Consider the following 65,293-nt stretch of genomic DNA (forward strand, 5'->3'; position numbering starts at 1 on the left):
ATCCCAATTTCATAGCCACAAAGAAGGTTACCTCCTGCTACAGTTCTTAACAGCAATGTTTTGAAGCTGCTCGGGATGCTTATAAGCAGCTAAAATTTGAGATTTTCTAACAAAAACATAGTTAACAAGATGCGACTGAGGCCAATTAATGATGTAGCCTTGAAGGAACTAACCAGCCTTAAATCTTTGAAAAACCAAATAAGTTGGTATCAAGAAAGGGAGGAGAGCAGGTTTGAGATACTCCATTTTTACTTCAACCACATAATTTACCATATAGAAAAAAAAATGTATTGTTGGTTATAATGAATTCCTTTAGAAATTATTTTTTGTGAACTTAAAATCAAGAGTTAACTTCATTACTAAGTGTGATGCAATTTTTTGGTGCTTTGGTGTATCTTTCAAAAGGGAAGAATTAAATAGCTTTCTTAATCATTAAATACAATTCTTCCTTGCCGTAATTAAAGTTGGTTTGGGAAAATTACTGCCGAACCTATCCTTGTTAACCTTGGAACGGTAGAAGAATTGCTATAAATAATTGTGGTAACGGTTTGTAAAATTTGGGAACAGGAATACTAAATGCATACAAAAGTTTTTGTTCTCATGGTAATTCTATTGATCAACCTAATATTTATGTAGATGCACATGCTTACAGCTTGTTAGTAATTCTATTGATAAAGTAGCTCTACCAATTTTTTTTTTTTTCCCTTCACTTCTGACGAGTAAAGCTGATCAAAAAAACTCCCAAGGTTACATTCCCTGCCCTAAAGTATAAATCTATCGCATTATCTGCATGCTAAACAAAAGTAACACATAAATGACAAAAAAATTTCTATTGGAATAAGTTGAGTTACATACCCCAGTGACCTTCACAAATTGCCCACTTTTTGCAGTTCGGAGATCAGTATCTGGATGACAAGAAATGAAATCTGTGATAGCTTTTCTTCCCCAACAAGTATTCCAAATGAATATTGCAGCAATCACAGCAAAAAGAACCAAGACAACAATGAGGAGAATGGGGTTGTGGACAGCACCAAGAATAAAACCACCAGCAATAAATCCCATCACAAATATCAGAATCACCAACCATAACACTGGCTTTGGGAAGTTCTTCCTGAAGGAGTAGTCATCTTCCTGAGTAATGGTAGTAACAGCCTGGTTTTGTGCAATCGAGGAACTGTTCATTTTGATCGATCCTGAAGAATCCAAAGAACCAGATAGTTTTCGAGGAGCCCCAGATGAATTTAGGGGGCCCGAAGAAATTGGACCAGATGTGATGAGACCGGTTGCTGGGAGACTTGGTGGAATAGGGCCCGAGTTTTGTCGAGTTGCTCCACCAGATTGAGGGCCGGATGACTTCTTAATCGGTTCCCCATGTTTATTTAATGGTCCAGAATTTGTCTTCTTCATTGAGCTTGAACCAGGCCCTCCAGAAGATATAGGACCCGATACATTATAGCCAGCACGACCTGCAGCATTAGGAATTGATCCTGAATGTGTTGCAGCCCCTGCAAAAGATCCAGTTCTTGAAGGAGCACCGGTTATGGGCCCAGATTTCCTAGACTTAGCACTATCCATAGGGATATCAAACATTTTACCCAGTTCTCCAGACTTCTTGATGTCACCACCTGTATAAGGCATGGCTACTGAACTCATTGTTGGAGCCTTTTCTTTAGGCTGCTCAGGCCGACCTGACACAAAAAGGCCATTGCTGAGCTGATGAGATGGGTACCTGGAACCCATCAAGCCTCTTCAGCAGAACCCAAAAGAGAGAAGACAATGAAGACCACCAAGAGGAAGCTGAAGAAGAAGTTTTCCTTGCTGTGCAAAAGGTGAAGGAAATAAGTCAAAATGCTTTAAAACATTTCCTAAACAACAAATTGGTTGCAAAGAACACAGCGTAACTAATGTGCTGCTTGTATTTGCCGCTTGCATCCAGTAGATGTAGAAATGCAACTGCAGCTAAGTATATGTCATCTCTGATTTCCAGTTAAACCAGGACAAGTGTGGGATTTTGTGGTCACATAGTTAACATCAAAATGGAAAATTAGATGGGGAAAAAATACACCACATATACACAAAGAGGCCAGATGCAAAGTTCAAAAACCACTATATATAAAGATTGATAAGAGAAGATTATTTGCATCACTGGCAACCCAATGGCAGTTTTTCATATGCCAAATGTACATAATTTTTTACTACCACCAAAATACTCTTATTTGAAACAAAGCACCTATACTGAAAAAGTAAAAGACCCCATCAAAATCTAGAATTACAAATGAATTTTAAGCCTGTTACCTACCCAATCCACACAGTCAACATACATGAACAAGCACAAACAGATCTGCAAATCTAAACAACGGATAAACAAAACAATGAAAAATTAAAAATAAATTTTAACAAGCTGAGCAAAAGTTCCTCTTTTCAAGTCCTAAATGATCAAAAACACTTACATTCTTCACCTACCATCATTACTCCATAAAATTTCATACAGAAAACTAAATTACACACAAGATCACACGAAACAATCCCGGTGATAGAACTCACCCTTAAAAACCAGTTTTTAACGCAAGAGTGCCCATCAGCTCATATACTCATTAATATTCCTGCTTTTAGTCAATGTGGGATCCAGGCTTGTAACAGATCAGTGAACTTGAAAATCATTCTTCCTCTTATTCCTAATTTCCCACCCCCAAACACAAACTCTTAAAAAGTTTTACGAAAATTCCTCGACCCACATTCTTCCATCTGATTTTCCCACATAAAAAATACTAAAAAATCTAATACAAATTTTAAAATAAGCCATTTTCAGAAAAAAAAAATCAAAGCAAAAATAAGTCCATGAAAAGAGTAAACAGTTAAGCAAATACCTGAAAATCAAATGTGGGTATTTGTTAAATCAATGAAACCAGTTGGATATTCGAGTGATGCTAGTGAAAGAAGAAGCGACGATAGTGAGATCCCATCTGCGAAATCAGTCACAATCTTGAAAGAGCCGCAACAACTGGTGGGTTGTCTTCTACCTGCAAACAAAAAAATAAAAATAAAAATTCAACTTAGCTGTGAATTAAAAAATAAAAATAAAATAATTGTGTTATTAATTTAATATTGATATCATTAAAATAATATTTACATGAAAACTCACCTTTCGCCTTCTCTCCCTCTCTCTCTCTCTCTCAAATTATATGTTAGAATTTGAGTGCACTGATGCTATTTTGGAATTGTCCAATATGTCCCTCCCATGTTTCTTTTATTGTTTTGATGGGTTAATATCAAACTACCACCTATTGTTTTAGAACTTCTCATCGCGACCCTAAACTTTTAATAGCATCTTCCGTTAAGATGATGGTAAATTAGACGTTATCTATATATATATCGAGGATCATGTTTCTGAAAAAGAAAGAAATAATTCAAAATTAAAAAAAAAGACATGATGCTTTAATATGATTTTTTTATACATATCTAGAAATAAAAAAATGAGTAGAAAAAATTAAGTTGTGAAATAAATAGTGCTAGGCATCTCAAAAGTTCATTATAAATATGTTAAATTCACGAAGAGGATGGTGAGATGCTGTAATTAATTATCGTGGAACTTATGAAATATTATCAACCACTCGATTAATAACAATTTATATGTTGCATCATTACGGATGAAATATAGTACAAAAGTTTAAGATACCTATCATTACTCGATTCCTTTATTACAAAAGACAATAGAGTGAATTGCTATAACCACCACCATTTTAATCATCAGTCTTTGACGTACGACACTAAAATAATAATTTTGTCATCCTTGCAATCGTTTTATGTCGCACTCCATCGCCTTTTCGTAGAAAACACCCTTTACGATCCATTGTCTTCTTGACCATTACGGTATACTATTTTATTTGTTCTTAAAGATTGTTTGATTTATGTCTAAATATCAAATATGGCTCAATTCTAATAAATAAATATTGCTTTAAATATGAACACCAAATATGACTTAATTTTAGTTATAGGATGTTTAAAAAATATGTTTATTTTTTAACTTGGTATTAAATTACTTGATAGTTACGACTAAATAGAATATCTATATCAAATTGACTAAATGTCATTTAACAATAATTTAAAAAGTACCCGTTGTGAATTTTATTTGTTCCATACTAGTTCCTATATCCTATAGGGTTTATCTATTCTTCTATTTTCCTATATGTTATATTCCGATATTATGAAAGAAAAAAATATGTTTGCATTTAAAATTCAGATTTTAATTTTTGTTTTCTATTTATTTTCAATTTTATAATAAAAAATTGCATCAATCATTTTTATTTTTTTATAACATAAAATATCCAACACATGTAATATTCTTTTATTTTATGTAGCTGGAACCAGAGAGGCACCCACTAGACTCCAGCCAAAGCCGAGCCAACACTTAAAATAAAAAATTATTTAATGGGCCAATAATTTCTGGCCCCTCAAATTTTCACATTTTCATAAATAAAAACATAGCTGGTCAATATGTATCATATAGGTCCCTGACACGAGACGAGTGACAAAGTTGATGGAATTTATCAAATAAGATGGAATAATCAATGGAAATAAATCAATATCACAAGCAACAAGCATACCAAAAATTAATGGTAACTGATTTTTCATAAAATGTTTCTAGTGTGGTTGTATTAAAATTTTATTTTTAGGTCATTAATACGTGCACTTGTGTTATAGGATAATACTAGTACACATATGATAATACAAGTACACAATATTAATTTTTTTTTTAATAACATAAGATAATATGAGTTTATAAACTAGAAATAAGATTCGCATCTACACAAACATTATCCCAACAATAGTATAGAATTACCCATTATAAATGTATAAAGTTATTTGCTTATTTTCCTTCTTTACTGCTTCAATTTTTGTAAAAAATCAGTTAAAAATATTCCAATGTTCAAATTAATGTTTGTGTATTAAAAAAATTTAAGTGAGTTCAAGTCAACATTTTGCATGTTCAAGTTAGTAAAACACAGACAGATAAAGTATGTTATAGTCAATATTTGTATGTGCTTCAAAAGGAAAAGTCAAAAATTTGTCTATGAAAAATTTTCCAAGAGAAGAGAAAATGAAGAAAAGTGGGGAAAAAAAATTGATTCTAGAATATATGAATAAGTAGTGACAGCTGGATTTTGAGAAAAAAAATGGCTAATTTCCTTGTGCATAGAGCTGGTCTGTTCATTGTGATGAGTGTTGACTTTCCAAATTATAAAAAAGGACATAAAATTATAATATAATTTATATTTTGATTAAATTTCACTTTATTATAACAAGTTCTGTAAACATACTTTTTCATAATAAAATGATTGTCATTAGGTAATTTATTTCTTCTTTATTTCATAATTATTTTGATTTTATCAACAAAATGAATTGCATCATATATTATGATTAAAAAAATAGTTACGATTTTTTATTTATAAAGACATCTTAATGTAACTAAATTCGTATTTATCATTTTATGTAATTTTGAGGGATATTAGAACCATGATCACGAAAGTGGGGTGTTATACGGATATTGAAGGGGTGTTGAAAGTATTACTTCTTACTTTGGTCAAGCGATTGACACTCTTGTTTTGGGCTGAAATTTTTTATTGGGTTTAGCTATTGTTTATTTGGATGGGCTTGTGGCCCATCACTTTTTGTCCGTTCTTTGTAGTAGTGATGTTTAACTTGCTAATTTTATTTCACCAGCCCCACTTTTCAATTACCTCATTAAAAATTTCAAACTTATCTTTATTTCTCAACATACTCACTTAATTCTGAATGTACCCTTATTATAATTTTTCTCTTTTTCCCAACACCCACCATATAAAACTTATCAAATCTATTTTAAGAAGGAAAAAGAAACTCCTATAATCACTATAAACTCTCTCTTTCTTTTTAATCATTACCATAACCCCCAAAAAAAGATTTGATACTTCTTCATAATTCTCTGTTGAGTACTGAGATTAATTTCTTACATGATTACAAATGTAGAGTATACAATATTTGAGAAGAGATAATAATTAAAAAAGTTAAAAAATTAGGATTTAAGAAATTAGATTATCTAAATTAGGTATTAATAGAAATTATCATATGGGTGTATTTAAAATCTATTTGTCCTTTGAAGTCATTCCATATAATGATAAAATAGGTATTAGTATAAAAGTGATTAGTGGGGACTTGTGAGATATAATGGTGGGGGTGGGGGGGGGGGGGGGAATATCACAACTCTTGTTCTTTTTAACCTGGACATGTGGTATTTGTTTAATTTGATAGTCAGAAATCAAACATCCATACAAATCTACAAGGGTGAGACTATTTGAACTCACTAAACTACTCACTAAGCTCACTTTAAAATATATATTTTTTGTGATCAAAATACCCTTAAATTAAAGTACAATTATGGACAAAAAAAGAAAAGAAAAGAATTTTTACTCTATGAACCCATCTTTTACATTCAACATAATTTTGTTGAAGTCTAATTAAACCCAAATCGACTAAAGGCATGATACTTCTTCCAAGCCTCATATTTTTGTTAACTGGACACATGTAATTACATTAAAGGTAACAAAGTTGGTGGTTATGTCATCGATGGCGATGACAACCTCCTTCCTCTGTAGCGGCCAGCTAAGCTTGGGTTAACATTGGCCGAAGACTTGCTGTTGTTGCAAGTGCAGCAAAAGGAGCAAATGGTGAAGGTGAAAGACAAAAAAGTTAGATTGAATGTTGAGGCCAGCAATGGAAATGGGTGGAGGAGTTGCAGCAGCTGCATCTGTTTGCTCTGTTGCATAAATTTACTTACATTCAATCTATGAAATTTACTTTCAGATGTTGTGGCTTATTTTATGTTGGTGACTACTAAGAAAGCAATGATATGAATATATATTGTTTGTTTGTTGCCTCCATGGAGAATTTGAATAATCTACATGTTGAATCTAAGGTTGAGACATTGTTAAATGGATGTAAAATGGGATGAGTAATGTTTGGCTCAAAATGTTGACACTAGAGCCATATTAATGCAAGGCTTTGCCGAACAAGGATTGACTAGCCACAACAATTTCCTGTCGGAAGGCAATTTCATCTCAAAAAATAATGGTAAGAAGGATGAAAGTGTGCTGTAGCTATACTTTTCTGAATCATATTAATAAAGGAAATTTTCAGTTTAATGAAAAATAAAGGAAAAAAACCATTTATTAAGGGTTATAAATGAATTTAATGAGTGAAAACATTATCATTATAAAAATTAGATTTAGTGAGGGTATATTAGGTATTTAATAGGGTTTATCTAGTAAAATTTAAAATTTCAAAATTTAAGGGTGGGTTTATAGAGTAAATGAGTTTAAAAAATAATTTAGTGGGTTCAAATAGTTTCAACCAATCTATAATTACTGTCATCAACATCAACTATCATCAATAATCATAACTAGCAATTAACTATAGCTATTGATGACTTATTTTATGAAAAAATAACTATAATTTAGCAATCATTCTTTATAATGAATTAGAAATTATACTCAATAAATATAGTAAAATTTCTATAATTTATACTCGTTTATACAAGTCTAACTTTAATGTTAAAAAATATTAGTCTAACTTTAATGTTAAAAAATATTAGTAAAATCTCTATAATTTAATACTAAATAAATTAATAATCTCTATTTATATGATAACTTTTCGTTGTCCCAACTTGGACTAAAGGGCTAAGTTAATAATTTCAATAAATTAATAATAAGATATATATTTTTAAATTCTTAAACAGCTTTATGGTCCCATTCATATCATAAATTAATAATTTGCTGAAATTACAAATATAATTGTTATAATATTTTGTTAAATAAAATATAACTCTATTATTTCTTAGTTTTTCTTGAAATTTACAAATAAAATATAACAGTTGGATCTCATCTCTAATTTTGCTTTTACTTCTAGAAGTTTTCAGGATTGAATTCTAAAATTGCAAGAATTTTAAAATTTTTTGGGTTAATTCATTTTTGACTGATGGATTGATAAAATACAATGAATTTTTAGTTGATTAAAATGTTCATTGAATTGCATATACACTCTATGAAATTAATAAATCATTAATTTATTGATTAATTAATACCTCTTTAAATTAACAAGTTTTGTATAGTCCCAACTTTATTAATTTATAAAAATGTTACTGTAGTTCTAAAATTTTTAAAACTTATTCAAACAAGAGAAAATTGCACGAGAGTTGTAGTTCAGGTCCCTATGGAAGCCTCCCATTTCCTCTTCTAATTAGAAGTTAGGTAGAGATAGATATCTACCCTCGACTTGTGGGTAGAGCATATATCATTACAATATTTATGAGGATGAAAATTTAGGTTACGCCATAATAAAATTGAAATAGTGGTTCGAGTAGATTTTAATATAAATACCAATAAACATCTAATTACACAATGCATATCAGTAATTAAGAAAAAAGAAAGAGAGAGAGAGAATTTTATGTGTCCTCAAAGGGTCTATATAATAATTTTTAAAAATGATGGAATTTTTTTAACCATTTCACCATATGACGACTGTCCTTTATAAATGAATGCTTAGTAAATTAGTAACTTTAATTAAATAATAAAACCTTCTAATCCTGACTTAGGGCAATGTAATAGTTTAATAAACTTGCTAAATGAATAAGATAATACCTTTTTTTATATCCTTTACTGCCCAGTTAAAATATAAATCAATAATTAGTCAAATAGAAAAAAAAATTAATAATAATTAACATATAAAATTCATAATATTAATGAGCTTTTATTTACAACTTCAATACTCAACTCTTTTTTAAAAATACGTTCTAATGATTTGTGATTAACATAAAATTAATCACCAATATATTTATAGAGTTTATGTTCTTTGCATTTAAGCAATTGCAACACTTTTATCTTTTTAGAGTATTGAATTTGAAAAGTACGTACATAAATTCTATGTCTATATACTTATATTGATATTTAGGTTTCTATGTACGGGTTCATAATATTTATTAATATTTTTAGTATATACATGACAACTTTTGAAACTCATGAATGTTAGTCAAGCAAATAGTATACATACCAAAACGACATAAGTTATTAAAATATCAAATTCTTCTTAAATTAATAAAAATATATTTGCCCAATATATTAATACATTATTTATTTATTGATAAATAAATAATCTCTCTAAAATAATATTTTTTTTTCTTAATTCCGACAAATATTGATTTATTTGAAAACATTTTTTCTCATTTTTTTTTTTAAAAGAAAGAAAGAAAGAAAGAAAGATAAACACAACAACACGTACATGCTTGTAGAGCTTGAAATGGACAGCCAGCCGGCGAACTGGAGAATCAAGCAGAAGCCACGTAGCTTAAAATGTCTGCATAAAGTTTGGTGCAAACTACAAACGTGTCAAATAATTAAGAGACCCATGATCTGCCGACTGCTGTAAGCACTTCTTCTTCTCCCATTTTTATCTGCTCTTGCTTTTATATATTTATATACAAAATTCAATAATTATATTTCTATTTATTAATTCCTTCTGCTGGGTTAGCATATATAATTCCTGACCAAAAAAAAAAAAAAAAATTATAATTAATGGGTCGACATAATAGATCATCAGGAACAAGAAGTGCTGCTTTTCGGGTGATAATTATTTTGTGCATGCTTTTCATATTTGTTTCCGCTTTTGGAGATGAAGATATACAGAAGAGCTTTGACGATGATCGTCATAGCGAACATGAAGAAGCCGCAGAAGAAGTGAAAGAACCGTCTACTACTTTAGAGACGTTGAAAAGCACTTTTGCTCTTTATACAAGTGCTTCTCCTTTAAGCAGCAGCAGCAGCTATTGGGGCAAACTCAAAGCGTCCTTGAATCGAGCTCAAGCATACCTCTTCCCTCCTAATCTTGAGTAAGTATCGTTAATTAATTTTACTTCAGCCATCTACTACGTATTTTTAGATTAAAAATATTTATTTATGCATTTAATTTCTCTGCGATTTTATTGGTTAAAATTTAAATTAAATACGTGCAAAAACTTAATACTAGCTAGTTTAGATTTTTAAGTAAACAATAAAAATAATCACATTTGGCTATTATGAGGTCGGTAAATTTTTTTTTTACGTTGAAGTAATTAGAGGTTTCGAACTAATTAAGAAGTTACGGTTTGAACTCTGTTTTTTATGTTGAGGTTTAGAAATATTTTATTTGCCTTATCGATTTTTAAAAAGAAAAAAAATAATTGATACATTTTGTTAGTGTGCTGGTTTGTCAGAAATTAATCAATAATTTTGAAATTTGGGGAAGCATTTAAAATTAGTAACATTAAATCTTTTATGAAATTGTCATAAACAACTAATTAATATCTAACAAGCAGATTAATTATTTTTATTAATGGTCAGTTTTAGGGGAAGTAATAATGAAGCAGGGGCGATTAAAAATCCAAGTGGTGGGGAGAAGGTGAAAGCAGCCGTCGCAAAAAGTACGGAGAGGAGCAAAGAAACCGTGGAGCAATCGGCTCAAACTGCTGCTGAAATTGCAGGGAAAACAATGCAGAAAGTCAAGGAGAAAATTAAGAAGACTTTTTCTCATCACGAGCTCTGATTAAGTTTTAATTAATTATATATGTAATTGTTAGGCTTTTTCTTTTTTTTGGGGGGGGGGGGGGGGGGAGAATATGTAATTGCTAGGTTACATTATAAATATGTGTATATTTCGTTATACTTAGGGTTTTGGGGAATGAGAATGAAATATGTGTTTACTTGGCAAAATATAATTTAGGAATGAGAATAAAATATGTTGGTTTCACATAATTTAGGAATAAAGAATGAGAATCTCATTTTCATAGAAGGTTAGGAATAAGAATGAAATTCATGTTTATTTTTGTATCTCTATAATTTTTTTATATTTTTTGAATTACTCTCGTTTAAATCATAATTAATTTTATTATTTTAACTGTTATTATTATTATTTTATTTTTATTAATATTATCATTATTAATATTTATTATTATTATTTTTAATTAATATAATTTTTATAATAATATTTATACATGTATCTAGTTAATGAAAATTATATTATTTAATAATATGAGTATTTTGGTTAATTGATTCTCATCCCTATTTATTATTCTCATTTATTTTACTAAATAAACACATCAATGACATTCCAGCACATTCATATTCCTATTTATTTTTTTCAAGTAAACATTAGAATCTCATTCTCATTCCAGTTCATTCTCATTTCATGAAGTAAACGTGCCATTAATGAATTAGGTTTGTTTATTTATTTTTTTTAGCATAATCTGAATAAAAGTGTTATATTAATAAAATAAAGTGAGATGGATAAACTTGCATTATTCTTGGGCATGCAATACAAATTGATTAGCTTAGAAACCATAGTAATTGGTCAACGTTTAATATATATATATATATATATATATATATATATATATATATATTTTAGACTGATTAATCATCAGATTACTGCATTACACAGATATTTACCACAAATGCTTATTGTAGCAGAGATATTACACTGATATTTACAATCAGATATACATGATTGGGACTTACATTATTACAATGAATTCTATGAAGTACATGCCCAATACAAATAACCCCTCACAAGAGAGGATGTCCATATTCCACTTGCATTTCGCAAGGGAGAAAGATATAAAGAACATTTAGCCCCCACAATGCTTTTGTGGGGGCTAGAACCGCTGCCCTCACAATGCTTGTGAGGGCAGCAGCCCACAACTTCGGCCAAGGCCGAAGTGGCCAACGTTTAATATTTGATCATGAAATTGAGCAGTAATACAAACGGAGTTTATCTATCTTTGCATCATCAGACTTATTTTCCAAAAAGTTTATGTAGTCTAATTTCTACTATTTGACCTCTAGAACTGTTTTTTTTTTTTTTAAAAAAAATTCCAATATGTAAAAAGATGAATTTACTTTTACCTATTGAAATATAAAAAATAAAAAAGTAAAATAAAATAGGTATACATGTATAAGAGAGTACACGGCATATTTTAGTTTATGATGAGGAATGAGGTTTTCATATACTCAAATTCGAATTTTATTTGTTTATTCTGTCTTACAAACAATACATAATAAGTCATATAAACTCAAACACAACTGTAAAGCTTCACATTGAAAGGCCGTGCAAAGACTCAAGACTAGCTAATAAGTCATATACTGCTGTTAATTTTTTTAAAATATTAATTATGTAACAAATCAACCCTACATATTATTTCAACTAATTAATGAAATACTTTTAAGTATTTAAAAATATTGTAATTGGTTGAAAAGGTTATTTAAATTTTATACATAGAACACAATCTTTCTCCCCTTTTTTTTTCTCTCTCTCTCTATTGAATTGATTCTTTATCTCTCATGTTCTTTTATTTAAAAATTAAGTTTTAATGAACCTTAGTATTCAAATAAACTTTATTCTCTTGCGCCATTCATTATTTATGCTGGATAAACTTTATTGTTTCATTTCTCATTAATTATAAACTCTTTCCATGAAAGCTTATAATCATTGAAAAGCCCTCTCAAGCAAATCTAATTTCGCTTGGAACGCTTCCTCATTTCACTTAGCAGTAAAACCAACCGGCAGCCGTATATAAGATAGAGTCACAGCCTCACAGTCACATAATATATAAGAGCGTTTGCATTTATATTTTTATTTTCTTTTTAGCATAAGCTTTAATCAGCCTTCTCAAGCATTGGTTATTTATATCACCCAAAATATTGCAACTAATTGGAGGACATTTTGTGCCTTAGACCGAAAATAGAGCACTTAAAAATCACATATCGATATATTGAATAGTTTTCTATTCAGGGATCAATGAGGGATCTCTTAAGTTATTAAAGTAAGTGATTAGTTAAAAAAAACAAGAGAAATATACATTTCAATATGTTATTAGACAAAATCCGCTATATTGAAATGTATGTTTTACTTGTTTTTTAGTTTATTCTTTACTTTAATAACTTAATGGTCTTATAATCATCAAATCTATGCAAAGATACATGGATCACCCCTTCTATTAGTTGTAAAAATACGGTCAATGATTGAGATTCAAAATTTTGACACTAGGTATAGGAGTATAGGACAAATGAAAGTTGTTTTTCACCAATATATGCACCATTAGGTACCTTCTTCAGTAATGGGGATTAATATACTAAAATTAGTGTCAAGATGCACCTAAATAAGTTATGCCGTTGGCATGAGTTGCTATGATCGGTGGTGCTTATTATGGTTGCCGTTCATCCTTACTATACTTTATTAACTAATTATAAAGAAATTAATTAAGTTTCATGCTTAAAATTAATGCCTCAGGTCTCACGTTGCAAAAGCTGCATTAAGCCTTCAATTAATAAGGTGTAAATAATGGCTCCATTTGTTTTGCCAAATACTGGATCGTCTCAATCGATCCTGTATAATGACTTAAGTAATTCCTTATTAAATAATGACTCTTTTTTTTAAAAAAAATAAAATAAAAATAATGACTCTTAATATACTTTATTCTTTGGCAATTTAATTAGGTTTGTGCTCTTGCTGTTATTAGCAATGCTTATTTCAAAAGATGCATTTGTCCTTTTGAAAGACATGGCTGCTTTGACCTTGTAAGAGAGAACAAGAAAAGACAAGTAAGACTTAGAGCTAATTTGAGATTGTTTTTGGGAGGTTTAAAGTGATTTTGAAAAATTAAATTTTTTTTTTTGACAAAGTCACTCATTCCTACAACAGATTTTGCTTTTTAAAATTTGATTTTGAAAAATTTTTATACTCAATATAATTCCATATTCATATGCATTATAAAAATCCAAAATTCTCATTATTAATTAAGAAATAAAATCAGTAACTTTAAAGATATTATTAATATTACCAATTATATTGAGACAAAAAATAAAAAAATCAAAGTAATATTATAAAATGTTTATTTTAGTTATCAATTATTATGATATATACACAAAAAATATTTTATATGCATGTTTATAAATGTATAAATAAATTTTATTTTATACTATGTCCAATTCAGTCATTTACATTCTTATAGTGGTTTAATAGTAACATTTACCAAACATATACGACTATTTTAAAGCTCACAACACATTTAAAAATAAATTTTACCAATGATTAATTAATTATCTTTACAGCTGATTATTTCTATGACACAACTAATAACAATTATTTTAAAAGGTACAACATTACCAAATTGATCCTCATGAGGGAATGAGATTAGCTCTTGTATATATTTACATGAGTTATGTAAAAAAAAATTATCAGTTAATTAAACCTAAAAACCAACATAACCTAAATGTTAATGATTACTTTTTAATTATTTAATCGTGTATCCACTAATAAACGGATCATAGAGATTAAAATATTTAAATCAAAGAGTCCATTAGAACTCACTATAAATAATGTAAAAATTAAAACAGCAATATATATATATATATAGATGTGTGTGTGTGTACATGTATATGTGTATGTATGTATGTTAAACTAAAGAGTAATTTTATAATAAGAAAATCCCTTAGTTAAGGGAGAACCTAAAATATTTATAAAAAAAATACACACTCCAATGCATAGTATTAGCCTCTATAAATTAATAATTGAGGACTATTTAAAATCTATTAATTAAAAGAGGTATTAATTAATTGATGATTATTAATTCATAAAGTTTATGTTCAATTTAATGAACATACATTTAATCAACAAAAAAATTTATTGTATTTTAGCAATCTAAAGATGATAAAATAACTTTGTAATATTTGACGCACATGGAAGCACTCAAAGCATCAACAAAAATTCATAATTTTTTATTATAACTGTAGATTTCAACCATAGAAGTATTTTTGGATGCAATAAAAAAAAATAGATATAAGATCCAATATAGATTTAAATTTTAAGAAAAAGTAAGTAATGATAGGTCATATTTTATTTGATAAAAAATAATCAAATTCAATTATATTTTTTAATTTTAACAAATTATTAATTTATGATATGAATAGGACCACATAGTCATATGAGGGTTTTAAAAAAAATTGTGTTTTAAAAAAAAAGTATCTTGTTAAATAATCAAAATTATTAATATAGCTTATTAGCCAAATTGGGACAGTAAAAAAACTATATAATAGATTTTATTAATTTATCGAGTATTAATAAAATAAAAGATTCCATTATAGGAGTGAAAAAGAATTTGAATCAAATTATTAATGAAATAATAATTTATAGTACAAAATTAAACTAATCGAGTCGAAGTTGTATTTGTTTACACAAATAATAATTAATAAACAGATATCAAGCAACATAAAATAGAAAAAACTACAAATTAACATCCTACAAAAATATAAATGAATTCTAAATGATTAAACAAAATTAGCGACCTCAAACTTGAATTCGATTAATTTATTTAACAAATCGAATCAAATCCATCCATTGATTAAAAATTCAATTTTTTTCAACCTAAACTCATTTAATTTGAATCTAACTGAATCAAATAAATGATTTTCGACCTAAATTACTACCTCTGTTCCCTTATTGTAAAATTACCTTCAATTAAATAACCAAAAATTTATAATGGAGGAACAAGTGTAGCTTAAGTATAATAAATGGTAGAATTGTGAAAATTTATAATGGAGGAACAGGTGTAGATTAAGGATAATAAATGGTAGAATTGTGTAAATTTTCGACCTATACTAAGATAGACTCTCATATTATATTATAAATTATAGTGATTGAGGCTCACTCTCACTCTCATTTGAATTCTAAAAATTATATTAGTAGATTTTACTATAATTTTTCAGAAAATATCTCTCGTTCGAATAGACTTATGGACTAGACTATATAATTTCTTGACCTATGAACAACTCCTTTTGCTTCCCCCCCCCCCCCACCCCCCCCCCCCTCCCTCTTTTCTAAGTGACTCAGAGATCTTTTATATATATTGATATATTACAATAAAAGTTCTACTGATATTTACAATTAAAAATTAATTGAGACTTTTCTTAATAATTCTATTATTGTACAATCTGAAGATTAATCTTCATTTAATATTAGAGGGAGATTTATTTTATTCCAAATGGGGGGAGATAGGTAGACCCCTACTAAGAGGGGAGTCCAATTCTAACCATTATTAAGACTCGAATCCAGAATCCTTAAGTGCATTGGTTGCCAATGGACTAAATTGACAAATATTATCTTGTTTTTGAGTCAAGTAAAATTGACAAATATTTAATTATTAACACTTTAAAATTTTGGTATAAAATAAATTTGTGTCACATTTTAGTTAAAAGTTTGTTGATTATTTCATGGTTTAAAGGTTGACACTTCTTCACCTCATTCTTAAGGGAAAAAAAATTAAATTTATAAAAAAAAATTAAATTTATCAATAGGTGTTGTAGAAATAAATTTTTCCTATTTTAGAAGTTGGCTTCTCCTCATTTGAAGCACAATTAATTTTCATTCACATGACTATCCAAAACAGATCTTTACATTCTCATCAATATATTTTCAAATTGATTTCAATGTCATTCTTAAAAAGTAAAAAATTTAAATATAGTAAATCTCAATAAACTAATGTTAGATAAATTAAATAACTTTAACTAAATTATAAAATCTTTCAGTCTTAAATTGGACTAATGTATGAAATTAATAATTTTTTTATAATTCCATAATATAAATTAATAATTAGTCAAATACAAAAAAATAAAATTGAGAATATTAAAATCATTTAGGGTCCGATGAAAATATAAATTAAATAATTAGTTAAATAAAAAATTAATAATAAATAACTTATAAAATTCACAATATTTATTATTCTTTTCTTGATAACTTCAATTTTCTCAATGCATCTTTTTTCCTAAAATATGCATCTAATGATTTGAACCAAACTAAAACTAATAACCGATGTATTTATAGAGTTTATACTATATATGCTTTAAGCATATGAAACAGTCTATATTCTAGCTAGAATATTAAATTTTAATGGCAATTACATCAATTTTACGTCTATGTACAATGTACTTACATTATGTTTTTGGGCTTCTATGTAAATTTTCATAGCGGTTGTTAATTTTCTTTATACACACACACACACACACACACACACACACACACACACACACACACACACACACACACGATAAGATTTGAAATTCATACAAGAACTGTAGTCAAATATTTATTTACCGATTAACTGATAAATTATTTATTTATTAGCAATAAATAATCGCACTGCAATAATTTTTATTTTTTTACAGTTTCAATAATATTATTTTATAGAGATTTAACTTTTCTTTTTCAATCCTAATTGAAATACAGTAATAGTCGGTTAGTCAGACAATATTGTGAAAAGAATCAAAATAGGATCATTTTTTTTTAAATTTTAATCCTAATTTAGAAATAGAAAATAAAATAAAAATGATTTTAATTTATAAATTATTCCTTTAAATACCGCGTAAATCCATTTCTCTGTGTAGATCTAATTTTCCGACGCAACGAGAGAATCCATCAGACATGGCTCGCTTTCTCTTATCCAAAACCAGCACCGCCATCGCCACCGCCGGCGCCAGCAGCCGCCACCACCACCTCCAACTCTCAATCCCATCGTCTCGGCTCGTCCCTCGCCGGACCCAATCGAACCAGCCCGACGCGTCGTCCGACGTCTACGAAACCTCCGGCTCCTCCTCCACCGACCCTCTAATTTCGAAGCTGGAGGACGCAATCCACCGCATCATCGTGCGCCGCTCCGCACCCGATTGGCTCCCTTTCCTGCCCGGGTCTTCCTACTGGGTCCCACCTCCCAAGTCGCAATTCTACGGCGTCGCTCAGTTGGTCGAGAAACTGGCCAATCCCTTGACTCCCGAGCAGTCCTTGTCTACCAGCACTGTTCGCGGCTGGCCCTCGTCCGATTATTACATCAAAGGTCTGATTTTTTGGATCCGTTTTTGTGCTGGTCTGATTACGATAATTCGGGATTTGGGATAATAGCATCGGGGCCCCCCTTTGAGTTTACTTGTTTTTGCAAATGTTTCTATATTCGTATCAAATAAGTCCCTGACTGAACTGACCCTGTTGGGATAATCAAAGCTTTAATCAACTACAATTTGATGATTCATTTAGAATGAAATAGTGGCTACGTCAAATTTTTCGTATGACTGATTGATTTGGGGAAAAAATTACATTTTCATGCTGTATCACTAGTTTGAAATGCTTTGAAGTCCTTATGATTAATTAGGTTGTGACCTGTTGCAAGTGGTAGTTAAGCTACTCCTATCCTTTTGATTGTAGGTAAACCTCTTCATAAGGTGGAAGAAGGTTCTACTTCAAGTAATGAATCTGAAGCTGAAGATGAGGAAGGATGAACCATTTTTTCTAACAGAATTGGCATCTGGGGTGAGTGAGATTTTGATTTCTGATATTCCATATTAATTTGAGTTCATTAGCTGTATCTTTTTAATGTGACTACAGCAAAAATACGGTTAATGTTCACCAAAGAAGATATCTATAACAAATTGTTGAGATGTTGGCACATTAGTCATGATCGAATTTATCTAGTTGTCACTTCCTGTTGAAAGGTTGATACGTTCTTAGTTTGGACATGTGCGTAGAGATAATTATGTGTGTGATTTGCATGGCATGATAAGATCTTAGGATGTGGAAACTTTGTGGTAGAAATGGAGGGTTCAAGGAATGTTTTATATCTGGTAACGTGTCTCCTAACTACCTCCCCCCCAACAAGAAAAATAAATCCATAAGCTAGCCAGTACTTAGAACAAAGAAAAAAGTTGCATTGAACTTATTGTGGGAATTGTTTGATAACTAGTTTAGAACTTAAGTTTTAGTTGGTGTTTTTCTTGTATACTTTGGAGTGTATATGGGGTTGTTCCTCAAAGTTAGTGTTTTGTTTGCTTATATACACTTCTCTGTATAACGAATTTGTCAAAGAAAGAAATAATACTAATGTTTCCTTGAAATGGACAAAATAAATGAAGCCCCGCTTGACAAAATGAAATCATAAACAATAAAAGATTCTTAGAATGTAAACAGATGTAGAGTGACAAAACGAGAAGGATGGATATCCTGATTGGATTTCTTTTATTTATTTTATTGACTTATCCCCCCTGTTTACCTCTCATTGCGTCCAGTTTTGTTTTGCTAATGTGTAGACAAATGTGAAGTGGCTTTCCAAACAACCAATTTAAATTCAGCAAAAGTAGCAAACTATCCACTAAGTGTTGTTACCTATTGTCAACTTCACTAATTTGATATTCATCATACTTAACTTTTTATAAGCGATGTTAATATAGAGTAAGATTATAATCCTCTACTTTGTATTTAAACCATTTTCTCAGTGACATTATTACTGAGTAGACAAATTAATCTCTGAAAACTGATGGCTGGTTTGTGTCTTAATCGGACATTAAGGTTGTCTAGTTGATTGCATTCGGGATTGGCCTTCTAGCATAGATTAATATATTTGTTCAGGATTGCACCTCTCTGGTAAGTTTTTCAAATATTAGAAGTAACGGATGGAGGTCCATAAAGCTTATAGCTGTGATGTCAATGCTGATATCCTATTGAGTGAGGATTGAGGAAGTGCTCTGGAGAGACCAAATATTTGAGCTAGGTATGAGTAGTTCAACTTCTTTGAAAGTAGCTTTCCGTATAGCTGGAGTATGACTGTAAAATAGTGCTGTTCTAAAACCCTGCTTCTTTATGGATGACTTAATTTATTTGCAAGCATGTTTCTGTCCAAATTCTGGAATTTAATAACTTGGTGTCATGTTGGAGCTTCGGACGCCTGCACAAGCACATTTTTTATACCAAAAATTATAATATTCTACTGAATATTTTTTTTTCAATATTGATTCAGTTTTCTGTACTTACTCTGCCTGTCCTATTCTGTCTATCATATTTTTGCTGCCAAAGTCATGGCATTTATCTTGTTTCTGCTTTATTTATTTATTTTCTTTCCTGTATTTGACATACAAATTTACCCTGCTACATAAACAAGACTTTCAAATCATCAAAAGCAAAGACTGATAATTGGTTGAATGCGTGCATGTTTGTGCAGGCTCATCAGACTTGTAAATTTTCTGTAGAAGCGATCAATAAGCGGAGCAGCAGCAGAAAAATGCTTGGGCAGACACGCGAGGAGGAGGAATGCACAGATGCACGGTGGTAGGGAAGGATAACTTATTCCCCAAAAAGTCCACTGCCCGAAATTACTTTGTATCTTTCCTTATTTAGTTGGTTTGCCGTAGAACTGTATGTTATATAATATATATTGTAGATTCCCTTCCTGGTTAATTAACTTTAATCTCATTTTATAGTTCAAATTTCTTTTCCTTTTTTTCTGTACATATGGCATATGGTTGTATCAATGATTTGAGGTTTGTCATTTTTTAGCTCCCCATGTAGTTTAAAGACTCTTATGTATTATTACGTTGGAAATGAAATGAATATTCATAGTTTTGCCTCGACTTTTTGTAGTTGATTGGTATGGTAGATGAAATGCGGATTCGATTAATGTACAAAAAAGTACCAGTATATATATTATTAATAAGTTTGGATTAATTATGTAGCCAGCAGTGATAACGATATTTATTTGATAAAATCATTCACAAAGAGTGCTATTGTTTATTTGATTACACGATGCGGTTGTGCCTCACGTGCATTATTCTTAATTCGTCAAACAATTTTGTAATACTCTATATACTTTGCGTAATTTATTTTTGTTCCCCACAGCAAAAGTAGCAAACAATAGAAAATTTTCTTCAAAACTTGCAGAATCTTCCTTCAAATTTTTTTAAAATTTGTGATAAAAGCCTATCCTAAAATTAATCAACAACATTCATTATATTGCAAAATTTTAACATAAATCTGCATTACAGGAGGGACGCGTTTAAAAAATTTCCACATAAATTTACCAATTTTGCAATTCGTGCCTACTGCCTGGTGCATAAATTAACAATGCAAAGACATCATCCTCAGCATAATGATTACTTCTAAGTTCTAATCGAGAGGGATCACACCTTTAACTCCTGAAATCGTTTACATCTCATAAAAGTAAATTTCGTACACTCCTAAAACCAGAAACTTTAAAGAATGTTTGATGCATTTCGTCTTTGGTATAAAAGAAACTAAAGAGTACAAACTAATGCGAGTCACAAAGAGTACATGACACATGCACAGAAAGGTATAAAAAATGTTTTTCGGTAAACCTCTATAACAAAAGGACTCTTTGCCTATGAGTCTGCCGAGAACATGCACTGATGACAATAGACATCGGACTCCTTATGCCCGTGCAGTTTAAACGGGATGCTGTACTCCTTATGCCTGTGCAGTTTCGAAAGAAAGAATGCTGCTGATGTACTGTTTGAAAGGAATAAGACTAGTTACAGTTTTGCTGTTTGCTCTGCATTCAAACATCAACAACCATGGTATGTGAGACCCTGACGTTGATTACTATCAGATGTATTCAACAGATTGACTCCCAATGATAAGGAAATTCATGTGCATACTTGGGATTCCGAAGGCAGCATTTAAAAATAAAAAACGAAAAATAGCACCCATAGAAGTGTAGACCCAATTCTAATTATCACAGGTAGCAAGAGTAAAAAGGATAAACTAATATGGTAAACAACAGTATATACCAGGTTCACTTCTGATTTTAAGTCTTTCTGTATGTATGTGAGAGAGAGAGAGAGATTAGATTGGCAAAGGCAATTTGGGTAGGAAGCAGTGATTCGACAATTTATCAGTTTTAATCTCTTCAAGTGATTAAACACAAAAAAAAAAAGTGATTAAGTAAACAGGGAGTTAGGAAACAGAAAAATTTATCAGTTTCAATCTCTTTTATGTGATCATCCAGCATGAACTAAAGAAGAATAATGACACTAGTGGGAGGTTGAGTTAGCAACAGCTGTCTTTCAGTTGTCTAGAATATGATTATGGACAATTCAACAAAAGCACAAATCAATAAATTAGAAGGAAATAAACCAAAGTTTTTTTCTGAGTCAAATCAACAGGAAGAATGAATCAGCAGAAAAGAAAAAGGAAGCAGCAAGATGGAAAACATCGAAAACAAAAAAAAGCAAATCTACAAATTTTTTCTACGATTGATCTTAAGATTTCGAAAACCGGCCCTTTTGCATTAGTTTCAACAAACTGAGAATTTAGAGCCAATGATCGGCAATTGGAAATACTTTCTTCTTCAGTGAAAAGAATTAGCTATGTCTCTGTTAACATATGAGAAAGTCATAACTAAAGAAAACAATGCAATACCCGAAACATAGACAAAATGGAAGGCATGCAGAAGCTCTAGCTACTTACCTATAATATCATGTCATGGACACACTCCAAATTAGTAAAGGCCCAACATTCTTAGCTCTGAGACATGGCTGGGATCAAGCTCTGGGATGTCCTTATTCTTTTCGCGGTCTTCCACCACATACTCCTAACGTCATGATATTAGAAGAATCAAGTTAGCTTAGCTTGTGAAATTGCTTGCAAGTACAAGATGATTTTTACTACTTTCAGATTAATCATGACACTGTGTGTAACATATTTCATAAAAAGTCCAAATTCATGAAATACGAATTAAAAGATCTTCTATGTCATCGAATAACCTGAATATTTGGAAACTCTTAGCTACCTTATAATATGTTATCTCCCCATTACATCTTAACTGAAGGAAGTTACTGCTCAAAGCTTGTTCAACTAATGAGTACAAGCATAAACCAAAAAGCCATGTACTTTTAGAACTGAAGGTCAAATTTGGCTCTCAAATCCCCTGTTCTGTTAATGTGGTGATTAAGTTTTTTTTTTTTTTTTTTTGAAATTCAATGTGGTGATTAGGTTATATAAGGTTATGACTTACATGGTCAACATAGAAGAGACACAAAGGGCCTACTTGGACATCAATTGATGAATTTAAACATTCAGCCGTTGAACACACAATATTACTTCATATTTTAATTGCATTTGAAACTACAAGTTGAGGCATAGATCATGCTATTTTGATGAATGAGTCATAAAACCAAATACAGGAAGCAAAGAGCAAAACAACAAGATGATTAACCCTTCTTCAGGACTAAACCATAAATGTAAATTCAACCTCTCTTCCAGCTGAAATTTTGAGGATAATACTCAATTGAAAAGGAACACAATTTACTCCACCCCTCTTGTATGCCCAAACTAATTACAAACCTCAGCTTCTTGACTCAAAGGACTTCTTCATTAATCCTATTATACCCCTGCAATATCATTTGGATCTTTCTTTCCTATTTTATTTTTCTTTTTAATGACATTTGACCAAAAATCTACCTATCCCAACAATATAACTGAAACTAATGCTCTCTGGAAACATTCCTGCACTCAAGATACCACCTCAAAAACTACCTATTCATGACTAGCAATCAGCTTCTGCTTCAAAGAGGAAGAAATAACACAATCTGCATCAACTTTCCTACTGAGGCATAACAACTAAATATTAAAATTAGATGTTTTAAATTTCAAAATCCAAATAATAGCTCATGCAAATGAAATTATATTGGCAGCAATACACCAGCAAAACACATCTGATAAAATCTTGCTGACAGGCTTCCAAAATTTTTCACAGAAAATAAGCAGAGCACTAAGCAACCAGCAAATGATAAACATCAGTGGCATGTAAATGCATGAGTTAACAGCTCCAATAGAACTTAGATCTGAAATTTATAAGGTAAAACGAAATTGAAGGAGCATTTACAATCAGCTGACACAGAAAAGACACTTAAAAGATAAATCCCAACAAGAAAGAAATGACACTGTTATCATTTCACACCATCAAGGGCAACGATCATACTGTCAATTCTGTTTCAACTATATAACCTTTGAAAAGTCATGCCTGGGATCAAATTACGTCTTGAACAATAACTGGAAAATCTGTAATATGATGAGATTGACACTTCTCATTTGAAGTTTCGGGTATGGTTCAATTAAATAAAAACATCTTCAGGGGAATCAAAGAAGTATCAGTATCTACTCAAGGATGTGTCTTCATTTAATTAGTATCCTACAAGGACAAAAGTTCTGTTCTTCATACACACATTATTCGATGACACATGTTCCTGGGATAGTTGGAAGTCCAGTCAATGTTATTTAGAAATCTCACAAACCTTTGTCAATTCTTGTTTGGCAAGAACGTGATAGTGTCGTTCATGGATCCTCTGTCCGCATATAATGGCTATGAAGAAACCGTAGAGCACACCCACCAAAACAATAGCTAAAACTGAACAATTAAACAAAATAATAGTGTTAAATTTGAATTTAATGATTTGACATCAAATCATGTATTCACCCAATGTCTTGAATATTATTTCTTCAGACAAGTTAGTGCATCTCAAATAAAATTTAATCATCACTTCCCCAACTGACAACTGGAGCCTCAGCAACGCATATTTAGGCAACAGAAACTGCAAACAGGATTATCTTTCCTCAAATAATAAGTAGATATAACATACTAATGACCTAGTGCTAACTTAGTCTAAAATAGTAACAGATACTTAAGTACAAGTTAGACTAGAGAATTCCATCCAAAATATTGATCAAAGAAGACCTAACGAGAGTAATTCATTTTCCAACTAAAGAGTTATGAAAGATATTCAGTTAAAACAGTCAATCCAATAAATTCTTCTTTTTTACCAAATGTGCACAAAGATTAATCTTCAGACTATGTACATATGTAATATTGTGAAACACTTGAGAGCTGTTGATAGTCCCATGGACTATTTGCGAGCATCCAATCAATTCACATGCTATATATCTAAGGTATGGACTGGCAAACAGAAAGAGCTTGTGAGTCCCAAACAGGATAGATGGGGAAGATTCATCTTAATATATGTCGAAAATGTCTTTATCCAAAAGTCCCCACAATTGTGAAAATGAAATAATGAACATACTCAAGTAATTTCATCTCCAATGAATGTTGAGGATCATCAATTAAAGATCACAAAAGTTTTCTTCAAGTAAGCATGAGTGAAATGTCTACTTTCAACATTTAAAACAAAAAAAAAATGCATGAACTTAAAGTAAAATTCATCTAATGTATTGTTGAATACAAGGATTTGCTATCATTAGCAATATCTTTAAACAAACTAATATCCTATGCGATCCAGAAAACTAAGATCATGACTATGCATCATTCAGTGATTTTCTTTCACATAAAATCTCAAAAAAGTAGTGGCAGCTATGTCTGAACATGAGTCAGATTACTCCTCATTACAGATTATGCACTTATGACACTGCCACATAAAAGAGCAAACCTATCACAATATGAATATATGATGTCACGTCAGGTACACAAACACTATGAACAAATTGTCTTTTGTAAGAATACAGAAAAGGCTGACAAGAAAATTTGTCTAAATATATGAATGTGCGAATCCAATTATACATAAATGCTGCATGAGGTGTTCACTATTAAACAGATGCGTGCACTTGAGTTTCTATGCTCTGTTTATATGTGTGCCTCTGTAAGCATGGAAAAGGAGAGAAAATCTGGTAAACCATGAGAAGCAAGAGTACCAGCCATAATATAAAACGCATAAGGATGTTCTTCGTAACCGAAGATTTCTCTTAGTTCCTCTCCATAAAATTTGTATACCAGCACCCCCAACAATGCCACAATCTGTTCAAAGCACATATTAAGTTGCACAATATAGCAAAGATATTTTTGTTTTCACACGACAGAACCACTGAATGAGAAAAAATAGTAATTTATAAAGAAACGAAAAATTGGGCTGACTGTCATTAAAGTACAGCATTTATGTAAGTAATATTCCTTTAGTATTGCCAAAGTATCCAAAAAGAAATAATGCAGGATCTTTTCCAAAAGCAGAACCAGCTAGCAATCTAGCTAAATAATATAGAAACTTTAAGCTCCGCAAGAAATGATCAAAATGCGATTTCAACCAAATATAGTGAGGAAAAGAAATCAGTAGATTGCATAGGCAATATTTTTCTGCCAACTTTCTGCTTAGACATAAATAAAGTAAATGTTGGTACTGTATTAATATCCTATTTCCTGTCTGGGTTAAGCTAAAATCAACCAAATCATTATAACGTAATTATTTACTACTCAGGTCAAAAAAATGAAATCTAGACGACCCAAGTGAACTGAATCAATATCTAGAGTAAAATGACAAAATAAACAGAAACTATTAGTTCTCCTACCAGCTGAACAATTACAAAAATGAATGTATGGTCTCTAGCAACTAAGAACTGGAATTTCAATCTCAACCACCAGCGATCAGGTGGGCAATTAGTGCGTAATATGAACATCGCCCTGCATTCTGTACAGTGAGCAAAAGCAAAGCCTTCCTGAAACATCAGAGGAAATAAATATAATATTATTAATTCTCCAAATCAAATATATCGATCTTTGGTTTCTGAACCAGCACAAATTTTTAGACTCACTAGTGAAGTTACCAAACTAGATAAACATATTAGAAGGATCAACATGATTTTCTGAAATTAGATTATTCCCAAAAGTAATATTTCCTAAGCCATGTACACAAAGCATCACTCCAATTCATCAATTTGTTAATCAAGAAGAAAGGATGCTGGTAAAAAACCAAGCACTCACCTTAGTTGACCTCCAATGATCAAGACAAGATCTATGGACATACTTTTGAGTGCCTCTACAGTGGCATGGTGCAATTAAGTCTTCACCTGGAAACAGAATTAAAATAATTAAAAGTCATTTATAATAAACCAAGTGTGTTACTTAGCAATAATCATCTTGAATCTTTTCAATGGAAGAAAAATCTACCATCTCAAATGGTGATTGGAAAACATAAGAAATGAAAAAGATACCAAGTAATATAGTTAATAAAGACCTCCAATATCAAGACATATACGGCACTGTGGTTGGTCATCGTTTACCAGATAGCTAGTTTCATCGACATGAAGATTTTGTAAATCATCAGCAGAAACGACGCAGTCCTCTCTAACAGCTGTAATTTCACTAGAAGATGAAGATGAAGAGGAAGATGAACAAGACGAAGAAGACTCTTCCGATCTTCGCAAAATGTCAGGCTGAGGCAAGATGGGTTCACTTTCTGAAATATCTTCGTTATGACTGTCATTTGACACTAATTGCATTTTTAAAGATGTCGAATCAGAATTAATCTATGAAAATCACTTAGCCATGCTAGCCCCTACTGAAAATGCCAAGGGCAACTAAGGAATCTGCAAAGTTTGAGGAAAAAAAAAATACAAAGATCAGAAATCTGAACCTTCAAACATCAAGGTATCAGACTGCCGATTCATGTAAATGTAATCAATTACGCCAAAATTGCATATCAAAACATAAACAATCCATAAATTGCTCTAAGATCTCTCGTTGAATAAATGAAAAGTTGAGGCCATCCAAGTTCTACACTCAAGCCATTTCATCCTTTATGCGGAAAATTGAAACATGGAGACATCAAGGGTAAGTCTTTCTCCGGACATTGCCTTGAGAGAAGCATCAATTAGTGGCATATTCAAGAGCATATTTTACACAACAACAATCACTTCTTAATAACCAAGAGCTCTACAGTGTTTGTTCGGTAATAATTAGCTACAATAGACAAAGACGCTTTTCATTATCAATAAAGAAATTGAAGCCTTGAAGTGCTCTTGCCAAAAGCACTTGATAAGCGTTGTCATAAAAAGCCAGAGAAAATTACTCAAAAAGTGATTTTTTAAGCACTTCGCAGAAACTACTGCCGAACATTCCATTAGTAATCTTTAAGATACTCTAAAGTATTAAACGATCAATTTCACTAGCTAATAGCCCCGAAATTGTCATGCGTTTACTCCAAGCATAAGTAAAATTAACGGCATACATTGAACAAATCAAAATTGAGAGGCAAAAAACACTATAAGTTGCACAAATACACAATTAATCTAATCAAATTTTGCTAATTAGCAAATTAAACATCAACATTAAGACGGCAATTCAGAATTTGACAATTCTTCAGTAATTAACGTAAATTGTGAAAAAAAAACTAAAGTAAAATGCGAGAAATCGATTGATCATGAGCTCACCTGGTAATTAAACGAAGATTCTGTGAGTGACGTACGGTAACATTAAGCAAAATTTAAATTGATTAAACTGAGAACTAAGAGCCCTGCAGCGACCGGCGAGAGAGACGAATTCAAAACGTTCAAAAGAATTTGATTTAATGAAATAATTGTGATGTAAATCCACAATTTTAATTTTTTAATAATCGGACGCGTTCGACTTACTGTCTGTTCGCCGAAGTGAGAAAACGAACGAATTGATGAACGCCACGTAAGAGCTAGAGCGAGGGTAGAGCCGCAGAGGAAAATATGTAATTGTCCTGTGCTGAATATTTTTGTGATGTGGCTGTTACGGGAAGAATGTGATGACTAAGAGGGATTAGACTTGTCGTGACGTGGCGGCTGTACACCTGCTTTGGGACTCTGTGCATCTTCGCATCCTCTGTTTCTGTGCGTGAAGAGCCTGAAGAGGAAGACTTCGGCTCTGCATCCGGACGGTGCAAAATGGTCCAAATTGAACTATTTGTTTGCCGAGGACGGTAAAAATATGCCCGAACTCTAAATCAGTTTAAATTTGTCCATAAAAGTTCACTCGCTCTGAGTAATTTGTGGATTAGTATTTCAAATTAAAATCCGCTGTGAATTGTTGGTAGATTTGTTATTGAGAAAAAAATTCAGTGAATACTCGTTTGGGTATTTACCAACTCACATTCTTTATTTTATTTATTTATATTTTTAATTTTAATCATAAAAATTAAATAAAAAAATTCAATCATAAATATAATCAAGTTAAAGTTTCTAATTACTAAACCTCACCCATCTCATTGTCTGTATGTGTACATGTATATATTAACATTAAAAAATGTATATTTAATAAAAATAAAAATTATTATTTTTCACTTATAATGTTGACAATACTAACAATTTCATTACATTTATAAATTCCTAACATATTCTATGAATTGCCTAAGTTTATTTGTTTCGAAATATGATTTTTGTGTTTTATAGGTAAATCCTAAAAAAAAACAGAGTGAAATTTAGATTCTGAAGACTTAGAAGTTTTTAGAAGTATCGCGGACCCTTAGATCCAGCATTAATTTTCAACGACTGAAATTATGCCACGTGTTTGAGCCCACATGCATCTATTTCTACTAGATTTAACACACCATTTTGGTTGATCACGCACCTTGACAAATGAGTAAATGGAGGGTCTCACTTTGACTTTAGTTCTATTTCTAGCTATTAATTATGTTGAATCTAATGATCTATAATTATTGCAATTTTAAACCCTTAGATTGTACTACTAAAACTCATATAAAGGTTGTGATTGCAAGTTCACCAAAAATATCATGTAAATGCATACATTTAATCAACTCAAAATTTTACAAAATTTGGTATATAAAGGCAAGAGATTCCATAGTTGTGTATTGTCAGATTTATTTTATAATTTTCAAGTTTAATATTAATGATATATTTTATTTTAATTTGATTGATTTTGTTTGTTTTTCTTTCATGACTTGAACCTAATGATTGCTCACTAAAGTTGGGTTTTTATTTATTTAATTTATTGTTAATGGTAGTTGTACAAAATTTTCTTGTTAATATTGTTAACATATATGTTTCCATAATATTGATTTTGATGATAACAAACAAGATTGAGAATGATTAATCTTTTAAGATCAAATTATTTTTTATATATTTTAAATAAATCATTATTTTCACATTTTTAAGGTTTTATATTTAATGGAAAAATGATTTTATGAAATTGATTGTTTTATTCTTTTTAAATAAATCATTATTTTCACATTATAAATGTTTCATATTTAATGGAAAAATGATTTTATGAAATTGGTTGTTTTTCAAAGTTTATGGTTTAATTGAAAGAATTTTGAAAACTTTGAAATAAACAAGTATTGCTTGAAATTTTGGAGAATGACTTATTTGAAAAGTGTCATAGCATTTTGGGCTATACCATAATTTCAAAAAATTTTGGGATTAACAAAGCATTACTTAGAAATTCTGAAATTGGACCTATTTGTAAAATTTTATAACGTTTTGGGTCGTAACACAGTGTTATAAAGTTTTGGGGTCAAACTGTAAATTTAGAAAATATTTCACTGTAGCAGTTACTGTAGAAAACGGCGATCCGACATCTTGATAACGGCTCGCCGACATCTAACAGAATTGAAGATTAGTCTCTAGACCTAAACGGCGAACCGACATGTGTGATAAACGGCTCGCCGATATCAACCAGTAGCCTCTGGACCTAAACGGCGATCCGACAATTTGAAAAATCAGCCCAACGGTCATATTGACCAGTCGAATGGCGATCCGACATCTATCTAACGGCAATCCGACAGTGTGCAGAAAGTCAATAACGACTAGTTTTCAGCTCCAACTATAAATAAGCTCAATCCAATTCAAACAAGAGGAATTCCAACGATCATCATTGAGTAAAATATTGAGAATACAACTTTCATTGAGCTTTAAATTCTTGTATTCATCTCATTCATTCACACATTGAGCTTTCACTTGTGATCAAACACATTGTGAGAGAGAGATTCATTTGTAATATTTTTTGTAAAATCAAGTTAAAAGATTGTAAGTATTGGGATACACTTGGGTTAAGAGATTGGGGATAATCTCTTGTTGTAAAGGTCCATTGACACCTTGGAAGTCAATTGTAAGCGTTTGAAGCCTTGAGAGGCTAGCTTAGTGAAATCCTCAAGCCCGGTGAGCTTGGAAGCGTGGACGTAGGCGGGGATTGCCGAACCACGTAAAAATCATTGTGTCTGTTTTCTCTTCCCTTACTCTTTTAATATTGTGCATGATTGAATTTATTGTTTTCAATTTGATTAAGGCAATAGATTAAATTGTTGTGTGGTTTGCTTAGTTTAAATTTTAAAATCCCAATTCACCCCCCTCTTGGGTTGCCTAGTTAGTATTTCAAATATTGTTGACAATACTTGTATATTGATTAAAGATGGAACATGACATTGATATTAGTATTAGCGATGATGATTTGCTCATAATATAAATATTTTGTGTTAGATTAATATATTTTATGTATTTATTTTAATATTAAAATTTTTAATTTCTTATTTGCACTGACAAAATCTAGATTGAGTATTGTATACAAAATTTTTAAATTATGGTTATAAATTTATAATTTGAATTATATAATTTAAGTTTTTATATATTATTAAAAGTATTTTTTTTAATATTTGTGATTAAATGACAAGACCCACAAAAATGGGCTGCGGGTTGGGGGTGAATTTGCTAATTGTTAAAATTCACAGTGAGTAAATTATTTTAGAAAAATAAAAACCTACTGCGGGTTGCAGGCGAGTTTAGTACCCATTACCATTCCTATTTGTTCATTAAAAAATAAAATTTTTTAATTTAAATTTAAAGCTGTCAAAACCGCAGCATTTAGATAATTTTGTCCCCTTCTAACATTTGTAATATCTTTTTTTTAATTTAACCTTTTGCTTTAAATCAAATTAAGTTAAGGCTTTGCCAATGTTACCATTGGCACAACTTATGCATAGTCTCAAGTCTCAGTCGTTGTTGAGGATCAATTTTCCTCTCAATTAAATTGAATAAGGGTAAAATTTCTCTTCTGTTAATATAAATGGAGAAAATAACTCTCTGGTATTATACAAACTGGTAGAAATTTAAAAATACCTTAGATACTTCTTTCTTTCTTTTTTTAAATTTAACTTTAAATTTATGTTTATTTAAGGCAATCTTTGAATAATACTTATAATTTGTAATTATTTTAGGGAAATTATAAATTTTCTACACTCAGATTGAAGAAAATTTGACATAACTCAAAAATTTTAGAAATTACCAAAATTTCGCCCAAAAGTTTAAACCATAAATAACAAAATGGAAAATTTATAGTTTTATAGTGAAAATTTTCTAATTTTAAAATTTTAAATATATTTGAATTTTTACCAATTTTTGGGTGAAAAAGTAATAATTTCCTTAATTTTTTTTTGTACTTTTACCACAAATAGAACCAACATATATTTTTTTTCTTGTACAAATGTATGGATTAAAATACCCATAATAGAAGAATAATATCCCGTAAGTAGCATTTATTTTTTATCTGAAATTTAAATAGATTTAAATTTTTTTATTTATTTTTTGTTTGAAATTGAATAGATTTAAATTTAGTTGAAGTATGAATAGATTTAAATGTAAACTTCTAAATGACTTTTTTTTTTCAAATATGTATAAGTAATATCTTATTTATTTTAATAAATAAAAAATATTTTAAATATGTTTATTTGACATTTATGTTCCTAAAAGTTAAATAAAGAAAGAAACTAAATTTTATAATTTAAAAAATAAGTATATTTAATAAATATATTTTAGGATATACAATTTACTTCCATTCATTTTTTTTATTTAGATAAAAGTTATAAAAAATTATTTTATTTAAAAAATAAATTTAATTTTAAAAAATAAATTAATATTAATAAAATTTAAGAGAATCATAACAAATGACAATAAAACCAGAAAAACTCGCATAACTACCGTTTGGATATTACCAGAAAAAGAAGAATATTTGCAGTAAAAATAAAATAAAAACAATGGTAAACGGTTAACACGGGTGGATAATTTTGTAAAATAACTATGACCACCCTTAGAGTTTAAAATAATTTCACTTAAATAACATATTTTATGTAAAATTATTTTTCAATCATCCTTTAAATTTGAAATGATATAATCTTTTTTAAATAAATCTTCCAAAATCTATTACCATTAAGTATAGAGTATAATGGTAGGTTATTTAACACAAATCAAATAAATAAGTTGCAATTGTAAAATTTATATATGATATAACAGTAATAAATAACACAATTAAGTACATATACTTAAGTAAATGACATAGTTACATCAATAAACTCATTGTTGAGATTGCTTGTAACATAAAAATTACTTGATCACACATGTTTTAATAAAATTTAATATTGTATATTAAAATACTCATTATTTTATATAATATGAAGAGCCATTGTATAATTGATCATAAAGTATGTATTATTTTTAACACCTATTTAACATACTTATTCTTTGAACTTTATATTTATCTTACAATTAATATCCTTACATGGTAGGAATTGTAAGTTTTATAAGCCTATATATTTTCATTTTATTTTCAAATATCACTTTGTTAATTTCATAAAAGTTAAATCTAATATATATTCCTAATGAGCTTTAGTTTTTGAATCGTGAAATATTATTTTATTGATATCCTTTTATTGTAATTATAAAATTTTATGTTATTAAGAATCATTACTTTTGTTATGATAATTAATAGTGACAATAAATAAAATATTACCTCCAATAATATTTACGTGGGAAAAAGGTGAAAGAAAATCATTTATATTTTTAGATTTTTATTGACATGGTAGGAAATTATCTCAGCCTTATAAAATTTAACTTTCACAAGCTTGTTTTCATTTTATTTTCAAATGTCACTTTGTTAATTTTATAAAAGTTAAATCTAACACATATTCCTAATTAACTTTAGTTTATGAATCATGAAAGATTATTTTATTGTTATTCTTTGATAGTAATTATAAAATTTTTATGCTACGAAGAGTCATTACTTTTATTATGATAATTAATAGTGACAATAAATAAAATATTACATCAAATAATATTTAATAGACAAAATGAGGAAAAAAAATCATTGTATGTTTTTATATTTCCATTATAAAGATATGGTTTGGGATACTTTAACTTAAAAGTTTGGCACAATATTTGAGCCACTAATATCTCATAGTTTAATGGTTGATATTGAAAGTCAAAACAACATTTCATAATGTTATATCCTCCACCATTGAATTGCATGAAATAAATAGTTTAATTTTTTTATAAAAATTTAAATCAAAATATTTCTCACTCTATAGTTATATAGACATATATATATTTTTCAATAATAATTGGTGAATAAAATATTTCTCATTTGTTGTGACTCATATAGTTTATTGCAATGCTTTATATTATCATTATTGTTTAGGTATTAGTGGTTTGTAATTAAATTCATACAATACAAATTATTACAAGACTTTGTGTTAAATAACCTACCATATATTCTATACTTAATGGTAATAGATTTTGGAAGATTTATTTAAAAAAGATTATCACATTTCAAATTTAAAGGAGGATTGAAAAATAATTTTAAATAAAATATGCTATTTAAGTGAAATTATTTTAAACTCTACAGGTGATCATAGTTATTTTACAAAATTCTCCACCAATGTTATCGGTTTACCATTGTTTTTATTTTATTTTTTTCACTGCAAATATTATATACCATTGATTAAATTCAATGGTATACAATTAAAAATATTATTGATGCTGTAAAAAAATTTAAGCACCATAGAAGAACCCATTTAATAAATATATTTTAGGATATACAATTTACTTCCATTCATTTTTTTTTATTTAGATAAAAGTTATAAAAAATTTATTTTATTTAAAAAATAAATTTAAATTAAAAAAATAAATTAATATTAATAAAATTTCAGAGAATCATAACGAATGACAATAAAACCAGAAAAACTCGCATAACTACCGTTTGGATATTACCAGAAAAAGAAGAAATCAGAATTGTTTCTTCGACGAATTGCCTTGTGAACAAGCCAAAGATCACTCTTGTAAGACACAATCTACAACCCACGGTAAATCTTTCTAACTTTTTCAACTTAATTTTGTTTTGATTCAGTTCGAGAAAAATTAGAGGGTTCGATAAAATGACTGAATGAAAATACTAGTTGCTTGGCTGCAGAAAAATTGAATGTTATTGAGAGTATATTGAGATAGCGATGGCCGCAATGGAGGGAGTGGCTATGCAAGACCAGTCCCAGCAGCAGCAGCAGCAGCAGCAGCAGCTGGTGCCGCCACAACCTGTTGCAGTGGAGCGGCTGAACCAGGCGGTGGTGCAGCAATTGAATCTCGAGGCTGTCAAGACTCGAGCCATCAGTTTATTCAAAGCCATCTCTCGCATACTCGAAGATTTCGATGCCTATGCCCGTACCAACACCACCCCTAAATGGTATTTTATATTGCTTCCATTTGTCTATCTCTATTTATGCTATGCTTGTAATTATGGGAGCTAGTGACATCGGGGTTGCCGAGGGTTTAGATTTATAGTTATGTTATTTTCAGAAAAAATAATGGTATGGTTTATAATTAGTTTATTTGTAAATGTACTCTTTAAAAACTTTAACTGATAAGTGGAGGTAAATAGAGATTGAAACATTGTTTGTGTGATTCATGGGCTTTTAGAATTTAACATTTGTCTGTTATTCTGAGGTTGTTATATGACTGTTCTTTGAGTCTGAAGTTTAACTGAAAAGTCTAAGGAATGATGGAGTGTTTTGGAAGTTGGTTTTCAATGCAAATGGATTAAGGATTTGATGATTTTGGTATTATTGGATCCAAAATAATTGGATGGGTCATGCATGAAGTGTCATGTGGCATGAAAATGTCCAGGGAAGTTTGAAAAGGAAAAATTTTGGAAGAGGGAATTTTAATTTTTTTTAATAAGAAACAAAAGAGGGAATTTTAGATTAAATCAATTAAAGATAGTCATTTTGTTGCTAGCAGTTTTATTGAGTTAATGATATAACATTTTTGAGCTGTCTTTCAGGCAAGATATTTTGGGTCAATATTCTATGGTGAACCTTGAGCTTTTCAACATTGTGGATGAGATAAGAAAAGTTTCCAAGGCTTTTGTAGTCCATCCGAAGAATGTTAATGCAGAGAATGCGACAAGTAAGATTTTTGTCTTGATTTCAGTTGGGCACATAGAACTGAAAATAATTTGCATATGTTGCCTATTAAGATTTTTCTTCTTGTTCATAGTTAGCTTTTGTGTATTTTGAAGCATTCGCATCTGTTCATGCCTCTGAAGTTGCTCGTACAAAGCTTTTCAAAAGTTTGGATGTTAAAGATGGCAATTATTTGCTTAGAACTTTCCTTCTCATTCAAATTTTATATATCATATACTGTTGTGCATCAATGAATTGATTTGCACATGTAAAACTTCTATGTATGTGCTTGCAGTTTCATAAATAATGCTCCTTTTTGTCAGTAACTTTTCCGGTGGCCATATATATTATTCAGCATATGCGTATTATTGTATGACTCTTTTGGCAGACATTACCTTGTAACTATATCTTCTCGTATGTGTTACATTGATCATGAAAATCAACTACAATTCAAAGTAATATAACTCAGAAGGTGAGGAATTAGAGTAGGATGAGCCAAACTTGCTGTCTACCACTAATTATTCAGTACAATTTTTGTAAATTAAAATTTTTAATGACATGTCAGTTCCTTATAAAATTGTTATACATTTGCAGATAAATGCTTTTCTAAGTTGTTTGAGGCTGACAGCAAACTTTTAGGCTTTGCAAAGGGGTGGTCTTTTCTAGTTAGGTCAATATGTTCTGTATTGCTTATCCTCCTCTTCTGTGTATCATGAGCCAAATGTAGAAGAGAAACATATTAAATTATGAGATTTCACTTTAAAAGTTTTGGCATGTGTTGACTGTATAGTTTTTGGGGATTTTCATTTTTCTTAGCCATTTGTCTTTGGGACTTCTTGTTCTTGTTTTTCTGGATTTTTAGTCCTTGTCTCTGTAAATTTCTGTTAATATATTTGGTATGTTTCTGAGCAAAATAGAAGAATATGAGGATTGATTCTGAAGTAATATTCCTTACAATTTTCTGATAATTTATCAGAATTTCAGTTTAGGCAGTCAATTTTTCATAGTAAACTAATGGGATGTATATTGGTAACAGTATTACCCGTCATGTTGTCTTCAAAGCTACTGCCGGAGATGGAAATAGATGACAATTCCAAAAGGGAGCAGTTGCTTCTTGGGATGCAGAATCTGCCAATACCCTCACAGATTGAGAAGTTGAAGGTAAGCTCGAGTTGTTTGAAAAACGGTTTGTATTTTTTTCTTACAAATTTATTGGATTTTTCCTGATGCTTTCTAGTTCACAGTCTAGAATTGACATGATTGGAGCGGCCTGTGAAAGTGCTGAAAAAGTATTAGCTGATACCCGTAAAGCTTATTGTTTTGGTACTCGACAAGGGCCACAAATCCTTCCAACTTTGGACAAGGGTCAGGCTTTGAAGATTCAAGAACAAGAGAACTTACTACGGGCTGCAGTAAATAGTGGTGAAGGTGATACTCTTTACTGTCCTGTGTCCTTGGAACTCTTGCGCGAACCAGCATACATCTCTTTTGCTTCCTAAAAAGAAATTATGAAAAAGATATGATTTAGTGCTCCCATGCAATAAATAATTTTAAAATACTGGTAGACTTGCTAAATTGAGATACAAAATTTGTATGCCAAATGATGTGTCGCCAAAATGACATGTCAGGTGCCACATCATTAAGGAAAATTTTATCCCAACTTTGTAAGTGTAGAATTTCTATGGAAGCATTTCAGCTGCATGCACATTATAGCGATAGAATTGGTCAGTGTATTTCTGGAAGGTTAATTATTTAGGACTGTGACCTTGTCTCGCTTCGTTTTATGCATTACACTATCATTTTTATTCTATCAGCTAATTGTCTGGCTATCTGGTTTATGATCATCTTTTGGACATCACTGGTTTGTTTGTCTGAAATGAGTCAAAATCAAAGTTTCAAAATATTGGTCGGTTCATTCCTGCTTCCTCTGGTAATGGTCAGCTTAATTGAATTCTAGTGAAAGCTCTCTGAGATCTTGCATTTCTAAACGGCAATTGTGTATTAGTGTTGACTTTTAAGGTTTGGCAGGAGAACATAAGTTGTGTAGTAAGAGCGTGTGTTTCAAACCCGGTACCTAGTGAGAAGGTTACAAATCAATCACTATTATAAACTGCATATGTATGCAGGTCTGAGATTGCCTGGAGACCAGAGGCAGATGACACCTGCACTTCCAATGCATCTAGTTGATTTGCTGCCTGTAGGTGATGGAGTGCATACTTTTTCAGATGCATCTGGTAACAGTCAATATTTTGTTATATACTGTTCCTTTTGACCCAATACCAGATTCTATTCTAATTCTTGTGAGCATTTTTCAAAACTCTTTTCTATATTACAGGTATGTACATGAAGAACACTCCACCTTTGTCATCAAACAGCATTGGTAACCAAGGGAATTTGTTACAGGTTAAACGTTGGCTCCTTTTTGAAGTTTCATCTCCTTGATTTGTTTGTTTGTTTTATGTGCAATGTGAAAGTTGGGAACGATACATGTTCTGCAGACAGTCATTTTTTTTTTGCAGTGCCCTCTCCTAAAATCTCATTTCAGTTCCTCTTTTTGTCAAGGCACAGTAGTTTCTTTGGAGTCTATGCTCATTATTTCCTTATTTTCTTTTCCATACAAGTTGCAGAGAAATGAGATGACAATAGTGGTTCATAGATTTTCATTGTTATTCACTTCTCCTCTCTTTATCTCAATTCATTCATCACTTTCTTTGCCGTGCAATGTTCTTGATGCTTTATGATTTACCTCGTCAAGTTAGATGGATGCAAGCTTTGTCTTGTCTAAATGAGAGACTCCTGGCTGAATTCTCTCTTTCCTTTTCTTTTTCCTTATTGGTACTTGTGGAAAGATGTGTCACTGTTTAAGTAGTTCTTCCTGTATTTCCTGGTTCTAATTTGAACTTCATGATCTTCTAGGATTCAGCTTGTGGGGTGAAACCTGTCAAAGGGATTTCTTTGATAGATTTTTGGTTTTAGATGTGCATCATGAAATTTTCTGTCCTGACTTGATGGATAAGATCTCTTACCTTTTTACCTCAAACTTTTCAAGCAGGCTTCTGGAGCACAACTTATTGGAAGATCTGCTGCATCACCTTCTGCTGCAACCAGTGCCACTTCATTTGATAACACTACTGCATCTCCAGTGCCATATGCCAACTCACCTAGATCTGGCACAAACATGATGAATACACCATCTCCTCAGCAACAGCAACAGCAACAGCAACAGCAGCAGCAGCAGCAGCAGCAGCAGCAACAACAGCAAAGGCAGAAAATGATGCAATTACCTCATCAACAGCAACTTCTTGCTCAGCAACAGTTCAGGCAGTCTCAGATGCAAGGACTGGGACAGGTGTAGTCTACTGATTTCATTTTTAATGGTCATTAGTGAGTTTTGAATATTGTGAAATAGGTTGCTCTTTTATTAAACTGGAGAAAATATTGAAATTTTTCTGAGATTTTAATGCTTGATTTGTACTCTGATGATATCTTAAGCCTGCTTCCCAGTCTGTCTATCTCTGTGCTTATTTCTTATCTCTCTATCAATTCCAACCTTTAATGTGATGGGCAAACTGGTTGGGGTTGAAATCAAACTAAAGGTTTGTAGTTGCCAAGTTCTCATTGTGGAGGTATTTGGTGGAGGTGACACTAGCTTTTTCTTTTTCCTGCTGTAAACTGTAAATAATCTGAACATATGATAGTGAACTAGCATGAAGCAGCTGACTTCTAAATGATGCATATAATCTTGGATAGTTTGTTATGGTATTACCTTCTTGAGCAAATGAGGTCCCACGTTGATTCCCACCTTTAAAGTTTCTGATCCACTAGTATAACTAAATTATCCAGCCTTTATCTGCAAGTTTTCTAGGGCATTCTTGTCATGAGTGATATAAATCACTAGATTAGGTTGAATCTTATTTCTTAAATTTAATTGCTTAATTATTTTTTTCTTTGGCGATTCTGGCATTTTACATTGAATTGCTATGCTCATGTTTAGAATCAGATGTCACAGCTACACGATTTGCAAGGTCAACAGAAGTTTCAGCAGGTAACATGACATTGTCATATTTTGTTTCTCTTCATCTGCTAAGAATTTCCCGACATATGAATGTACTTATTTGTATGAAATGGATGTTTGCCTGCATGCTTGCTTTTCCTTGGTTTCCTTTTTTCATTAATTGAAATGCTGCATATTTGAAAATTAGAGCATCAATAATTTTGTTTTTGTAATGAATTAAATGAAACTCCATATTCTTAAAAGTCAATGAATTGGAATTCAATCATTTTGAAGCAATCAGCAATAATGTCAAGCTAATGCATCTGATAGAGAAAATGAGTGTTTGTTTTTGGGTATTTAGTATGATGTGTTTAACTAACTCATAAGTTACAAATATTTGTGCACGATTAAGTAATTATTATCAAATCTTCCATATTCTACCAGTTACATGGGCAGCATCAGATGCAATTTTCTCAGCCAATGGGACACCAGCAATTTCAAGGTAGGCAGCTGGCATCGGGACATGTTCAGCATGGAATTGGTCAAAGCCAACTTGGCCAAGGAAACCAGTTGAATCGACATTTAAGCCAGTTTTCAGGTGCTGCAAATAGTGCATTATTTAATGCTGCTCAGGGCACATCAAATAGCCAGATGGTATGATTTATAGTTCTTTGTGTTTATTTAACTTGTTTTCATATTTTTGCTGTACAATCTGATTATGCAGTTATGGAGTTGGATTGACCATACCATTTGCTACCATATTAAAGATCAAGTGGATTTTATTTACTTTTCTGATCTATCATATTCTCTATTTCATTGTTGGGTTGAAGATAAAAGTGCATGAAATACTGTTGGTTAATTGTGATCACAAAGCCTGGTTCAGTTTCTGCTTGAATTACGACTTGGTTGCATCTGAGTAGTCAGTATCCTTGCTGCTTCTTGTAATGTTTATTCGGTTCATTATGTCACATTTATAAGTATTTTGATACTGTGATATCATTTTCCAACATTAGTTTCTTATTTCTCTTCAAAATATCTTGCAGTGTATTTGTTGCATGGGTGATGTGTGGTTTTATCAGTTTTAGTGCTTTGTTGTAAATTCTGAATATTCGACAAGTCCAAACTACATTGTGTAATTGTTGGGTTTCAGATTTTGTAAGAGATTTTAGAGTCTTATGCATGGTTGTTTTCTGTCTTCTCCATCTATGTTTATGTTCAATCCAATGTTAGCACTTGGCTTTTTCAGTCATAAGGCTTTTCATAGAAAATTTAGCTGGGGGCATGTGATTCTTGATAATAAATAATAATCTGTTCTTTCTAATTTGGTGAAGCAAAACTGGTACTGGGATTTCCTTTTATCAAAATTGCATATATTATTTGATATTATGGGCTTATGTTAATCCAGATCTGTACAAGCACTCAGCATTGACATGTTATCTTTAATCACTAAACTATAGGTTTTGGAGTGTGTTTTGTATACATACTGGAACTAGAAGTTGTACACTGGGAGTTAGAAGAAATGAATATTTATGTTATGGTTTTTTTCATCTAATTTCGTAATTCGATTTGTTTACTTATTCAACTTGTAAATTCATTCTAAACATTACCATCAACTCATTATCGATACTTGTTCCTATACATTGTGTTTCTTTCAATCATCTTTCTGATGATTATATATTCCTTTCATAACTTCTTCGCACTGAATGTGTTGTTTAGATTCCCAATATGTCAGCTACAGTGTCATCCCAGTCTCTTCTTCCACGGATGCAGGTGAGTTATTCCACATTCTCTCTTTAAAATATTTTTGTTTACCCCTAATCCCTATTTTTGTGATCTTCTACACATGCACTACCCTTCCTCTTCTTCTTTTTCTCCTCTCAAGTGCTTATAGTAAATGTATATGGATGATTCACGAGGATCGAAGATCTTGTTAAGAAATTGATGTTCATTCCCTTGTCTGAATCTATGATGCAGTTTGGATTAGCTGGTAACAATCCCCAAAGGAGTCACGCTTCCCAAATGTTGAGTGACCAAAGTATGTCTGATCACCACGTTTGTTTGCTTCTATATTTAATAATTTATTATTTTCTTGAGAAAAGTGGAAAACAGATTCTACAGCCAAATGCTTCATATTATCACATGCTTATTCACATTGTCATTTATGGTATTAAGCTAGAGCTCAGTTGGGTCTTTTGGTTGCAGTGTTCAATATGGGGGCGTCAAATCCAGGTAGCATGATGCCTATACAGCAGCAGCAGCAGCAGCAGCAACAGCAACACAACACACAAGGAGCATTTGGTAATATGCAGCCAAATGCTCAGAATTTGCAGTCTAATATGGTAGCACTTCAGAATGCACAACAAAATCATCCCAATTTTGCCCAACAGAGACAACAAAATCAGCAGTAATTATATCTCCTTCAACTGGATAATTGCTTGTCGTAAAGGACCCTTAAAATGCATGCAATGTAATGTAGAGTTGTAATTGTAAGTCCCATCGTCCTCTTTGCTTGTAAAAAGAGTATAATTTCATTGAAGGATAATTGGCTATTTTAGTAAGCCATTGAAGGATAATCAGAATCAGTTATATTTTTCTAATGTGGAGCCTATAATTTCATTTGATTTGCTGTGTGAGTGACTGTTTACTAGTTAATTTCATTTGTTCTTCTGTGTTGAATCATGTCACCCATACAATGATCGGGTCAAATTTTGCCATACCTCCTGATGAAAATTAGTAATCAGTGAATGCATAATAGATTAATGAATTAATGCCAACATTCACTTTGAAGATTTTGTCATACTTTTCTACTGCGAGGCGTCAGCTAATGGATTCAGAAATGGCAAAGGCAAAGCGTGTCTCGCATAAACACAAATTTTATTCCTTTATTTGATATCTTTCAAATTCAACATCAAATTTTAGCAAAGAATAGTGAGAATGTTTCAAGTATGTGGTTACAGCTGAAAATGTATAGTCTATTCACTACGATGGGATACTGAAATTGAGTTACAAAAATGAGTGTCTGAAACAAAAGATGAAAAAGTTTTTGGCCTAGGCAGACTCTGTGGCTGTGGCTGCTCAGTCTTGTTTCTGCCTTTGAGCAAAGATATGAGCAGACCAGGAAAAGCAACTGCGGCATCTTTGTAAAAGCCAATCCACCCTGTGCTTTCATGGAGGCACAAATTATTAAGAGATTATTGTTAGTATGAAAATACGCAAAAAAAATAGTTGATTAATTTTCATAGTTTTGACTAGTTGTTAATTGTTAGATGGGTTGGAATTCAAAAGAAAATTTGGTTTCTTTAAGAGAAAAAAAAAAAAAAAAAACTACCAGTCAAATGGTGCCTAGAAAGTCACTCATGAACTTGCAAGTTAAGATGTGCTAAAATTATTCCTTTATTTCACTGATGAATTAATCATGTACATATTCTGTTAATGCCAAGCCAAAAATGTACTGGAAGACTAAATATAACAAAGGACTTACAATTCTTTGAGGCATGAAGTAGTTTTATCATAAACTTGACCATCTGGGACTTTCCCATCCAATGAAAATGCCGATGGCACTTGGGCCGTAGTGGGGTGTGTTTCAGCCAAAAGGGGTAGGTTTTCCGCCGACGTGCTGCTGGACGGAGGTGGCGAGAAGGGAGGGGAAGGCGTCGGAGATGGCGGGAAAAAGTACCTATGGTTGCCGGGTCCTATACTTATGGGTAGAGGTGATGGAGGTGTTGGTGGTGATGATGATGATGGAGAAACATTTCTATCCTTCAATTGTTCTTCAAATTCTCCCATTATAATAAAATCTAAAAAGAATGAACTAAAATGTCCTGTTTTCTTTTTCTTTCTCTTTTGATTTCTTTGAGATTGGGGTAGTTGTAATTTCCCGGGAGTTTTACTTGATTTGAATTGTAGGTATGAACCTAACGGTCTCGGGCAAAATTAAACCTGCCAGCTTCAAGCCCATTTGTGAACCTAGCAATCATCACTTTCCCAGGAAAACGATGTTAAAAAAAATTGGTTAATTTTCTAATTTTTGTAAATTTTTAATACTGTAAATTAGTAATAAAAATGAGCAATCACGAGGGTTGTACGTACCGTAAATGGAAAAGAATTTAAGAAAGAAAAGACCAATGAATATGAGTTTTTTGACTCATGTAATATAAGTTGAAAAATTGTCATTATTATTATTAGGATTTAGATTATAATCGAATATGATTCTTTTAAAGGCGTTCAACAAAACCGTATCTAACCCAACGGTTAAGATCGGCAGCTGGAACTTAGCTGGGCCCCTTGTTTGAAGCTCATACAAATTCTTTTTTTTTTTTTTGAAACGAAGCTCATACAAATTCTGCTTCTTCATTGTTTCGCTTTTCACTTCCAGCTTCCGCTATTTGTCCGGTAATGTGTTGAATGGGACTGTTCCGAGGCAAATTGGCGAGTTGACTCAGTTGCCAAACTTACTCTTGGGAAACAATCTTCTCTCAGGTTCACTCCCTGTAAGTCTCTTCACAAATTTACAGTCTTTGAGTCATCTAGATGTGTCAAATAACTCACTTTATGGCAGCTTCCCACCTGAAATTGGCAACTTGAAAAACCTCACTCACTTTTTCCTAGGCATTAACCAATTCACTGGCCAATTGCCTCCAGAAATTGGTGAACTTTCACTTCTTGAAATCTTTTCTTCACCATCTTGTTCAATAACTGGGCCTTTACCCGAAGAACTATCCAAGTTGAAACTTTTAGGCATGCTTGATCTTTCAAAGAACCCTTTGAAGTGTTCAATCCCAAAAGTCATTGGGAAGTTACGGAAGCTCGGGGATATTGAACTTGGGTAGCACTCAGCTCAACGGGTCAATACCAGCTGAGCTTGGAAAGTGTGAGAATTTGAAGTCAGTGCTGCTTTCTTTCAATGCATTACCAGGGTCATTGCCTGAGCAGCTATCCGAGCTACCAGTTTTGATATTTGCTGCTGAGAAAAACTAGCTTTCTGGGCCGTTGCCTTCTTGGTTTGGAAAGTGGAACCAATTGGACTCGCTCTTGCTTTCTAGTAACCAGTTCGTTGGAAGAATCCCACCAGAGATTGGAAGTTGTTCCATGTTGAAGTACATTAGTTTGAGCTCCAACTTTGTGTCTGGTTCCATACCAAGAGAATTGTGTAATTCAGAGTCTCTTGTAGAGATTAATCTTGATGGAAATTTGCTTTCGGGGACAATTGAGGATGTGTTTGAGCCGTGTACTAATCTCACGTAGCTCGTTTTAGGTAATAATCATATCCATGGTTCCATACCTGAGTATCTTTCGGAGCTTCCATTGGTGGTTCTTGATCTTGATTCCAACAATTTTACTGGTATTATACCACTGAGTCTATGGAAGAATTCAAAGAATTTGATTGAGTTTTCTGCAGCGAGTAATTTGTTAGAGGGTTATCTTCCATGGGAGATTGGTAATGCTATTGCCTTGGAGAGGCTTGTTCTTAGTAACAATCTATTGAAGGGGCCTATACCCTAGGAAATAGGGAATCTCACAGCTCTTCAAGTTCTTAATTTGAATTCAAATTTCTTTTGTGGGATAATTCCATTTGAGCTTGGAGACTGCATTTCACTTACCACATTGAACCTGGGAAACAATAATCTCAATGGGTCAATTCCACAGATAATTGCAGACTTGGCTCAACTATAATTCTTGGATCTGTCTCATAATAATTTATCTGGGCAAATTCCTTCAAAACCTTCTTCCTATTTTCGTCAGGTCAAGATACATGATTTAAGTTTTATCCAGCATCATGGGGTATTTGATCTTTCTTTTAATAGGTTGTCGTGTCCAATTCCTGAAGATCTGGGGAACTGTACGGTGGTGGTGTATCTTCTACTCAGCAATAACATGCTTTCTAGTAAGATACCTGGATCACGCTCTCGACTAACAAATCTTACAATCTTGGACTTGTCTAGGAATGAGTTAGCAGGTTCCATTCCACCAGAATTTGGCGACTCTCTCAAGCTTCAAGGCTTGTTTTTGGGAAATAATCAGCTTACGGATTCTATCCCCGGAAGCTTAGGTCGTTTGGGTGGTTTGGTAAAGTTGAATTTGACCGGGAATAAGTTATCTGGCTTAGTTCCAACTAGTTTAGAGAACTTAAAAGGGCTTACTCACTTAGATTTAAGCTATAATAAGCTTGATGGTGAGCTTCCTTCATCTCTGTCTCACATTCTGAACCTTGTAGGGCTTTAAGTTCAGCATAACAAACTTTCTGGTCCTTTGAATGAGCTCTTCACAAATTCAGTGGCTTGGAATATTGCAACATTGAACTTGAGTAATAATTTCTTTGATGGGGGTTTGCCAAGGTCTTTGAGTAACCTTTCATACTTAACAAGTGTAGATCTTCACAGAAATAAGTTTACAGGAGAGATTCCTCCAGAGCTTGGTAACCTCATCCAACTTGAATACCTGGATGTATCAAAGAACATGCTATGTGGACAAATTCCAAAGAAAATATGCCGACTGTCCAATCTGTTGTACCTGAGTTTCGAAGAAAACAGATTCGCAGGTGAGGTTCCAAGAAGTGGTATTTGCCAAAACATCTCCACCAATATATCACTTATTGGGAATAAAGATTGTCAAGTGATCAAACCCTTTGGCAAATGGCCACTACTACATGCTTTTGCTTACTGGAATCATTGTTGGTTGTGTTTCTGTTGTTTTAACTCTTGTCTTCGTTCTGCGGCAATGGATTAAAAGAAGCAGCAGGCCAAGTGATCCTTTCGGAATTGAAGAAAGCAAAGCGAAGCAGTTTCTTTTATTGAAAGAATAAGCTCAAAGAGCTAGTTTTTTTGGTTGACAAGAAGATCAAAAAAAGTACAAAGTAGAGTGAAAATGGAAAAGAGAAATGAACTGTGTTACCATCAACTTGATGCATTGCAAGCAGCGCACTCTCACTCAACTTCTAAATATTAATAAAAAACCTAAATGTTACCCACCTGATTAAGGAGATCTTTTGGATGCGTTGCTGACTGAGAATGAAGAAAAGATTATTGTTGACCATAGTGTGTTTAAGACTTGGTTTAGGTTAAGGCTCTAACTCAGCTTTTACAATGGGGTAAGAGGTTATATAATTTTCTCTATCAGTGCGACAAAAAAACTACCAAAAGAGTGAAAAAAAGGCAGGAAGTGCCCTTGAAATGTGAAGCTCTATTTAAGTTATCTCTAAAATTTGTAAACCCCATTCAAATACAAGTTTTGATGTGGGAGCCAAAATTAAATTGTATAATGTTAGCGAGTTTATAATTAGAGATTCATTTTCTTTTTATTAACGATTTGTCTAGTCTTAGGAATTAATAGATTAGATTATGTGAAATACTGGAAAATATTTTTGGAGACAAAGAAGTAAATTGGCGTGTACGTAAGATTACAACATATCAAAGAGTTTCAAATTAAGATAATTATTAATTACTACATTGGTAAATATATCAAGTGTTTATGGAATATTAGATTCTTAAGGAAATATATCTTAATACTCCTCTACTAGGGTTTGGATGAAATACTACTGATATAAAGGGAAGTATTTCACACATTAAAAATGGTGAAGAAGACATATCATCTTTTATATCAGAGAAGTAGCCAACGTAGAGAAAAAGAAGCTCCTATTTGGCCACATACGGTGTTTCATATCTTTATAATATTTTAGTCTTCTTCATCAAGTCTTCATTATATTAAGTCTTTTATTAGACATTTTTTTATTATTACTTAAGAGTTTTTTTAGGACGAAAGAGTCATTTGTTGTGTTGAGGGGATCTCAAGAAAAGTAACAAACATAATTAAAGATGACTGGTGCTCGCTAAGTAAGGTCGACTAAGTTAGCTAGATAAAATAAGGTGGCAGCAAGAGTAAGAAAAGAGTTTGAAATTATGTAGAAATCCAGTAGGTTGTAATCTTTTCATTACTTAATTAGTGAATTCCTTATTATGTAGACGCATCCAATAGATGTAGAATTGAAATCCAAACCACATAAAAATCCTCTGTGTGCTTTACTTTCTGCAATTTACTATTTCTAGCATATATGGTATAATTACCGTGAATGAAAAGTGTGATAAACAATACCTATAAAAAGTAACCGTATGAACAATGACTGTGAATAGTACTGCATAAACAGTAACGTATAAATAGTAATCAGTAAACTGTGATTTCAAGATTAATTATTAGGTTAGTTAATTTATTTGGGGTTTCTATGTACCTACTATTTTTAAAAATAGATCTAAATTTTTAACATAAAACAAAGTAAAATATTAATTTTTAAATGAGGCAGTCCTCTCTCGAAATGATGTAATATAGTAATTAACTTTATGAAAGGGGCATGCCAACTAAACTCACATTTGTCTATGTCTTATAATGAACAAGTTTGACAAAATATTTTGAAAAATCAGTAATTAACAAGATTTGTTATATATAAGGGATATTATGGAAATAGAGAAGAATTAAGTAATAATATAAATAAAATAATATATTAAAATGATTATTTCCATCTTTAATGACTAATACAAAGATTGATTGATCAATTAATCAAATTCAATCATAAGTATATCATTTTCGTTTTTACGTTTTCAATCTTTGTATAAATTAAATTTCTGTACTTATGAATCAATAAGATTCGGACATATCTTCTTCCTTATATCTTTCTTTAAAATTACAAACCCTGATGAATAATATATTAAATTTAACCATATGTAGTTGCAAGCTAGAAAGTGCTCTCAAAGTTTACCATGTCTGGGCCTTAATACTAATTTAGAAAATTTTGATCAAAAAATTTAGTGGTAGAACAAAATTCTAACAAATAAGTTTCAAAAATATTGTTACAAAATTTAAAACTAATACACCAAAAAGTAGAAAAAGACATCCTACAGCAAATTAAAAACCAAGTAACGTTATTTTCAGAGAAACAAAACAAGTTAACATAGTATATACATGGATGTTTTTCTTATGATCCACCTGTCATTATTAAAATTAAGTCAAATTGGTTAATTGTGAACCAATTTGAAATTCATTTTTATCTCGCTTTTATAATTATATATTTAGAATTATCTTCATCCGTTGTAAAATTTAATTTTCTATAATATCAATAGTCAAAGGATCGAATGGTAACTTTGCACATAAATTATTATGATATGAAGCCTCATTTTCTTGATATTGTAGTAATGTATTTAGATTTCTATCTTTACAATTAACGATGTCTAATTACTATTTTTGAGCTCTCATTTTCTTTGATTTGTTCTTGTTTTTCAAATAATGAAAAGTATAAATTCATTTTAAATATTTTGTTAACAATAATATTAAGGATGTTAGTATTTTGGTCCCAACTTAAGTGGCAGTACAATGGTAACAGAGCTAATAAATAGTAATGGGAGTTGGAATATAACTTTCATTCAAAATAATTTCTTGCCAATAGATGCTGAAACCATTACCAATATTCCTCTGCCTCATCATCCATGCCGTGACCAAGTGTACTGGTTTTGTGACAAGATGGGAGTGTATTCTATCAAAAGTGGGCACCAGGTGACACTGTGCTTGAATCATTATCAAGGTCCCTCCACTTCATTGTCTGAAGCATGGTGGAAACTCATCTGGTCTCTCTCAATCCTACCCAAGATAACAATTTCTTTTTGGATCTTGAATCCAACATTATTGGATTCTTAATCCAACGTTAGACTTATATATGAATAATTATGTGTTGTAGATTATCATATAGGATTAAGCCCAGTGAAAAGTGATCTATTAAGATTTTTAATAATTTAGGGTTTAATGTAACTGATAGGGTATAAGCTTTTAATATGGGTAATTTCTATTTCTATGATAGGCTGAAATAAAAATACTTAAAGACAATAAGAAAAGTTATCTATATAAATGGTTATGGTCCCTCGGTCTCATGTATTCTTTTATTTTTTTATTTTTTGACATCTGATCATCAGAGAAAGAGAGAACAAAAAAAATTAAAGGATTCTCTAGGAGAATGTATTAATCTGGAAGGCTAACCATACTACTCTAAAAAGCAAATAAGCATTATGAATTCAGGTACGTTTCCGCATATTATGTTATTAATTCTTGGCGATACAACATTAATTCCTAAATTATAAAGGATGGTTTTCACCAAAAGATTATTACCGTTCTAACATTTTCATGTGGAGTACTTTATTGGATATTCTTCCAACTTCTTATAATTTATTTAAAAGGAAGGTAATGCAATTTCCTATTTGTCCAAAGTGCAATAGAGTGCAGGAGGATAGCTTCCATGCTTTGGTGGGATGTAAAGTTGTTAAAAAGGTATGGCGGTTATCAATCTTTGGAAATTCTGTGATTAGTTTTGAAAGCACCAATTTCTCATGCTTTGCTCAATCATTGGCTGATTATATGTCCAAGGAGTATTTCGAGTCTTTTGTGGTCCTGCCTTGATCAATTTAGAGGGACAAAAACTTGATTCTTCATAATGACGTGGGGAATGACGCTTTGAGGTTGATAATCAGGACTGAATCGATTATAGAGAACCATAAGTTAATGCAACAATCTCTAGCGATCGTGGCTTCTATGAATTAGAATCGTAAGGAAGACAGATCGGTTGCTCCACCAAATAATTGGTATAAACTTAATACTGATGTAGCTATTAAATCTTCAAAGGGTATTTCTGGCACTGGGGCTATTATTGAAACTCAAGAGGAGAAATTATGGGAGCATCAGTTAATATAAGTCCTTTGTCTAGGGATGGGGAATTTGCGGAAGCTTATGCGGTTTTTCAAGGAATTAAGCTAGCAATTGACTTGGGTTTAACTCCATTGATTATTGAACTTGATTCAGTAAATATTGTTACTCCGATTAATGGAAGTTTGTCTAGCACAAGATCAAAGGCCTTATGATTAATTGAGCCCCCATTATAATTAAACATGCACGTAGATCTTGTAATGTGGTGGCCCACAATTTAGCCAAACATGGCTTTTTCTTTTCCAAAGCGGGCACATTCGGATGGAAGATTATCCTGTAAAAATTGTCAGTCTCCTGCAATGTTTCGTTGTTCAATGTATAATCAGCTTTTCGAAAGGAAAAAAAAATGGTAGTACAAATAAACTGCCACTAGTACATGTTGCTCAATGCTCTCTTAGGATCAGTTTGGAATTGCATAGACTAACGAAATAAGTTATTTGTACTGTACAGATAAAATAAATTATTAATTAAAAAAATAATTTAATGTTTGATAAATTATGTTGTTGTGGTTGTCGTGAGTTTGAAAAATAGAATATATTCGTTTGGTAAATTTTATTACAAAAGCGATTTATTATATAAGGACCAAAATAGATATAAATTTTAATTACTTTTTATTTTTAGAGTATGTTTAATACATTATTTAGACATAACTTTTTTTTCTTAAATATGTAATATAAATTAAACTTTAAAAGCCATAGTTATGAGATTAGAATATAAACTTACTGGATCAAAATTAGAGAGAACGTATGTGTTTATGACGGTAATATGATATCTGATGATTTATATATAAGGGTTTATTAATAAGTGAGATATAATTGTCTTTTTATTAAAATATAAGATTATAATATAAATTTTAAAACAGTGTGGCAACTTATTCAATAAGCTGCTTATGAAAAATAACCCCTACATACTTTTAAAAGTTACTGACAAAATGGAAAAATTTATGAAGTAAAATATTTTTACAAAATTTACGAAATATTATTTTTATAAAAAATTATGAAATAAGCAGTTTATTGAATTTCAATCGCAATCCGGCCCTAATTATGCAATCTTGATTAAGACTGATTTCTCTGTCTCATTTACAATATAGCCATAAAACCTACTCATTTGCAATATGGCCGTAAAACCTACCCGTCAATCACGGCCAGTAATAAATTGTCAACACAACTGGACCCATAATGATAATAACAAGGGTCCCTCTATGATGTCGTAATTTTTTTACAGCATTAATAGTGTAAGCAATATTAACCATTAGATTTAATCAACATTGTACATTATATTTATTAATAAAAAAATAACATAACCGGTTACAAGGTGAACTGTTGGATCATGGAGTTGGTAGAAGTATGCGAAATTTCAATGACAACCCTTACAGTTTTAAATATTCTCACATTTTTCCTTGAATAACATATTTCGTTTAATAACACAAAATTCAATAAAATATATGATTTCAATTAAATATATGAACATGCATATGAAACCCACATTCATAGAAATGTTTCATTAGACTTTTAAAGTTTATCTTACCTATGTATCCTAAACCATTCATTATCAACTTTTCGTAATTTTATTAAATAGAAATTTCAAGTAAAACAAGAAAGAATGACAATGTATAATTAATTTGAAGATTTAATGTAAAACTCACAATTGCTAAAATAGTGCTCAAATTGTATCATTAATGTTATACGATAATTTGATTATCATGTAACCAAACTAATTTCAAAATTTATTTTGAAAGAATGCAAAACTAATTCAAAATCTATTTTGAGAGCATGCAAATGGATGTAGTCTCTACTATGTGATTTTTTTATTCTAATTTATGGCCATGGAAGAGAATTGGAAGATCCATATTTGTCCAATAGTGACATATAAATAATAGCCCATCAATTTCTCATGTGGTATATTTCATTGGCTTATTAGCTTACAAAACTATATGCAAGTGTTAAAAATTGGACTACTGCATGAAATGTCATGTGATATATTTCATTTGACCTTAGATTAATTAAATGCCTATAAATGGTTTACAACATTAATCTAAAAATTAATTTTCATTGATATTTATATGTGACATATCAATTCATAATATATTAGGGTAATTATGATTTTAATTTCCCTTCTATTAATAAATAGAGGTAGATAGAAGTACTCAATGTGTGTGTGTGTGGGTATCAATTTATATGTCTTAATGAATACAAGAAAAATTGCATCTACTAACTTAACATATGTCTTATATGTCTTTCTATAGTAGTATTTGTAAAATATATTTTATTTGCTATACTTTGGAAGACGTGTAGTATATTATTTTATAATTCGTTTTGTAATTTACAGAAAACGTGTTTAACATGTTTTAACTTTTATTACTATCAAATAGATTCTGTTTAATACATTTTATAATTTTATTTAAGGTTTAGCCTCACCAAACATATATTACACCTGTACTATTAAAATGAAAATGAAAATAGGGGCTACAAAATGATACTGAACATGCCCTAAATTACTTGGAGTGTCAGTTTAGAAATAAGTATTATTGTATGCTTAAATTTAAGGAACATTTTCAGGACTGTTGGTCTTCCTCCATTAGCTTAATTTAGGTCTATATTTCCATTTTTTTTTAAATGGACTCAAGATGATGACGATGATGATGAAATTGTGCTATCTGTATTGATGCACCTTCGTATTCAATAAGAATTATATGCATATTCAACAGTGAAAATATGATAACTCTATCGTAATTTGATCATATTACAATACAATTGATTACTAAAAAATGTCTTTATATTTTTTATTACATTTTACATTAAAGTTGTAGCACATTATAAATGCAAAGCTTAATGTTTAATAACATAACACTTCAACAAAATCAACATCTTAAGTACGATGTTTGATATAGAATATTGAAATAGTTATACCTAACACTCACAACAATTTATAAAAATTTATAGTGTTTAATTTACAATATCTTTTCTAATTATATATGTATTAATATCTATCTTAAAGTCAATTTTTGGTTTAGTAGATTTTAATAAATCCATCGAGATAGATTAATAATAACTTAATATTAAAAAAATTCATTATACATGTTATTTTATTAATTATACTTATTTTAATATTTTATTTGTATCATATGATATTTATTATTATTATTATCCTATTACTATATGTATATTTATTTAGGTTGTGTAAATCAAAACGTATAATAGTCATTTATGAAAATTAAGGGGTTTGTATTACCATTTATGAAACTAAGTGGATTTATATGACTATTTGAGCAAACCTTGGGATGTGTGTGGCTTTTTCTCAAATTAATATTAATTTAAAATTAAAAAAAATTTACCAACAACTTGTAAACTACCTGCTACATTTTCATTAATTATTTAATTATCTATTATATTAAATGGACGATTGAGATTAAAATACTTAAAACTAATGGTCCACATTAATCCCACTATCAATGCTGTAAAAATACATACAGTATCATAAAGAAATCCTAATAACAATAAATAATAAATAATTTTTTAATTTTTTTCGTTATGGCTCCACCTGTAATACAACGCTGCATCACATACAGTGGTATATGAAATTTTTTATTTAAATTTTATAAACCGTTGGATTTCTTATGAGGCCATCTGACGGTTGAGACATTTTGTCATTAAATCTGGCTACCGAAACTCGCGGTGAAGAATTGGTGGATGGCAAATATCAGCGGTAATTATCAATTAGCTACCTGTACTTTATATAAATTTAAAATATAGCTATTTATATTAGACAATTACGTTGTTTTTTTTTTTAAATTAGGAAACTTTAAAGTTACTCATCAAATTATATTAATATTAATCTTGTATACAAATATAAAGCATCATCATATGGAATGTTAATTTGATATTTTGATCAATACACTATTGTTGAAATTAAGAGTGAAAACCTTAATTCTTATACCCAAGAAATCACCACACACTGATCTTGTTAAGACAAGAATAAAGAATCGATATTGAAATCAGATTAAGCAACAAGGATATTTAACTGAGACAGAATTTAAGAAAGAATAAAGCAGAAATGAAATGCAAGAAGGATTATAGAGGTTCGGCTTTGCAGCCTACATCCTCTTGAGAAACAGAAGCCATAGCTTTTCTTTAAGTTTTAACAGATTACAAGTCTTAGAGTAATTGCTACAAGGAACCATACTATCTAAGTATAGCCCTCAAGGCTTTATATACACCTCGCAAGGAGTCCAGATATGTGAGCTGTACACCAGCTCTTGTTCTGGGTTTGTTTCAACAAACCCAGCAAACTCCCGCCAACTCCAACTGTCAGTAACAACTCTTCAAATTGAAACGGCATCAGCAGCTACCGTTTAACTTAAGTTGATCATGCAAGTCACGTGCATAACTTAAGTCTTTTGTATGATGGGTGCTGGTTGTCGTTCAGTAGTATTATCTGTGTGTTTGCTTTGTCGTTTCTTATCCAATTCTAGAAACGACAAAGTCATCTCCTTCTGGAGAAGTTTTGATTTAGGTTTACATTTAACAATCTCCACCTTGAATCTGAATCACAACACTCCTATAGCTTCTTTTTCTCGAGTTTCTGCATCTTCATATTCTGCAGATGCCAGTTAAGTTTAAACAGTGCTCAAACTTAGCTATTGGAATTGGCTTTGTCAACATATCAGCTACATTGTTACTGGTATGAACCTTCGCAAGCTTCACAGTGCCTTTAGAGACTTCCAGCCTTATGAAATGGAGCTTGATGTCGATGTGCTTGGTCTTTTCATGATGGACTTGATTTTTGCTCAGACTGATAGCACTTTGACTGTCACACAGAATTGCTATGGATGATTGCTCATACCCCAGTTCATTTATCATGCCCCTTAACCATATTGCTTCTTTGAAGGCCTCTGCAGCAGCTGTGTACTCTGCCTCTGTTGTAGATAGGGCTACTACACTTTGAAGTGATGCTTTCCAGTTGATTGTGCAGTTATTAAGGGTGAAAAGAAAACCAGTAAGTGATCTTCTGTTATCTAGATCTCCTGCATAGTCAGAGTCAACAGAACCCTCAACCAGATTGTAGTTAGCTCTCTCCCCTCCATATAGCAGACCATAACTTGTAGTCCCTCTTAGGTACCTCAGTATCCATTTCACAGCCCTCCAGTGTTCTTTTCCTGGATTTGACATAAACCTGCTGACCAGGCTCACTGCATATGAAAAATCAGGTCTTGTTAAGACCATTGCATACATTAGGCAGCCCACTGAGTTAGCATATGGTGTTATTTCAGTTTGTTCTGATTCAGTGCTTGGGCACTGTTGACTTGATAACCTGAAATGAGCTGCCATTGGAGTGGACACTGGTTTATAGTTCAGCATCCCAAACTTCTCCAAAACTTTGTTGACATATTTTTCTTGTGATAAAAACAATGTCCTGGCTGTTCTGTTCCTTATCATCTCAACACCTAAGATCTTTTTTGCTGGGCCAAGATCTTTCATGTCAAACTTATCTCTGAGTTGTTGCTTCAGTAGATCAATCAACTTCATGCTTTTATTGGCCAAAAGCATGTCATCAACATACAGGACAAGATAGATCACTCCCTCCCCATAGGTCTTTCTGAGATATACACAGCAGTCAAAACTTGATTTCTGAAAGTTCAGTTCTTGCATATAGCTGTCAAATTTCAAGTACCACTGTCTGGGGGACTTCTTGAGCCCATAAAGAGATTTTTGAAGTAAGCACACCCAATCAGGGTGTTGAGCATTCACAAAGCCCTCAGGTTGTGACATTACAATCTCCTCTTGTAAATCACTATGTAGAAAAGCTGTTTTAACATCTAATTGTTCAAGATGCATATCATAAACAGCTACCAGTGACAGAATAATCCTTATTGATGTGTGTCTGACTACATGTGAGAAGACTTTAGTGTAATCAACCCCTTCTCTTTGGGTAAAGCCCTTTGCCACCAACCTTGCTTTGAATTTCTTGGGTTCAACATCAGGGATTCCATCTTTCACTCTGTAGACCCATTTACAGCCCACAACTTTCCTTCCTTCTGGTTTTTGAATCAATTTCCAGGTGCCATTTTTATATAGAGAGTCCATCTCATCTTCCATGGCCTTGATCCATTGAGCTGATTCTTTACATGCGACAGCTTCTTTATAAGTTTTTGGCTCCTCTTGATTAACCTCCTATGCTGCTGTCAAGGCATATGCTATTAAGTCAGCATACCTCAATCTCTCTGGTGCTCTTACTTGTCTCTTCTGTCTGTCTCTAGTAAGCTGATAATCTTGTATTGAGATGTGCTCTTGAGATTAAGCACTGGTCTCATCTGAGCCTTGAGTTTCTCCAGTGTGACTTGTGTTCTTACCATCCTCAGTTTTTGATAGCTCCACCTCAAAGTGAGGTGTCTCTTCACCTGGGATTTTCTGGATTGTGTTTTGTGCAGAAGTCTGATTTTTCAGCATCTCAGACTCATTGAAAATTACATCCCTGCTTATTATACACTTAGGTGGTTTAAAGTCTACACACCACAGCTTGTAACCCTTAGTTCTGTTAGCCTATATGGCTATACATATTGATTTTGATGATAACAAACCACATATATTTATTAAGTAAAGATTTATGAATTGTGCTTTTATAATAAGAAAATGATGTTATGGAATTAAAGCATTTTGGACTAAAATGAAAATATTTTTAAAATCTTTGATAGTATTTTAAATTTCGGATTTGGACCTAATTGAAACTATTTAAATATTTTTGGGTCATTCTATAATTTCATAAAATTTGGGCGAAGTCATAATTTTAAAAAGTTGTGGGATTGAGAAAGCATTATTTAAAATTCTAAAATTGGACTTATTTGCAAACTTTTATAATGTTTTGGGCCATACTACAGTTTTATAAAGTTTTGGGGTCAAACTATAAAATTTGAAAAATATTTTACTGTAGCAGTTACTGTAGCAAACGGCTTACCGGATACTGATAAACGGCAGGCCGAATTCGGGGCAGTAAGCACTAGAATGAAAATGGCTTACCGGATTCCGAATCCGGCAAGCCGGTTAGGCAAAATTTTGAATTTTGCCTTAACGGTAACATAAATCCGGCTTACCGGATTCCATTAAACGGCAAATCGGTTAGCCCAGAATGTGAGTAACGGCTAGTTTTCGAGCTCAAGCTATAAGAACTCAAATCCAACTCATTTTGATTCTCTCCAACAAGTAAAAACAAAAAGCACACGTGATATCTTGAGTGTTAAAACTTGCGAAATACAAACATTGAATCTTTTCTTGTTCTTCATCATTGTATATTTACTCATTGAGTGAGTTTCATTGTAACCATCATTTGTTCATCTCATTTGTAAGAATTTGAGTGTGTGAGACACTTGAGTGAAGAGATTGGGAGATAATCTCTTTGTTGTAAAGGTTTATTGACACCTTGAAGTCAATTGTAATCGTTGAAGCCTTAGAAATGCTTGGATAGTGAAATCCTCGAGCTTGGATCGCTTGGAGGCGTGGACGTAGGCGGGGATTGCCGAACCACGTAAAAATTCGTGTGTTTATTTCTCTTCTCCCTTACTCTTTAATTATTGTGCTATTATTGAATTTATTATTTTTTAATTATTGTTAAGACATTAGATTGCTTGTTGTGTAGATTCATTAGGATAAATTTTTAATTTTCCAATTCACCCCCCCTCTTGGGTTGCATACTTGTATTTCAAGTTCCACTAGGATACCCTAGGAAGGCACATTTCAATACCCTTGGTTCAAGCTTGCCCTGCTTGATATGTGCATAAGCATTGCAGCCAAAAATTCTCAACTGGGTGTAGTCAGCTAACTTCCCTGACCAAACTTCATAAGGTGTTTTAAATTCTATTGCAGTTGAGGGGCATCTATTTATTAGGTAACAAGCTGTACACAAAGCTTCAGCCCATAATGTCTTTGGCACTTTGAATGAAATAACATGCATCTAACTCTTTCCATTAGTGTTCTATTCATTCTTTCTGCCAAGCCATTTTGTTGTGGTGTGTGTCTAACAGTTTTGTGTCTCTGGATTCCACTCTTTTCACACAAATCATCAAACTGTTTATTGCAAAACTCAAGTCCATTATCAGTTCTAACCCTTCTGACTTTTCTATTTGTCTGTGTTTCAATCAAGGTTTTCCAGGCTTTGAATCTTTCAAAAGCCTGATCTTTGCTCCTTATTGGATACACCCATACCATCCTAGAGAAGTCATCTATCATAGACAAAAAATAATAAGCTCCACCTAGAGATTCAATCTGTGCTGGTCCCCACAGATCCGAGTGAATATAATCCAAAGTACCTTTAGTATTATGCACTGTAGTTTTAAACCTGGTTCTTGAGGACTTTCCTAGGACACACTCCTCACAGAAACCAACAGTACTTATTTTATCACCCCCTAGAGCTCCCTGTTTTTCTAGTTCTTTCAGCCCACTTTCACTTACATGACCCAACCTGAAATGCCACAGTAATGTTTTATCTTGATCCTGTTTTATCACTACCCCAGCATCCCCAGTTATTGCTGCTCCCTGCAGTATGTATAAACCATGCTGCATTACACCTTTCATCAGTATCATGGACCCTTTGATAACTTTTAAGGAGCTTGATTCAAGTCTGATACAACACCCTGCTTTATCTAACATGCTTAGAGAAATTAGGTTTCTTTTAAGCTCTGGAATACGTCTTACATTATCAAGTTCTCTAATTATACCATCTGACATTTTCAATCTAACAGAGCCTATACTAATGACTTTACAGGAAGCATTGTTACCCATCAAGACTTTACCTCCTTCAAAGGGTTGATAGCTACTGAATAAGTGTTTATGGGGACACATGTGATAGGTGCAGCCAGAGTCAAGAACCCATTTACCTTCAGTTTCCATGTTTTAGGCTACCAGAACACTAGCAGAGTCATATCTCTCATCTGAATCTTCAGAAGCAACAACAGCATTTCCATTTCTGTTATTAGCATCCTTTGGCTTAATCTTTCTCTCAGGGCAGTCTCTTTTGAAATGACCTTCCTTGTGGCAGTGGAAGCACTTCAAGGTCCTGTTCTTAGATTTTGATCTTCCTTTCTTTTTGCCTTTCCAGCCATCTCTCTTCTCTGATCTCCCTCTTACTGTCAACCCTTCACCATCTTTTGTTTCTGATTTCTTAGAGCTTTCTTTGGAACTCAAAGCTTCCTTGACATCCTGCATAGCCAGTGATTGTCTACAATATAAGAGTGTCTACAAAATGTTCATAAGAGGGTGGTAATGAGGATAACAGAATAATGACTTTATCCTCATCCTCAATCTTCACATTAATGTCTTCTAGATCTAAAATGATCCTATTGAAGGCATCAATGTGAGTAGTTAAAGAGCTGCCTTCTTCCATCTGGAGTGTGTAGAGCCTTTTCTTTGTACTCAATCTTTTTGTCAAAGATTTCTTTGTGTACAAATCCTCTAGCTTCTTCCAAAGGCCTGCAGCTATTGTTTGATCTCCCACTTCTCTAAGTACTCCATCTCCTAGACTTAGGATTATAGAGCTGTGAGCTTTGTCCATGGCTTCTTGCATGTCTTCATCTTTAATTTTGCTGATATTTTTCGAGGTTCTTGAATCCTCCAGCACTTCTTCAATTCCCTGGTGAACCAGCAATGCTCTCATCTTCAGCCTCCAAAGATGGAAGTCATTTTCTCCCGTGAACTTCTCCACATCAAGCCTCTGTGTTGCCATTCTTGCTCACAAGATTCAGAGATGTGAGCTCTGATACCAATTTTGTTGAAATTAACAGTGAAAACCTTAATTCTTATACCCAAGAAATCACCACACACTGATCTTGTTAAGACAAGAATAAAGAATCGATATTGAAATCAGATTAAGAAACAAGGATATTTAACTGAGACAGAATTTAAGAAAGAATAAAGCAAAAATGAAATGCAAGAAGGATTATAGAGGTTCGGCTTTGCAGCCTACATCCTCTTGAGAAACAGAAGCCATAGCTTTTCTTTATGCTTTAACAGATTACAAGTCTCAGAGTAATTGCTACAAGGAACCATACTATCTAAGTATAGCCCTCAAGGCTTTATATACACCTCGCAAGGAGTCCAGATATGTGAGCTGTACACCAGCTCTTGTTCTGGGTTTGTTTCAACAAACCCAGCAAACTCCCGCCAACTCCAACTGTCAGTAACAACTCTTCAAATTGAAACGGCATCAGCAGCTACCGTTTAACTTAAGTTGATCATGCAAGTCACGTGCATAACTTAAGTCTTTTGTATGATGGGTGCTGGTTGTCGTTCAGCAGTATTATCTGTGTGTTTGCTTTGTCGTTTCTTATCCAATTCTAGAAACGACAAAGTCGTCTCCTTCTGGAGAAGTTTTGATTCAGGTTCATATTTAACAACTATAAATGTAAGTTACCATAATTTCGAATATATATGATATTTTGAATAGTATGCATACAATTTATTATGCAAATTATCTCATACAAATTAAAGTAATTTTAAAAATTATTTCAAGTAGCTTGAATGTTTATTACATAATAAATATTACAGATATGGAATTGTGATTAATGTTATAAGAACACTCAACATTATTGTAGTTAAAATTTTTTAATTATAACTTAACAACAACCTAATTACCTCCTAACCAATGTGAGTGGGGCTTAAAAATTGTACCCATTATTTTTCACACATATTATGGTTGGTATGAATACTATCAAGTGTACTATTATACTTTACACAGTTGTTATTGCAAATGATGAGTCACTCATTGATAGAGGTTATAAAATTAGCACATAAATAATAAATAAAAAAGTCAGCTAACACCTTGCATATGATAATTAATGATGCGTGACCCATAATTAATGATACAAATAGTGAATTTGAACTAGGTAAGTTTTATTATTATGTTTTTAATAATTATATTTGTGAGCAAGCTAAACTCAATTATGATATGTATTATCAATTATCACTGTTGCTATTTTAGATATTCTTTTATCTATTAGATATATTCTCTAATCTCCCATTTTCAGATAAAGGAGAGTCCACTTCACTAAATTTAAAACTTTTGAGGCTTCCTAATTTTGTGCTATTTAAGAGAAGTATAGTCTCATAAATCTGTTTTTATTTATATGCCTTGAGTTTATTATAATCTTAGCAACTACTAAGTTACATTATCTACATTAATTGTAACTTACATTTGATCCAAAATTAGTTTTCTATAAGCTTTTAGTTGTTTGACAAGCAACAATTGAGTCATTAAAAAATAAAAACTTTTACGTTGATGTAAGTTATAGATGATGTAACTTAGCAAGACCCAATAATCTAATTGGCTTGAAATATGTTTAATATAATTTTATTATTAAGTTAATTATATTAAAATAATTTTAAAAGAATTAGGTTTCATTTAGGTGGGTCATTAAAAAAAAATGCCTATATGAAAACTCATTTAGCAAATTTTATTTTAAACTTATTCCAAATGCTGCCAATAAGAGATAACAAGAATAATAAAATTAGTGGTGAAAACCACTCTTATCCACATCTTACTAAAATGATGTGGTTTGAAAATTACTTGTTTGGGATCTTGTGATTGCTTCTTCTTATTTTCTAATTTATTATTTGCCTTTTAAGCCAAATTTGGTGCAATTCATGATCGTATAAGTAATGTCCTTATTTTCAATTACAGGTTTTTTTTTTCAAGATCTTTAATCTTTCTTACTAGATCTCCTAGGAGTTGGGATTAAATAATTTGGTGTAGTGGACAAAGTTAATGTTTGGTGCAAATGAAGAACACTTATAAAGCAAATGGAGAACACTTATAAACTAAGTCACATAGAGCCCAAATATATTTTCATTTTCATTTTTCAAATTTTCTTTAGCTATTAAGATAATTTTTGCTTTATGTCATGAAAATAAAAATTATATATTTGGGAATTCAAAAATTATGTAATAAAAAATGTTACTCATTGTTAATTAAAAAAATAATATTTTCAACTAATTATATGCATGTGCGTATGTATTTCAAGGATTTTTTTGAATATATGTAATTAAAGACCTATTTAGTATTATTTTTAGAGGCCCAAAAGTAATTTTGAAAAGTTTATAAGTTAATTTTAGTATTTAGTAAATTTTTTAAAAACACTTTTGCCTCATTTAATATGGAACTAATTAACTCGTGCAAGATGATTTGCATTCTCTCCACATGTATATACACAAATATTTATTTTACTAACTGATCTTTTCAATTAATTATTTCCTTCATTTCTCCCTTTGAGTTTTCTTTGGTAATAAATATTTATGATGTTTATCATGCAAATTCTTTTACTTAATAACCTTTTTGAAAATTGGTGTTGGTAAATCTTAATTCTTAAGATTTTAGCAAGGAAAAGAAGTTGGATTACTCAACTTATATGTTTCTAAAATTTCCTCAGTCTTGTATTCACATATAATTTTAACTACTCCACGTATAATTTTAATGGCAGTTGGTAATTTATTGTCACGATATGATTTCTTTTTCTTTTTAGGGCCATTCAGTATTCTGCTAGTCAGGGGATAAATCATCTTTTTATTTTCTATCATGCTGTTTCCTCTTGAAATATTTGGAGTATGGACAATAATTGCAATTCAGCTGCCAAGGCTCCCAATTTCTCTTTTTTCTCTTTACTTTTGTTGGTGAGGATTTTATCCTTGACTTTAGCTTAGATGAAAGTACTGGTTGAACTCTCTAATTGATAAAGTTAATTGATTAATTGTGCATTGATAGGGTTAAGTGCTTAATTGAAGTTGTTTGTCGATTTGAATGTGATTTCAGTTGCAATTCTTTATTTTAAATAGCAAAATTATGGAATTTTTGCAAAAATAAATGTGATAACACTTTTACTAAAAAGATTATTAACTTTGTTGAAGAGTATGGTTATTATGCATTTTCAGGATTTATACTAATATTCTTATTATTAAAAAAATATTGGTAATTAATTTTAACTATTTAAATAACAAATGAACATAATTATGCGGTTAAAAGTTTGATCAAATCTGCTATCATCATCATCATTATCATCACCGTTATTACGATAGTAAAAATAATGAAAAATTATAATTGAGTATATCCTACATAAAGTGATAAAGATCAAAATTTAAATATAAAAAAGATTAAGATCAAGAAATCTGATCAAGTGGTTAAAAAAATATAAGTTTTAGATTTATAATTGAAACAAGAAAATGTTAAGAATGATGAAAAAAAGAAGAATGAAGGAGGCCAAGGGGAAATAATTTTGTGGGTGTTAGAAAGAAATAATATATTAATAAATTAACCATATTAATAAATATTGTTACTATAGTGTTATATTATCTCAATACCATTTTAGTTGAAATAAGCTTTATAAACGATTCTTGTTAAGTCATGAAGATTTGAAGAATTTATTTTGCGAATTGAACAATATATAGATATTTTTTTAGAAGACATACACACTTAAAAAAAGAATAATGCTCATTGTAAACAAAAAATGTTGTTAACTAATTATAATTTTTTAAATGATAAATGATCATAAATATATACAAAGTCATTAATTAATTTTAGATGATCAAATATCTTAAAGTAATGAAGATTGATATAAAATTAAAAAAAAAGGTTATTTTAGCACTAGTTCTTAAGTTTGGTAACTCATAAATAAATAGTGCAATGAAAATATTATTAATATTTTAGTAATCTAATAATAGTTCAAAAGTAGTATAGGGCATATGCATTCTTATTACATTTAACTATAAATCTCAAGCGTATGATGATGATGATGATGATGATGATGATGATGATGATGATGATGATGATGATGTATTTGTAGTAATAGTAAAAATTAATAATAGTAGTAGTAATAACACAAATAAAATGTTAGGCTTGTCTTGATTAAAACAAAATGTTGGAATTCAATAAAAGGAGTTGAAATATAGAACAAACAAATGATTAAAACAAAAGTAGAAGAGTCAACTAAAAAGTTGGAATGGCTTAATAAGAATTTGATAAATTGCATATGGATCTATCAACTTGGAACATCTACTCAAAATTTTGAAACATAATGAAAATAGTAGGAATTTGTATAAAAGAAATGGTGATAAAATTCATGATCATATCTCCTAAAGTAATAAATTTTGATATTGAATAAATAAAGGTATTTTAGCACTAGTTTTAATTTTTGTAACTTACAAAAATCAGTTGTGATAGCTTAATAATATAAAAATAGTTCAAAAATAGCAATAGACTTTATTGTTGATTTTTTAAATTATATTGTAAGTTGATATTTATAAAAATAAGAGGGGGTCACACATAATTTACTTTGTCGTAATCATTTACTCTTAATAAAATGAGAGTAATAACACAAATAAAATGTTAGGCTTGTCTTGATTAAAACAAAATGTTGGAATTCAATAAAAGGAGTTGAAATATAGAACAAACAAATGATTAAAACAAAAGTAGAAGAGTCAACTAAAAAGTTGGAATGGCTTAATAAGAATTTGATAAATTGCATATGGATCCATCAACTTGGAACATCTACTCAAAATTTTGGAACATAATGAAAATAGTAGGAATTTGTATAAAAGAAGTGGTGATAAAATTCATGATCATATCTCCTAAAGTAATAAATTTTGATATTGAATAAATAAAGGTATTTTAGCACTAGTTTTAGTTTTTGTAACTTACAAAAATCAGTTGTGATAGCTTAATAATA

The 65,293-nt window shown here is 31.2% G+C and overlaps 6 protein-coding genes and 1 pseudogene across 12 annotated transcripts in view; 4 read left to right on the forward strand and 3 right to left on the reverse strand.

Moving 5' to 3' along the window:
• LOC102619035 (uncharacterized membrane protein At1g16860-like) overlaps window positions 1–3,167 on the reverse strand; it is a 5,819-nt gene extending 2,652 nt beyond the window's left edge. Inside the window, exons 1-3 of one of the 2 annotated variants that reach the window (XM_006465117.4) lie at window positions 3,143–3,167; window positions 2,868–3,020; window positions 856–1,818 (exon numbers count right to left, since the gene is read on the reverse strand). In XM_006465117.4, coding sequence (XP_006465180.2) covers window positions 856–1,740 — 885 coding nt within the window. In that variant the 5' untranslated portion in view covers window positions 1,741–1,818; window positions 2,868–3,020; window positions 3,143–3,167. Of the gene's footprint in view, window positions 1–855; window positions 1,819–2,544; window positions 2,839–2,867; window positions 3,021–3,142 lie in introns of those variants that run through there. The other variant, XM_006465118.4, reaches the window with a different exon arrangement.
• Window positions 3,168–9,299: 6,132 nt separating this feature from the next.
• LOC102622992 (uncharacterized) lies at window positions 9,300–10,892 on the forward strand. 2 transcript variants are annotated; one of them, XR_008056414.1, is made up of 3 exons: window positions 9,300–9,452; window positions 9,706–9,916; window positions 10,407–10,892. XR_008056414.1 is itself a non-coding variant. In XM_006465126.4 (2 exons), exons 1-2 carry the CDS (start codon window positions 9,603–9,605, stop codon window positions 10,606–10,608), a joined length of 516 nt encoding a protein of 171 aa, XP_006465189.2. In that variant the 5' UTR covers window positions 9,461–9,602; the 3' UTR covers window positions 10,609–10,892. The 2 variants fall into 2 exon arrangements, 1 of the variants encoding a protein (XP_006465189.2); XM_006465126.4 differs by lacking the exon at window positions 9,300–9,452 and having other exon boundaries at window positions 9,461–9,916.
• A 6,587-nt stretch (window positions 10,893–17,479) lies between these two features.
• LOC102619737 (uncharacterized) lies at window positions 17,480–20,504 on the forward strand. The gene is made up of 3 exons (XM_006465120.4): window positions 17,480–17,944; window positions 18,310–18,414; window positions 20,096–20,504. The coding sequence occupies exons 1-2, from the start codon at window positions 17,536–17,538 to the stop codon at window positions 18,381–18,383; spliced, it is 483 nt and encodes a 160-aa protein (XP_006465183.2). The 5' UTR covers window positions 17,480–17,535; the 3' UTR covers window positions 18,384–18,414; window positions 20,096–20,504.
• Window positions 20,505–21,034: 530 nt separating this feature from the next.
• On the reverse strand, window positions 21,035–28,725 carry LOC102620013 (uncharacterized). 2 transcript variants are annotated; one of them, XR_008056415.1, is made up of 9 exons: window positions 28,099–28,287; window positions 26,904–27,255; window positions 26,651–26,736; window positions 26,239–26,385; window positions 25,591–25,693; window positions 24,183–24,295; window positions 22,357–22,480; window positions 21,350–21,439; window positions 21,035–21,313 (listed from the first exon to the last, which is right to left on the reverse strand). XR_008056415.1 is itself a non-coding variant. In XM_006465121.4 (9 exons), exons 3-8 carry the CDS (start codon window positions 27,166–27,168, stop codon window positions 22,388–22,390), a joined length of 807 nt encoding a protein of 268 aa, XP_006465184.2. In that variant the 5' UTR covers window positions 27,169–27,255; window positions 28,099–28,181; window positions 28,300–28,725; the 3' UTR covers window positions 21,035–21,439; window positions 22,357–22,387. The 2 variants fall into 2 exon arrangements, 1 of the variants encoding a protein (XP_006465184.2); XM_006465121.4 differs by adding an exon at window positions 28,300–28,725 and having other exon boundaries at window positions 21,035–21,439; window positions 28,099–28,181.
• Window positions 28,726–34,618: 5,893 nt separating this feature from the next.
• Window positions 34,619–42,458, forward strand: LOC102620298 (mediator of RNA polymerase II transcription subunit 8). Of its 3 annotated transcripts, none has more exons than XM_006465123.4 (13): window positions 34,619–34,775; window positions 34,869–35,149; window positions 35,747–35,871; window positions 36,904–37,028; window positions 37,112–37,295; window positions 37,994–38,101; window positions 38,203–38,270; window positions 38,920–39,216; window positions 39,862–39,912; window positions 40,306–40,515; window positions 41,578–41,631; window positions 41,836–41,896; window positions 42,064–42,458. In XM_006465123.4, the coding sequence occupies exons 2-13, from the start codon at window positions 34,920–34,922 to the stop codon at window positions 42,267–42,269; spliced, it is 1,719 nt and encodes a 572-aa protein (XP_006465186.2). In that variant the 5' UTR covers window positions 34,619–34,775; window positions 34,869–34,919; the 3' UTR covers window positions 42,270–42,458. The 3 variants fall into 3 exon arrangements, with proteins under 3 accessions (XP_006465186.2, XP_006465185.2, XP_006465187.2); XM_006465122.4 differs by having other exon boundaries at window positions 34,883–35,149; XM_006465124.4 differs by having other exon boundaries at window positions 34,883–35,149; window positions 39,868–39,912.
• Window positions 42,459–42,714: 256 nt separating this feature from the next.
• On the reverse strand, window positions 42,715–43,831 carry LOC107176649 (anther-specific proline-rich protein APG). Of its 2 annotated transcripts, none has more exons than XM_025101899.2 (2): window positions 43,343–43,831; window positions 42,715–43,023 (listed from the first exon to the last, which is right to left on the reverse strand). In XM_025101899.2, the coding sequence occupies exons 1-2, from the start codon at window positions 43,645–43,647 to the stop codon at window positions 42,834–42,836; spliced, it is 495 nt and encodes a 164-aa protein (XP_024957667.2). In that variant the 5' UTR covers window positions 43,648–43,831; the 3' UTR covers window positions 42,715–42,833. The 2 variants fall into 2 exon arrangements, with proteins under 2 accessions (XP_024957667.2, XP_015384951.2); XM_015529465.3 differs by having other exon boundaries at window positions 42,715–43,018; window positions 43,343–43,810.
• On the forward strand, window positions 43,770–46,595 carry LOC127898839 (leucine-rich repeat receptor protein kinase EMS1-like; annotated as a pseudogene).
• The last annotated feature ends 18,698 nt before the right edge of the window (window positions 46,596–65,293 follow it).

This window comes from Citrus sinensis, chromosome 7 (assembly GCF_022201045.2).
Source record: "Citrus sinensis cultivar Valencia sweet orange chromosome 7, DVS_A1.0, whole genome shotgun sequence".
In the NCBI taxonomy this organism is placed as follows: domain Eukaryota; kingdom Viridiplantae; phylum Streptophyta; class Magnoliopsida; order Sapindales; family Rutaceae; genus Citrus; species Citrus sinensis.

Coding starts and splice junctions, on each gene's coding strand:
- LOC102622992 (XM_006465126.4), top strand. CDS start 9,603: ATGGGTCGACATAATAGATCATCAGGAACAAGAAGTGCTGCTTTTCGG. Junction 9,917..10,406: donor CTCTTCCCTCCTAATCTTGA/GTAAGTATCGTT, acceptor ATTAATGGTCAG/TTTTAGGGGAAGTAATAATG.
- LOC102619737 (XM_006465120.4), top strand. CDS start 17,536: ATGGCTCGCTTTCTCTTATCCAAAACCAGCACCGCCATCGCCACCGCC. Junction 17,945..18,309: donor GTCCGATTATTACATCAAAG/GTCTGATTTTTT, acceptor TTTTGATTGTAG/GTAAACCTCTTCATAAGGTG.
- LOC102620013 (XM_006465121.4), bottom strand. CDS start 27,168: ATGCAATTAGTGTCAAATGACAGTCATAACGAAGATATTTCAGAAAGT. Junction 26,737..26,903: donor TATATGTCTTGATATTGGAG/GTCTTTATTAAC, acceptor TTCTGTTTCCAG/GTGAAGACTTAATTGCACCA. Junction 24,296..25,590: donor TGCGTTTTATATTATGGCTG/GTACTCTTGCTT, acceptor TTAATTGTTCAG/TTTTAGCTATTGTTTTGGTG.
- LOC102620298 (XM_006465123.4), top strand. CDS start 34,920: ATGGCCGCAATGGAGGGAGTGGCTATGCAAGACCAGTCCCAGCAGCAG. Junction 38,102..38,202: donor TACTTTTTCAGATGCATCTG/GTAACAGTCAAT, acceptor TCTATATTACAG/GTATGTACATGAAGAACACT. Junction 40,516..41,577: donor GCACATCAAATAGCCAGATG/GTATGATTTATA, acceptor TGTGTTGTTTAG/ATTCCCAATATGTCAGCTAC.
- LOC107176649 (XM_025101899.2), bottom strand. CDS start 43,647: ATGGGAGAATTTGAAGAACAATTGAAGGATAGAAATGTTTCTCCATCA. Junction 43,024..43,342: donor ACTTCATGCCTCAAAGAATT/GTAAGTCCTTTG, acceptor CCTCCATGAAAG/CACAGGGTGGATTGGCTTTT.